Below are 71,082 nucleotides of genomic sequence, written 5' to 3'. Positions count from 1 at the left end.
TCATCAAAGCGTAGTTCCGGAATTTTGACCGTACCTGGCGTCATCAATTTGCACACCTCTATCCATCTGTACAGTGCACTGCGGTGGTTGTAGGTGACCTCACATTCCTTGGTGCTCGGTACTTCCTGAATGCAAACAGCATTGATTTGATCACAGGGAAATAAACCCTACTCACCCAGGTAAAAAAACTGTTATGTGCAACAACAACTATTAACGTAAATTGCGCCTTGGGGGCAGATATTTGGACTCTCAAATTTTTCCATTGCTTGTCTGGGCTACCACTTATAGGGTCTCATTTTAAAACTTTTGGAGTTAGTAAAGATTTCACTATTTCAGTTTCGTGAAAATTTAAAATAATTTTGTTTTGAAATTGTGGCATATGTATGTCTTTAATCAAAATAAAAAAGCAAATTGTTAGACCCGAACTTGAGGACTAAAAGACAATACTGCAATTGTTATACTTTTAGGGCACTTATTGTTTTACATATCTCAGAATTTGTTCTGTCAACACTGCCTGTAAATGTACTGCCTCTATAATCGTGGACAGTTTGTAAAATCTAGACTCCATGTCAGTAACAATGTAACCAGGAGGAGATTCTGCTGATTCGTAAAAAATAAATTTTAAACATTTGCTTGCTGCCTCTGCAGCTTTGCAAAAAAAATTTGAGGAACATTTACTTTTTTACTCTGGCTGTATTATGTACGGTGCATAAAAGGGGCTGCTGCACACTGGTCTGTTTCAAGACATTGTGACTAGAGGTATTTTTATGTGTATTTGCTACTCTAAGATCTTTTCAACAAAATTAAAAAAAATGAAAGTAGAAAGTAGAAGCTTTTTGCCAAAGATCAATCAATAGTAGTATTGCCCCCTCCCGACAGTATATGCCCTATCCCTGATACATTTTTTGCCATCAATCGATATGAGTATTGTCCCTCCCAACTCTTTGCGTATCCGTTATAAATGTTTTGCCATCAATCAATATAAGTATTGCCCCTCCTGACAGTATGCCCTATCCCAGGTACATGTTTTGCAACCAGTCAACATGAGTATTGTTCCTCTTGACTGTATGCCCATGTTTTGCCATCCACCCCCTTCAGAAACTCCTGCATATATTAGCAAGTCTTGCTCAGACCCCCTCTCGGCTTTTTCAAAGTTACCCACGTAGCAAACATTTGAAATATTCCTGTTCACTGATGGTGAACAATTATTTGCCACAGTATTTGTTTGTGTTGACTAAAGTCAGTCCAACTACAGGGTTGATATGCTGCCCAAGTATGAGACCAGAGCCCCATGTATGACAAGTCCTATAAATGGAGCAGGCAGGCGTCGGATTTTATACAATTTTATTTGATAAACACTATCAATGCTTCGATCCTACACAGAGGATCTTCATCAAGACAGATAACACTTTTCAAGTGGAATGGCATGGATTCCTGTTGAAGATCCTCCATGTAGGCTCAAAATGTTGATAGTGTTCATCGAATAAAACTGTATGAAATTTGAGGCCTCCTCCAATTATCAAACTCAAGTATTTGCCCTGTATGATGATATGCAGTAACCATGACATATTAGTCTGTTCAATGTCATTTCAGCTAATCACTACTGTGTGTGGAGTGAAAAATTTGACTTTAAAAAGTTTGGTTCTGTGTTGATGACTGGAACTGCTTTCTATATGGCAATCAGAGCGCTGATCTCAACCCCCACTGCAGATCTCATAAAGTCAATGTGCAAGCTGACGCACATACTTATTTCAGGTGGTACGCACCTCGAAAATGAAAGACATTACCTTTTGCTCAAACTTTCTTGGAGGAATTTTTCAACTACCCTCTTTCAAAATCAAGAATAAAAATCGGGGGTCACCTTGCAAATTTTGGTACAACAAAAATAAATTACCCGATAATTACCAATGTCTAAATTCAAAATGGCTGCTACCGTGTGTTAACTCTATGGAGAGAATAACATTTTCCATTTTCGAAAAACTAAGAGAGTGGAAAGTTTTCTCATACAAAGAGCTTTAAAAAGGAATCCCACAAGTGATAGATTAGAAAGAATCATAAAAGTTTGAGAGTCCAAACATCTGTCTCTGACGCACATTATCTACCAAGCTGTAGTACACCATACAGTGTTGACCAGTTTACAATATATGGATGAGTGATAGCAAGTGCATATATGGAGTGAACTGGTCAAAACTGAGTGGTATACCCATTGCTGGGTGTGGTTTATTTGCTATTGCTATTTGCTAAATTGCTATTTTGGCACGAAATGACAAAAAAAGGAATTCTGAGAGTTTGCAAGTGTTCTAACCATGATATATTTGTGATATAGCATGGTTGTTTTAACATCTAGACCAGTCAGATCTCTGCATTTCCACCATCCCCGTCTAAAAACTCTACAACCGTATTTATAATCATCCACATTGTTCCAGTCTGTTTCTAAAAGTCATTACAAAATCCATGAATACATGTACTTACAGAATCCACAAAGCTTAAGAGTTTGTGTTTTGGAATCTCTTCCATGACATGATTCTCTGAAAAATCTCTGATAAAGTGGAGAAAATTGTCACTCTCTAGTTCCACACTCCCTGCAAAACACAAAACGACGACAGAAATATTACTTTTGTTCCACAGAATCAATACAGATGCACTTCTTTTAATTCTTTACAGCTGTGATTGCCATAGGAAAGCATTGTATGTAGGCCTACGGGTATGAGGTTGCGATAGTTCTATCAAAGAAATTAGACGTGCAATGCAGTAACCATGGATCTTCAATCTTCGAAATTAAAATCTAGTTTCATTATTATACACTAAAATAAATAATTAAGTAAAAGTGCACATATATGCTTATTTTACAATGGGCTTTATCAAAATAATTTATAAGTTTGGTTAGCAGACAGTGGTGTACAAGTGGACTAACTTATTTTTGGAGCAGCTCTTAAAGTTTCATCAAACACCATGCCTGGACCGTACTTCCCTCATACAACCTCAAATATCACCAAAGATACACTTAATGCATCTGTCCCATAACTAAATGTAATTTTCCTATACGATCACATTTTGCTTCCCCATTACAAGGTGGGGAGAAGACTTGTGTAGCTCTCCCTGATAGGTGCCACATACCATAGGCTAGCAACAAGCCACTGGTTGGAAAATAGTCGCTTGATGGCGCTCCATTCCCCAAGAAGTGGCAGTGGCTGCATCTTCATGCTCCAAACTTCGTTTTACTCAAAGAGAACAAATATATGTTTACGTTTTACTCAACCAGAACAAATACATGTTTACGGGTGACTTACACTGGGTCCTAATCAAACGATGGACTTCATGCCTGATGTTGCACGATTCTGTCGCTGACTGCAAGTAGTTGACGGCATCCGTGTCAGTGACTTTTGGGAACGCTGCAGTCGGGCAAATTAACCACGATGAGATGATCTTATTGTGAGAGCGCACTGCTGAAATTCTGAGGGTATGCTCAGAAATCCTCAGTATTCGTCTTTCACGGTCTCCCCATACAGACTCGGGCCTGAAGATGAGTCTACCGTGAGATTCGACGCCTTCGCTGCATGTTGTGCAAGTTCCTTGCAAGTAGTATTTGCAGTGATTTACGTCCTCGGCGATCTGGGGAACCCGATGTGTGGTAGTTCCACTCTCTCTTGATCCCGCAGACATAAAACGAGATCTTTGACTTAGTCTTGCGGATGCAATGTTGCCACTACCGCTAGCAGACTCCTCTTCGTCACTGTCGCATGTTGCTGGCCCTCCATCCATAACAGAAACTGTTTTGAGAGCCAGTGTAACGGACTGGACGACGACTCAGCTCAGCTGGCATGTAAGCGTCGCCAACGGCCGTAAGCTTAAATCTTTCGTTTATAAATAGTCTAAGTTCTGTGATCTTGTCTACACATATAGAGAAGTGTGCGCCCCGTACTCCTACTTTTAAGACTTGTCAAAGAAGCAGGCGTATAACTTTTATATTTGTCATGACAGCAAACGTAGATATATCGTCCAAATCATATTTTTCAGACAAAAACTCCGGTTCTAAGTTGACTTAGTCCTGCGTACCCGGCGTAGTATACGCCCTCCCACAGTCCCTCTATCCACGTGGCCCTCCCTAGCCGGGAACACACAGCATCGTACGCAGGGCTAAAGTTGGGCAGATCGTCTATGAAGCCGACACGAACACGAAACGTCTGATAAAAGTTGACTAAAGAGATTCGGCCGTGTATGGGTCTCCGCCAACACAACCATACATGACTAAATATTCAGTCAAGGTTCTGAGGTGTTTCAGAACTAACTGAAATGTTGCATTATCTGCAAAATATAAGTGCATAATAATATGCCAACACTCCTTTGTTAATTTATTCAATACTACGCTTTTTTCTCACTACTCGAGGGTTAGTGTTAATTGTACCAATCTCGAGGGCGAAACACACTACATGTACAGTATTGGAGACCTACTCTACAGTATTCCTTTATATTCTGTATAATTTAGTGTTTCATAGTGCAAGTCCTCCGACGTTTACTTTTTTAATGTTTGGATTTGGTATGATTGCAGTGTCGATGCGCACGTGTACAGTCGGTTGAATTAGATTTTTGGACGGATTGCTGGGGTAGTGGGTTAGATTTCGGAGGAATATTGTCAGAACAAGAAAATGAAGGCTTTTCACTCCGGCTCAGCATTTTCGATCGCCTGAGTATAATGTATTTTATACCAGTCATGTGCCTTCTTACAATTAAACAACAAATTTTGCTTGAGGTACAATGGACGTTACCTCCATTGTTCTTTCCAAAGTCCTTCCACAAAAAAAACCTGAAGTGGGTCTGTGTTATGGCATTCTAGTACCCATCACAATCTATAAGTCTTCATGGGGGTACAGGCGTTTGTACCCCCATGACGTGTTTATGTGATATGGAAGTCCTCACTCCCCTGGGTTTCCCATGAGTGATTGTTGACATTGACCGAATTCCCTCCCTGTTAGGGCCGTGCATTATTTATGCGATGTCATACCTTTGTTCTCATTTGAAAGTTCTCGATTTCGTGGAAAAAGCGACCAATTCGGGCGGCAGAGATTGACACCTGTACACCATTCTGTGTGTGATGTACCCCTTTCCGTGGTTGAAGCACCTAGAATACTACGAATATGATGAAAAACTTCTGTAAGATATTTGGGGTTGGGACAAACTCGGAATAGTTCTTGATTTGGCGTCAAATGCAATCCCTAAACGTATGATGATGGATTGGATCAAAATGACGTCGCGCCTAATTCAAAAATGGCGGTAAAGTTTGTAGAAAATTAGCAAATTTTTTGTTTAGGCGGGATTTTGTAAAAGTTTTCACACGAAACATGTACTGCTACCATAAGTCAGCTCGGGCTTCTCGAGGAAACCGGTTTAGATGCTTCGTAAGTATAGTATTTTTGTTTTCTGTGCTAGTGAATAAAAAAACGTTACAAATTTTTACTACTTTTGTATTGAACGTTTGTCAAACAAATAAATGAATTTATACACATGTACAAATTACAGCCATGACATGTACGTTCAGTCGTTTGGATAAATGTGGTAACGCAGTTCCCTACTACTATTTACAATGGACGAAATGATAAGCATTTACTATGCAAAAGTTTGAATGAGGTCCAATAATTTGTTGTTGGCATATACAACATTTCGCTGTGCAAACCTATGAGGAGTTTCACCCCTTGCCTATATTTACCGATGATGGACAATTTATTAGATAGTATGGCGGTAGTTCTCTTTCTTGAGGATGTGGTGGCCCTGAAAAGGGCCGTTTAGTATGTGTATGCTAGGCACACGATTTACTTCTTGGCTTGGGACTTCTTTGGCAAGAGTACTGCTTGGATGTTTGGCAATACACCACCCTGGGCGATGGTGACACCGCCGAGAAGTTTGTTCAATTCCTCGTCATTACGGACGGCCAACTGCAAGTGACGGGGGATGATTCTGGCCTTCTTGTTGTCACGGGCTGCGTTGCCTGCCAACTCGAGGATTTCGGCGGCCAAGTACTCGAGGACTGCAGCCAAGTAGACTGGAGCACCAGCACCAACACGCTTGGCGTAGTTGCCCTTACGCAAGAAACGGTGCACACGACCAACGGGGAACTGCAGGCCAGCACGGCTGGATCGGCTCTTGCCCTTACTCTTAGCTTTGCCTCCTTTACCACGTCCAGACATTTTGTTTGTATCGCTTGATTATCAGATTCATACTATGGTAATTGGCGCCCTAGCGCCTCTTTTTATGTGGTCGGCCAGGATCATGGAGAGAGATAGTTTTAACCAATCGTATGACAGTGTGTAGATCTAGAGATAGTTTAAACCAGTAAGATCACAGAATGCATGATGATCGATCATGCATTGTTTTATAAGACAAAACAATGAAGCGATCAATATGGAAGCTATTGTCTTAATAAACGATCGCTTCAAAGTTGGTTCCTACCCCGTCCGTTGGATTTCCCTCCAAAACGAAACATGTCCTGGGTAAAAGTCAATACATATTCTCAGTGCATAAATGGTCCCGCCATGTGTGGTTGTGGTGAAGTGTGGATCTGTCGGTAATGACATTTACGCGGGAACTGTATACGAAAAACAGTCAATTAAAAAAAATGAAAATAGGGTCGAACAATTTTCTGTTAACAAACCTCTTGAAACCTGAAAAAGAACAACTTTGCATGAAGGGAATTTGTTAAGAAGATTTCCGAATCTGCGCTTTCTTTGACGCGATTTTACTAGTACCTAAGGAAGATCTTGTGTATATTCTTTGTTGTAATATTTTGGTAGAAATTGGTGAATTTTCTGAGAAGTACATCGTCGAATGATTATTTGATTTTCACTTTTCATATTTGGGTCACTGTTACAATTGGAAATTAGAGACATTCCACTTTCACTGTTTGGGTATCAACGCAGAGGGATCGTGCCTCAGACTACTTGTGTAATGTCTGAGCACAGTCCCTCCACCCCGGGGGAGGGACTATGGTGTGACGTATTACGCAAACTTCCTGTTTTTTGTAGCGATGTGACTAGCGGTGTGAAGTTTCGAGACACCCGCATTGTTGTACACTGAAGTATGCTCTTTCACTTCGAGTTTTTAAACAAGAGCTGTGAAACCTAAAAGACAAAACATGTGCATATACGGAGTACGACCAATTACGCATAATGTTGCTTGGGGTGTTCCAAGAAGTCATTCTGTATAACTTCGGTGTCTTGCACGCGTAAGTGTCTTGTAAACTGTAGGGACTAGGTGTGGCATTAGTCCGCACAAGACGCTCTAGTCAATCAATCAATATAATTTAACAAGTAATAGTTTTGGTTCTTTCCCTATGGTCTCACCACAGCCATCAATGATTTACTTTCTAACAAAATTTATAAAGTGTTCCTTTATCAACTCAACATTGATATATATGAGCATGTGTACATACGGTGTATGATGGCCCACAAATTTTTGTGGAGGGACCGTGGATGGCCCTAGATTTGCTTGGGTAGTACATGTAGGTATTTGGTAGTATGAGTTCTGTTGTACGTATATGACCTTTAATAGCGTTCTCTTTTCTTCATAAAATTGTTTGCGTCGATGTGAAATGTTGTTTGTTGTCTCGCTCCGGGGTCTATGGTTGACGCAATATCTGAATATCTGGGAATATCGACGAAAATTGCGCGAATTGGCATAATAATTCTGGTCAAAGATATACGTTCACAATTTTGTCTCTGCTTGAAGGTATTTTACTAGACTTGGTTCAAGTTTGTGATTCGTGAATATTTGAGTGGGGTTAACGCGATGATTTGTGTTCTGTTTTAATGTAAAACCACAGGGTCCGGCGAGCAATATTCGTCTAGAAATTATGAATATGATCAATAAATGTCTTGTATTAAACTTTTTTTCATTATACAAGCCTTACCTGTGTCTAGTGTGTGCCTATTACTTTACCCTAGCTATCTGTGTATAGTATTTCAAAGAAAACAGTCTATATCTGTTAATTGCCCTCCCTAATCTCCTTCATTAATTTGTTTTGCCGATCGCCAACGCGGGGGCTTATCGCCCTGACCAAATACCTCGTTAGCAGCTCATAAGGTAGTAGCTGCTGCTAACGAGGTATTTGGTCAGGGCGATAAGCCCCCGCATTGGCGATCGGCAGAACAAATTAATGAAGGGGATTAGGAAGGGCAATTAACAGATATAGACTGTTTTCTTTAAAATACTATACACAGATAGCTAGGGTAAAGTAATAGGCACACACTAGACACAGGTAAAGGCTTGTATAATGAAAAAAAGTTTAATACAAGACATTTATTGATCATATTCATAATGTCTAGACGAATATTGCTCGCCGGACCCTGTGGTAAAACACGAGAGTGGGGCGAACGCGATGAGTGAAGTGAACGCTATACAGGGGAGTTACCCCCGGAATCCTGCAGAAACTAACTCAAAACTGCGCAGACTCAAATGTAACGAGTTCAATCGCTAGTAACCTAGCCTGGGCTACCAAAAAATAGGAGAGACACAAGAGAAACTATTACGAATGATTTTATTTTTTTTTAAATTCACCGACTTGGACCAAGTCTAGTTTTTTACCTCCATGACATGGTCAAGTAACTATTTAGAGCCACGATAAAGCATTGGAAACGCGAGATTTCCAGACAACACGGTTCTGGCCATTCAGATGATGATTCTTCTCGTAAACCCATGACCTGACCGAGGATAACTCTTCGGATTTCAACGTTTGTGTTCTGACATTGACCTTTATATAAACGTACAACTGCGTCTCCCAGAACAATAGGCCAAGGCTGGGCCAAGCACATAGCCCTATTGTTCTGTAAAGGGCGGGAAACCAGTAAGTGCAACTTGTTTACATGTAAATGTTTACTGATGTTTGCTTGTACGTTCGTAATGCAATAATAAAGTGAAAGCGAATTAAGCATCAAGTCGTTCTTACTTAGCAGCCAATCAGTATGTCTGGTCGTGGTAAAGTAAAGGTCTGGGAAAAGGAGGCGTCATCGTAAAGTTCTACGTGATAACATCCAGGGTATCACCACCAGCTACAAACCCTTACAAAACGGCCCTTTTCAGGGCCACCACATCCTCCAAAAAGAGAACTGCCGATAAAAGTATGCCATTCCATCGTTCGAGTGAGACATACTTGGAAAGGAAGAGTCCTTGTTGCGATAAATGTATTTCTATAAAAATTAAGGCAAGTAGGGCAACACGGCAGCCTAAAGCTACACCCTGAGGTGACACTACTTCACAGAGTGTGTATCCCCACTGATCAAGTTAACCTCAGAGAGTTTATATTCTGGCCCCAAACTTTATCTTCAAAACATCAGTCCTTTATTTGTCCGTGCTCTCAGCTATAGGCAGTGCAGGGGGAATCTTCCCATGTACCAATACCGCCTGAGTAAAGACGTCGCCGTACTCTACATCTGATTTTAATCAGGTTGCCCATGTACTTTTTACAACGCGTGATTCAAAGAGGGCGCACCAGGGAGAGTTCTCACGATAAAAATATCAGGAATATAATAGTCATAACACTCAGCCCACATAACTTAATATGACATCTCAATATACCATAAACTCAGTACGGCTAAGGCCCTCAGGATACAGATGGCAGTGTACGAAGCAATCATTGGGCAGATTCTGCTTGCCCACAAACCTGCACAACAACGTTTCAACTCGCCCGAAAGAAGTGCAGAGAGGTAGATCACAATTAGGGACTTGTCAGTTTCTTCGCCCCGGGGGGGGGGTCGTGGATAATATTTTGCGCACATCAAAAAGTGGCTGACCCCTATACCAACTTTTGAAAACAGGTTGACACCCCCTATTCCAACTTTCTTTCGAAATCAGAGTGACCCCCCCCGAGACAAATGTAGAAAAAAGGTGAATTGAGAGAGAGAGAGAGAGAGAGAGAGAGAGAGAGAGAGAGAGAGAGAGAGAGAGAGAGAGAGAGAGAGAGAGAGAGAGAGAGAGAGAGAGAGAGAGAGAGAGAGAGGAATTTTAAATATTCAGTCATTCTGTTTTGGTGAAATTGTTGACATGTCAGTTTTAGTATTGGAATTTCAGATTTTCAATTTTGAAGTGTGAATACAGTGAGCTGTGAATGCATTTCACACTTTCTATGCATAACGAGATGTCAAGAACTGTTGTACATAAATCGATGACAATCACTAATATAAAAGAGAGAACCGTTGTAAATTAAAACTTCATACTCGGCTCACTGTAAATGTCTGTTTTTCCTCATTTGTGGTAAAGAAGCTGTATCAAATTTTTCAGATGTTTATATTATCAGCCACAGGAATGCCAAGACTTCAGTTTGTCAACATAGCATACATATGTGTAAAATAGACATGCAGGTCCAATAATCAGTACAGTATCATTCAAATAAATTGCCAATCCATGAATTTTTTTTGTCAAGACTGAAAATTCCCTTCTTGCCTTCACACATACAGGCTATTTGAACAAGTTTAACACTGGGCATTGCAATGTTGTACCTTTAACCCTTTCGCCATCATGGTGGACCTCTACAGAGGAAAACAGGAGTCAAATGTTGCGGAGAGTGCATGAGACTGTTGTTGATATTCCAGAACAAAAAAGCGGAAAAGTACTGTCATAAATTAAAGCTACTCTTCCTTCAAGGAGAATTGAATTTAACTTTGTGTTTTCATGATAATTTTAATAGGTATGAAAGTTTATTTCATTGAAAATGCATTATTTTAGTTCTCTGAAACCAACCGATCCACTGCCCCCCGGGCTGAAGAAACTGACCAGTCCCTTATCGATCTTATCATTAGACTTATCATTTGACTTCAATACGAGTATAGATTGTTGATCTTATCAGTAGACGACAATTACCGCTCCTATCTGTAGATCTCGATTATTGTGCCAATGCCTTCGAACGAACTTTATTCGAAAGATACCAAGCAAATAATGTACACATTCTGTTTTTTGATCGAGATACTTCGTAGAAAGCAACGGATACTTATACCACAGTCCCTCCAAGTGTGTTGAGTTACTGTGTTTATCACGAAAGTTAGCTGATATGCACAGACTGATTGTCAAGTCACCTGCAGGTCAAAGTTCAAAAGTTGGTCCAAAACAACTGTGTTCGCCGAACTTAGGTCTTCCGTTCTTCGCGGAAGTGTCCATCCGCAAATCCCGGCTTCGTATTGTTTAAGTACTCGGAACTACCTATCATCGGGATATATAAACAAACTTCCTGCGCCAGTCAACCATTTCAACTCTAAGTGAACTGTAAGAGAGCGTTCGGTGAGTTCTGCGATTCAACACTCAGTATTGTAACTTCGATCGTCCGAGCACGTCAGGATCCCGGCAGAAGTCGCTGTCCTTCGACCTCTTTCTTCATTGTTGGTACAAGAACAAACAAGACGGCCATGGTTTGCCGCTTGCAAGGAGCTGCCCGATGGGCTGCTGTCCTGATAACTTTTTCATATATCGTCTACGAAGTCAGCGCAAGCACGCTCGAACTTAACCGAGACGTCGCCATAAAGCAGCTCGACGTCAGCCTGAACGGGCCAGTAAGTGATATACGCCCGTTCGATGTTGATTTGACGGTCTTCCAGCGCTCAGAACCCGCCTCCTATATCCCGGCCATCGCACGGGAAGAAAGAATTCCTAATCGGTATATCGTAGTGATGGAGGTTAGTCACTTATATTGCCCTTTTTAGCTACTATAGACTACAGTCTATAGAAGCTATTGGGATGGGTATCCGTCCGGCGTCCGTCGTCAGTCTGTATGTATGTATGTATGTATGTATGTATGTATGTATGTATGTATGTATGTATGTATGTATGTATGTATGTATGTCCGTTTGTGAGGCGTCCGTCCACTCAAATATCTTGAGAACCGCAGTACTTACTGATTTGATATTTGTTGTGTAGATGAAAAATAGGATTTTGAGAAACTGTTTTTTTTAATTTTTTGATATTGTTGAAAATAGGCAAATTAATGCCAAAAAAGGCGTTTTTGGTAAAAAATCTTCTTCATAACCGCTGGTCAGACAGCTTTGTTATTTGGTATACAGGTCCCTAGGGATAACCCAACTTAGATTTGTTCAAATTGTGATGAAATATGCAAAGGTGTATTTTTAAGGAATTTTTTTGTCATTTTTGGTCAAAATTTGACTTACATTGTATGTAATTCTTGTACTGTATAAACCCTGTCAATTCACCCAGAAAAAATAATTAATATGATTTTAAATAATTGAATTAATTGGGAAATCATCAAAGCAAAAATAATTTTAGTGTAGAATTATCAGAAAGTTCAACTTTTTTCGACAGTTCATAGTGAAATGCTTACCATCTTGGAGGATTAAAACATGTAAAGGCAACTTTCCGGAATCCCAACTTTGACATATTCTGAACTGTCATTTATTGTGCCCTGTATGCTATCTAAAAGAAGTTGCTCATAAGAGTTTGTCATGATAGGGTGGTCAAATAAATAGAGATAGAGAAAGTTCTAATTTCCATTTATGGTTGACTTGGTAAGGATACAATAAAATTACTCTTTGAGGAAAAAAATAGAGTGGTCAATTAAAAGAGTGGTAGTGATAGGGTTTTTATGGTAAAGCTGGGCTGTAAGATTCCTCATGTGCTATTTATAGCAATTATGCAATCTGTGTAAACAGTGCAATGAAAGTGTTACATGATTCCTTATAATGCGTTTGATGACCTCGAACTTCTTAAGTTTCAAACATTTGTCTCTTCAGTGTGCTTTCTCTGAGTACGTACAGTCTCAACTTATTCAACAGAACTTACTTACAATGTTAATTTGAAAGTTAAAATGTGCTTTGTTAATAGGATGGAAATACTGATAAAGATAACCAGCTTAAGATTCTTTATAACCTGACAGATACATATATGCTGTTTTTATGACGTAAATCTTGATTTAAGCAAGTCTTGTTTACTTTAATTAGAATGCAATTAACTCTCGTTTATTAGCCACTATAGACTAATATAGTCTATAAAAGCTATTGCGATGGGTATCCGTCCGGCGTGCACCGTCAGTCTGTATGTATGTTCGTATATATATATGTATGTATGTATGTATGTATGTATGTATGTATGTATGTATGTATGTCCGTTTGTTAGGCGTCCGTCCACTCAAATATCTTGACAACTGCAGTACTTACTGATTTGATATTTGTTGTGTGGATAAAATATATGATTTTGAGAAACTCTTTTTATTAATTTTTTGATATTGTTGAAAATATGCAAATTAGCACCAAAAAAAGGTGTTTTTGGTAAAAAATCTCCTTTTTCATAACCACTGGTCAGACAGCTTTGTTATTTGGTATACAGGTCCCTAGGGATAACCCAACTTAGATTTGTTAAAATTGTGATGAAATATGCAAATCTGTATTTTTACGGAATTTTTTTTTCCATTCTTGGTGAGGCCATCCTTAAATGAGCTATCAAAGATATCCACCTTCTTCATCAATACATGTGTCACAAAAGGTTATTCTCTACATAACGCAGCAGAGCTCTGTCAACTGTTGAGTCGCTTGTTTTTTCAAAACTGCTGGTCAGACAGCATTAATATTTGGTTTACAAGTCCCTAGGATGACCTTAGTGAGATAATTTCATACAGTCATGTATCCATGTCTATAGTAGCTTCAGGGACTTTGGCCCTATGTTTGTTTTGTTTTGTCTTCCTTGTTTTTATTTTAATGTTTTGTGAGAACAGGACAGGAAGAGTCGAATGGCAGAGAGATAACAGGGTAATTGAATAATATATACAATAAGTAACATTCTGAGCTCAGACGATTTTGATTAGATTGTGCTGAATTGATCATGAATAAATGGAAGTCTTTGAAAAAAATAACCGCTGAAACTGCTGTAGGTTCAACGAACTCAGTCGTGCAAGTGTGTTTGCTTTTCAGCAGTGTCAATACTCGTGTTACTACATGAATGTCGACGATACGGTTTACCAAACTTTCTGTACGACGGTGCAATCATGGTGTTCTTTTTTTCGCATCGTAGGACGCAACTCATCTGACAGAGCTGGCCACCGTGATTCGTGCTCTGCGCTTCGGGGCGGCCCGCGGAGGACCTGCTTTGTCAATCGACAGACTGTATACTGACGTTGCCGTCGGGTTTGCGGCCGAACTCTCAAACGATGCTGTTAATTTGGTAAGTTTTGCGTTAATAAAATTATCATTTTCGATACAGTTTCGATACAAAATTCAATAGAATAATCAACATTGCCCTCTCCAAACACATCTAAATATCGTGTTACAACCAACTTTGGTGATGATCGTAACGAATATCACTAGGCGACAAGTATACGATCTATGCATGGTGTGTGTCTTTGTTATGATCAGTACGACGACGTCGATGGAAGTAGGAAATTGATGAAGATGACGTTCATTATGATGAATACGATGATGTCCACAATGACCATCATCATCATCATCATCATCATCATCATCATCATCATCGTCGTCGTCGTCGTCGTCGACACCATGGCGGCAACGCGACGATGTTCCCGATGTCGTATATAAGGTTGACATTGAAAACGGAAAAAAGTGAAAAATAACAATTTACATTTTTAGCCACTGGTCTTTTAAGAGGGGCAACAGGGCGACTTCTGTCACAATGTCTGGCTCAATTTGATATTGACATGAAATGACAGAGATCTATCAATCGCATTGGATTCAGATGTAAAGTACGTGAACCAGAAAAGTTTGAGTTTTGTGCCTTCGTTTGTACAAGTTGTCGTGTTGGAAAGACTACGGAATGTAAGCGCTCCATGGATTCCAGTGTTTTTCATATGTAATCATTTAAAGTATATTTCGTACGATCATCGCTAATATGCAGTAAAGTCGTCCATTTATCGAAATAAAAGGGCCGCAGTCCAATAATCGTAGTCGATTACGCCGTACCCTCGATCATGGGTCGGTGTTTACCAGGAATGCTACTGCAACGCCAAACGGAAATTTCTGGGTTTTTTCTATTCAATTTACTTTAGATATCCGGTTATGAAAAGAACTTGCGCATATAAAATTACAAGATCAAAGTATTTGATATCTGAAATGAGAAATGTCCCAATTAACAAAAAAACTTCCATATTGGCCGCTGGCGGCGTGCTGTGAGGGTACATGGCCCTCGGTAAAGGTCGATGACCCGGTCCGACAGAGGGACAGTTCCTCGAAGACAGGATGTTGATTTTCGACCAAGTCGACCTTCGACGGAACTAGATGGCACGTCGCAAGTAAAGAAAGGAAAATGAATTAACTACAAAGTCCTTATTTTGTGGCGACTAACTGCAAAACGCTCTCCGAAGACAAATATACGGACCCCTAGCTGTGTCTACTCGGCTTTTAATGTGGTTCGTAAACCAATATTGTTTCCCCATTGAAAGAGTGAAAGGTCTACGGTAAATTCGTTTGGTTCATTTTAATAACCAAAGAGAATAGGGGGAAAGAAAAGCATTCACAGTACTGGCTCTACCTCATTGCAGGTGCGTAACGCAAAGGGCGTGGCGTACATCGAGGAGGACATTCTATTCACAAAGCAACAAGATCCGTTGCCATGGGGACTGGACAGGGTAGACCAGCCGAGTCTCCCGTTGGATCACCACTTCACAGCACCAGGTAAAGTAGGCAGAAATTTCAATCGCTCTTTCTGACTGACTATTAAAATCTCCGATTGACTGCTTTGACAGACGACCTTCCGAGTCGACAGACTTACAGATCCACCTCATCAACTACTAAGTGTCTCAAGACTGGCTGTAGAGGCCTTTTGTGCATGGGCTGACTGACTGATTTACGTAGGCCTACCTGTGTGCATGCTAGTCGAATAAGGTCACAAAATAGAACTTTTTCTCGTCTGCCAGTCAGGGCTTCTTTCTAAAGGTGGGTATACAACGCGCCTATTTTTAAAAGTTCCGGCCAGTCAGTCAGTGTCTGCTTTTCAAACTTAACAGTGAACACTTAATTTATGTTTTGTGCTGAATTCTGGTTATTCGAGATGGAATTCTTGAGTAAGAGGTATTTTATATGAAATACACCATCTTGAGACTTTATGTCTTATTGGCAAACCTACTGTTAGCGTCAGTAATGGCAGGAGTTGTCAGAAGTGACGGTCGTACTTTGTTCAATGATAACAGCTGATTACAATTTCTATTTTAAATGCATTAGGGCAGGGATCCGGAGTGGATGTATATGTCGTTGACACCGGCATTCGATATTCCCATAAGGAGTTCACCGGCACCGCGGCAACCCCGCGCGCCAGTTGGTCTGGTTACGATGCTTTCAACGATAATGGAAACAACGTAAGTGTGGTCCGTGACTTTACAAAACAAATATTTAGAAGATAATACAGGAATAAGCTTTGTTCAATACGTCATTCCCAATTCCCTATGTCCAACACACAGGAATTGTAAGACACCTATTGCGAATGATGTGTCCGTGAATATTATATGAATTTAAAAATCTTAGGTATCTTGGCACCTTTGGATAGAATTTTTATAGCATAAACAGACACATCGAGTGTACATTTTTGATACCTTTTTACTACATGGGAAACCCCATATGATAGATTTCTACACCGTGCTGCGTGCTATTATTGTACGTGAGTCGATGCTATGGCTTGAACAGTATGCAATACCGCACCGTTTAGGCCTACCGCTGTAGTTGACTCTTCAGATTCTCAGACTCAGATCTCAGACTTAAAATTTAGATCTGAGATCTAAGATCTAACATCAATAATCAGTCATATTCAATCTATACCAGTTATGAACTGCAATGAAATGTGAAATATGTAATAAAGACCCTTTCAAATTCGACAGATTGTTACAATGCTGGCGGTCTCTATCAATCGCCGAAGGTCAAGATGGCCTGAACATGTACGGCCTATAGAGGGCATATAGTGCTACAGTCTGGGTCACTCATCTTGAACTACATCAGTCAGATCGCACGGCCCTCATTTAACTACTTTTCGTTCGACATGATTTTAGGGTGAACTGTGAAGTCTCTCCACAAAATGTACTGCGGTCGAAGTTTTTAAGTTCCGGATTCACGGATTGAAATGGTCATTTGTTTGATTTCGAGCGTACGCAATGCCTTTTTGTATCAAAAACATGTTTCATTTTTTATTGTATTGCGCATGATAGTTCACTGTTTTATTTTTAATGTGAGGTATGTCAAGTTTCTTAGATCCTGAATCTGATATCGGAGTCTGAGAATCTGAAAAGTCAACTCTCCCCCGTTTACAGTGCAATGTGAGCGTCGTAGAATGACAGCATTACACGTTTGAAAAACATCGAACACGAATACCTCTTCCCATCCTCTACAGGGCGCAGACTGCGATGGTCACGGAACGCACGTAGCAGGCATCATTGGAGGAAAGAAATCGGGGGTAGCCAAAGGGGCAAATCTTGTGAGTGTGCGAGTCTTAGATTGTGTAGGCCAAGGAAAAGCATCGGATGTTGTTGCAGGTGAGACCCGCTAGTTTTTATTTCAACGACTTCTGCTTTAAAATTGGAGTTTGTCCTACAAAGCTGCTGAATTCTGTAGCATTGACTACAGCTGTAAGCCATTCGGAATTGAAACACTCAACACCCCGATATCTGATATAGAAAAGTCTAGTGGGATTTCGACTCTATCAGAAAAAGGGGGAATTATAGAAGACTATCCACGTGGTTGCTGACAGTTCAGAAACTACAGGCTATCTTCGCATACGTGCACTCGAGTATAACCACCTATGACAGCGCACAGGAATTCTCAGGAAGCCTACAAAACGTAATAATTTTTTTTTTTTGCGCAAGCGATTTCTGAGCGAGCAGATGGGCAAATTTTCTTTCCTAAACGTGCGAACACGTTAGTTGACAGGCAGTTTTTCTTCAATTCATGCATGGAAGAGATCGCATATGTTACCTGCAGTTTTTAAACTGAAATACCTTCATTACCGAACACAGCGAAGTTAGCATTCCAAGAACGAAACCAAAATGTTGTTTACTATATAAAGTACATCACTTTCCAAGCACATCGACAGAAATGGACGTTAACATATATTTCTTTGAAACTCACGAATAGGACTGAATTGGATTTCGGACAAGCTTAAGAATACCAACAAGAAGGCTGTTGTCGGTATGTCGTTGGCCGGAAAGTTCAGCAAAACTGTCAACGCCGCTGCTAAGCAGTTGGTGAGTGAGGGCGCTGTCGTCGTTGCTGCGGCTGGCAACTACAAGAAAGACGCTTGTAACTTCACGCCAGCGTCTGAACCGGAGGTAAGATAAGAGTATGAAATCTGCGTGATCTTTTTTTTTTGATTTCCTTGATACAAAAACAAGCTGACGTTGATATGCGTGTCGTAAAAATATAGGGCAATGCGTCATTTTTCACGAAAATCTGAGCTGACTCACATAGGAAATTACCGAAAACAACTTGTCAATGAAATCAAATAACGCTTGCCTTCAAGAAGTTTTGCGGTATTGACTCACTCACCTATTAAAATAGGGAAGGTCAATCAATACATTTATGTCTAGCGTCTTGCTTCATTAGATCACAATAGCAATACTAGACTGGCCCCCAGTCTTGGCTTGTCTCATCAGAGCATTTACTGTCCGACCAAGTGGGGCAAGGCATTCACCCCACGATCTAAGCACCTAGCCCGACAGTCTGCTGAAGTTCTTTCCTTCAATTTGTTGTGTTTTGATATTTATATGCCCACAGACTTGGAGCAAGTCTAAGCACTGCATCAATGTGTTGTTTGTTTACCGTTGTAAAAACAGTGTACACCAAGAATCAGTACAGGACAACGGAAGGAAACAACAATACCCAATGACGTCATAACCTATCCCCCAACCCCAACTCACTCACTCACCACCACAATTGTTGTATAGGACAAGTAAATTTATTTATGCTCCGAAATATTAGCATTGACAGCAAAATCCACCATCAACAATATGCAATGATATCGATGAAATATGCACTCCACTAACGGGACTTATCAGTAGTAGCCGGCATTTTTCACGGACAAGCTGTATGTACAGGTTGAATCATAGCATTTCGACGTTATTTTGCGAGTGTAAAGGAGGAACTGTGTTTCATACAGAGTATATATATATATATATATATATATATATATATATATATATATATATATATATATATACGGGAAATACAAGTTGGGAGCTTGTAAACTGGAGTTGGCATAATTGTTGGCCCCGGAGTAATTTTGCAGACTATTTCAGCATCGTCGGCTTACATAATACATGTTAATGTATAATGCATTTTACAGGTCATCACGGTCGGCGGAACGAAAAACGACGACACAATATACGATTTCCAGGGCTATGGCTCAAATTTTGGCGGTTGTGTCGACATCTTCGCTCCAGGGCAACAGATCCGTAGCTCGTCCAACCAGTGTGACGATTGTTATAGCGAGTTGAGTGGCACGTCACAGGCAGCGCCCCATGTTGTTGGTACGTCACACATTTTGAGCTACTTTCTTATCCATCGTCCAATCAGAAGTTTGTGTCGAAATACCCTTTCACTTTCTATCTCGTTCACTTTCACTTGCAAATTCCAAACAATAGATCCCTAAAACGCACCATGCTTTCTTTGCCAAGAGGAATAATACGAAGTGTTTTTCTGTATATTTTGATACGCTGGAGGATGCAGGTAAACTGTCACAGGTTCTGGTGGCAGCGTCACTAAGCCACCTTTAATCTAAATATGTCCATATATGGTCAAAAGGGCGTTCCTTGGTATTCAAAATGCCCATGTGAGAGCGCTGTTTTTAAAAGTGGCCACCCGCTTAAAATCTGTGATTGGTTAGATTTTCTCTTTCCCTGGTAACTGTGGCAAAATTGGAGCTGGCGACAGCATACCTTTAATATTTGCTATTAAACAATATTTGAGACTTGACACTTTAAATGTACACATTATTTTCGCTTCCTTCAAGGTGCCGCGGCGATAATGTTACAGAAACACCCGACTTACACCCCAGCAGAGGTGAGGAGCACTCTCATACAACTTGCATCGCAGGACAAGCTAGACTTTGGACGCATTCCCGACGTTGCCAAACCGCTGACGCCGAATAAATTGCTGTACATGCCGTCGGTGTCAAACCTTGCAGGTGTGTTCCAGTATCTTCCTATTGTAAGCTTTAGTTACCAAATAAATTAAGTTGTATTGCTTCAATCAATACTTTCGATGGAGTAGTGAGAAAAGCCGCATATTGTTCAGTGTTTTTTCCCCTTTATTTTCTCATAGGTAGATGCATCTTGTGAGCTAAAAATCAAACAATAAAAAAATAAAAAAAACATGTCACCTCATCAATTTCATTTGAGACGTAGCAGGAGATACTGAATCAACAGTTTTTGTTTCGATATATTTCTTCCCTCGCAAACCTTCTCACAAGTTTACAAGTGCGCGTGTGACGTGACTGCTACGGACTTAATCGTGTTTACGGAAATATAGTCACGTTAGCAGAGAAAGTTGTCAAATTCTGGGCTTTGTTGATGTAGGACAGTTTGATGTTATGCTCACACTCTTCCGGTGTAGCTTTCATTTTTTTTATCCAATAAAACAGAGCATAGGGGACCGAGCTCCGAAGCATGGCACTAGTTAGACAACGACTAACGGATACTGTTTTACTTTGTGCTCTAGTTTCCACAGACCCTTTCTGCCGCACCGTCTGGTCGCCGCTATCCGACTGGCTCGCTGGTGCCACCACCCAGGTGTCCTGCTCCGAGGGAGAGACGATGACGAGCTGCTCCAGTCTCGCAAATGACAACAACAGGGCCGGTGAATACATAGAGGTGAATCTTTCAACAGTTTCTCTCACCTTAACCCCTTTTTCTGGCAGATCACGTCTGGTGTTGTATGGCAGCGAAATAAACAAGCTTGACATCGGACACGTCGTCTACATTTCGTAAATGATGTCAAATTTTCCTGCCAGTTTGATCTGTCGCTATCAGATAAATTTGTTTAACCAGTAAAGCACAATTTGCCCCACACAAGTATCTTAACATTCGTTAACGGACACGGGCGAGAAAAGGATTTCCTTGACGCTGTTTATTCTTTTTTGCAACCTCGAAGAAGCCCGTTTTTTCGCAAACTTTTGGAAATATAATTCATCTGTTTGTGTAGTGGTAAAAAGTGCCTCTGACACTGCATCAAGAAGTAATTCAATGAAACATTATATTTCCTTGGGCATTTCTGACACTATCCATGTTGCTGATAGCTCTGTTGTCCCATAGTCTTTTATATTTTTGCATGCCATTTGTAGATTTTGCAGAACTTCGTAGTTCGAAGTCAGTAAGAATCAATCATACACAAGTTCAAGTTCGAGTATCTAACGCGGACTGAATCGATCTCATCCCATTGTGTACTTATTTCAGAACGAAAATGGCGTCAGCGCTTGCAAGGCGGTGAATGGTGACGGTAGTGGCCTTGGCGTCTACGCGGTTGCTAGGTGTTGCCTGTGGCCCGGAATGACGTGCTACTCAGAAACGTCACAGGTATCTTCAACTAGGAACAATGCAAGAATTCACACAAGATGCAGAAGCAGACAAGGCTATATTTTAGCAGGTAAAGGTCTAGATATTGAGGTCCACGATTCATATTTAACTTGTTATTTTAGAATTATATTTTGTGGCTCTATGAAGTATCTAACCTATATAAGTGACTTTTAATATCTTGACTTATAGGTTGCAGTGCCTACACTACAGGCCACATCATTGGCGGGGCCAGGCCAGCAACCAATCGGATATCTCTTTTCGTCTCTCTTCCATTCCACACGTGTATCGGTCAGAATTCACCGGGTGGCGTTGGAGTTCGAGCCCAGGCTACATGCTGCAAAGCGACGAATTTAGATTGCAAAGCGGTTTGGTCTCCCGTATCAGCAATAAGTAGAGGAAGTATGGTAAGTATAGGCAGTCCGTATTTTACTCTCTTTGAGGGGCAGCATCGCTTTTGTAACTCAGGGAAAACAACGTAAAATAACTATTCCAGTAACAATAACTTTCCCTGAAATCGAAAGCACTTTGAATTGTTAGAATATTATTGTATGTCGACCATTTGGGCGACATGAAATGGTACCACCTATACCAACAGTAGACACCAATACGTATACATACATGCCTTTCAACTTGTCACATTTGGTGCAATAACGTGTTTTATTTATCGCGTTTCTATATGCAAATTAGTGACCACATTGAGCAAAAGACAAACCACTCGCTCCATAACTTCAACTTTAAAAAGTAACTGACAAACTATAACAAAGAAACGAAAAAATATCTCCGCAATTGACGCAAACGTTAACGACGAGAAGCGATGTGATTTAAAGGTACAATACGCCTCGAGGACAAATATTCGGACCCTCAATTTTTCTCAATACTTGTTTTGGTTCATTTGAAAGCTCATTTGGTAAGAAAAAAATTAACCGCTAGCTTTGCAAATCTTAATTTTCCCAAATTTCTCAGATTATTGGTAATGTTAGGTAACTTATTTCTCTATTATCAAACTTTGCACGATGAGCTCTGACTTTTTATTTTTTATTTGGTAAGAGAATTGTTGATTGTTTCATCGTTGAAAGTTTGAGTAAAAGTTTAAATCTTTCACTTTAGAAGCGCATACTACCTTAACGGCACTTTTTCTGTGTTTTTTTCTTCTTCCAGACCCATGCAGTCTGTGAAAGTGGCTGGCATTTGACAGGCTGCAACTCCTACACGTGGGGTGGCAACGCATCGGGTGCCCAGTCCTTTGGCAACAAGTGCTTTGCCAGGAATGGTATGGACCATGAAGGCACTTACGCAGTTGCTATTTGTTGTAAATCATGATTTTGCGCAATTTCTTTCTCGAGTTCACACACCAGTATTAAGAAAACAATTTTTCTGCACTTACTATTGATAAGATTATTTACATTTTTACGCATTGTATGTGACCTTTTCGCGTCAAAGGACATACTTTGAGTAAGTCAGCAGTTTATCGTTTGGGGAGAGGACAGATGCAATCATTTGTATGTGATTATGTTTTCAAGCTAGACTTGCTCCAAGTCTGTGGGCATAAAGGTATCAAAACATATAAACTGAAGGACTAACATCAGCATACCGTCGCGCTAATGGTAGGCTGTTGCGTAGATCGTGGGGTGAACGCCTTGGCCAGCCAGTAACTCAACTGCCGAGAAAAGCCAGGCGACTGGGGGCCAGTCTACTTTTAAGCTCATTTACGTGACTTTTACATTTTCGATTGGGTAGCAAGTGATATTTACCCATTTTAGCAAGATACAATGATGTGCGCAGCACGGAAGTACCGGCAACGCTAATAAGACGTGCCACGGATATGATTCGTTTTGTGGGTAAATTGCAAATAAAATGTATTTTACATGTAACAACAATTTTGCGTGCGTATCTGTCTGTCATAGTAGAGTAACCACACACAGGTTGTATGTGAATACAAATAATTTCTTACATATGTTTAATGTAAACTGATATACAATGTCGTTTTGTTGTTACTGGTGAGTATGCAATCTCCTCAAGAATAAAATAAGTACCTGCACAGTGCCTCATCCAATGGCTTTGTAATTTCAATTCTTACATGTAGTGATTACACAATAAGCATTTGAAATGGCCATTTCTAAGACCTTATAGTAAAAATTGAGATATATATAGCTGAAGATAACTTTCCTGATGCCCTTGTCCCATCTTTTCAAAAGATCTATGAACGATTTATCAAAAGCAAAATTACTTCAAACATTTAAGTTAGACCACTGAGATTTTTATACTATCATGTGTGGTGGCGTATTGATGAAACCCAGCGTAGGTTTATCCCAGCAAATCCTCGACTACAATCATGTAGGTCAAGCTCTTGGAAATTGTTTTATCGTGCATTCTCAGATGGTCACATGACGTTACTTTCGACGAATCAGCATCGATCTCATGCCGCCACCGAGGCTTGTCGCTCTTTCTCATAGCTGTAGCTCTTTGTGGGTGGTTTTTACCCGACCACCCACCTATCCTCTGTTTTACTTAGAGCTGACTTAATGCTCACTTTCTATGCTAGATATTTTACCAGGGAGCAGTGGATGAGTTTAGTAGGAAGACTAGATATTACTAAAGCCTCCTTTGCTCAACTTGAAACTCGACCATAGTCAACTTGGCAATGACTGAGTGATTTAATCTCACATCAACTTTATTACTGACCTCCCAAGGCGAACAATACGATACGATCGTACCTAGATAGCATGCAGATTTTTCTATGGCCTTCCATTATTCGGTCAACCTCAAATCACTTACCCATGTTACTTGTGGAACCATTCTTATATCTGTCATTGCTACAATCACAGCCATGAATGGAAGCCTGGGACTATGGCGCAACAATCGATCCTATACCTCGGAGACAGAAAGCAAAGGTAGATGAGGTAGAGTAAAGATGGTGACAGTTTTCTTTGCTTTACTCGTTAGCTCAAGTGACTTTCAGCTAACTAGAATGGCAAACAGTATTAAGGTAGAACGCGCCTCGGTGACAGATGTTCGGACTCTCAAATTTCTACAATTCTTTTCTAATATACCACTTGTGGGGGGCTCATTTTAAAGCTCTTGGAGAAAGAAAAACTTTACAGTCTTAGTTTTTCGAAAATCCAAAATTTAATTTTCCCCATAGAGTTCACACAGAGATGGCGGCCATTTTGAATTTCAAATATTGCAAAATGTTGGGCAATTTGTTTCGCTAGTTCCTAACTTTACACGGTGACCCCAGATTTTTTATTGTTGATTTGGTAAGAGAATGGTTGAAAGTCTCATTTCGGAAAAATTGAGCAAAACTTAAAATCTTTCACTTTCGATGCGCATTTTACCTTAAAGCTTACTGAAAGGTTGAAAAGTAACCATCTCTACATCTGATTTCAATCAGATTGGATTTACGGACGATATGTTTGTCTCTAGCGTTAACGTTGTATCCTGGCGTCCTTCGCTTGGTGCCTCAGCCTTTGCCATATCGCCTTTCCTGCACACAGAGTACTACTATCAACGATTTACCTATTACAGATAACGTCTCAAAACTCGTATTTGCAGGTTTGATTAAAAGTGAACAGCCCTACTCCGTTTAACACTATGACTTCGAGGTGTCTGTACATATCTTACGCGTGGCATCCTTATAGAAAAGCTGGGTGATCTGCTACACGTATCAGGAGACAGAAAAGGCTGCAAGGAAAAGGTTTATATGTGCTTTTTGGAATAGAAGAACAGCTAAAATGAGAGCGTCAGCGTTTACAAATAAAAAATCTAAAAATACATTATCCGAAAAATACATTATCGTAGTCTAACTACACAGAACAACTTTCGCTACAGCTGCTCGTCGTAAAACGGACTGGCCGTTTTAGACTTCCACATATGCGCATGACAAGACGCAAGGACATCAATTCACCTTCAGCTTCACAGACAGAAAAACAATTTCCATAAAATACCTCTATGTTAAGTTCACCACAATTTTAACAAACGTAACGAAGTTTACCCCCTGTAATATGCATACCAAGTCGGACCAGCGATTTCAGAGAAGATGATCACTTTTTGATCAAAAATGGGAAAGATTGTCCCAAAAATGCAAATTTGAAAATTTTGCCAAAATTTGAGACACTCATTTAAGTTTGCCCCTTGCAACATGCATACCAAATTTCAAAGTAATGAGACAAGCGGTGCGAAAGAAGATGATTTTTCGACCAAAATGAAAAAAAAATCCCAAGTATGAAAATTTCATCATAATTTGAAGACATTCATTTGTGGAGCGTTCAGTTATTACGGCCGGGGGAGGGCTAGTAAAATCCAGGGGGGGGGGGGTCACCTTAAATTTGAAAAATGCAAAAGGGTTACGTATTTTTCAAACACCACAGGGAGTCCCTTAATGAATAAACACAAATGCTGGAATACAAATAAAAAGTTTCGACGACTGCGTTTTTTATGTTAATTTGCAATAGGAAATAAATTTACCTTTTTGTATTATAACTCTTACAATAAATGTAAAATATGTGCATATACTATATACCGTTGTAAAGCATCCTCAACCTTCAGGTAGCATTATGGTGTTGTGGCAAGTGTATTCCACTAGGGAGCATGTCCTTGATCACTTTTAGCTCACTTTGCTTCTCCTTATTCAAGGAGCGGTGGTATACCTAAGCCTGCAAATAGGCTATTTGACCCCTTCATGACCTCATATCCAGGCATTTTTGGTGATACGAGGGAATTCCAAATGCGGCATTTCCTCTGAAAAAAATGCATCTTTGTGAAAATGCAAATTTTCCCTCGGAAGTGAGACCCGTTGGAATGTGCATGGTTGAATGTTACAGAGTTTTCAATCAACCTGGTAAACGTATATCAACAGAAATACCAGGTTGTGTGGGCCAAGGAGGATCACTGAACTGGTCATATAGCTTTTGGTTCGATGCCTATTGAAAAGTACACAATTATGTGTAAAGAACTGAACAAATACTAGACTTGCTCCAAATCTGTGGGCATATAAAATTAATATTAAAACAGAACAGCAGACTGTCACACCAGAAGTTGGCTGTCGTATGGATCGTGGGATGAACGCGATGGCCCACACCGGCCGGTAACTGCTGCCGAGAAAAGCCAAGCGACTTGGCGGGGGGGGGGGGGGGGGGGGTTCTAAAAAATACTTGAATAATACTTTAATTCATGACAATTTGTCACCGAAAAGAAACAAAGGAGAAAAAAATCAAAGCATTTTATATTTACCTGTAATGAACTCAGGGGAGAAGAGAAACAGATAGAAACTCAGAGAAAGATCATAAATTATTCGGAAAATGTTCAAAATACAGACAGTGACAGTGGCATATCAAATTGAGAGCTTTTTTGCAGAGGAAGAGGATGATGATGTTGTAATCCATGAAATTGGCATGACCATAAGTGATGAAGAACTTTTTAAACCTTCCGAGACAAATTATATACAGTATATACGAGATCTGGAAGCAGAATCTTGGAAAAAATCTCTTTTCCACTTATGTCATACTTTAAATATGCACCGTTAATACCCAGTGTTATCATTCAAAACTGGATCAATACTGAAACAATGGGGATTGGGGTGTTTTATAAAAATTTTGTCATCTTGAAAGGGGCATTCATCAATTTTTTGGTGCAATGGGTAGGGGGGTTCACTTATTTTGACAGATGCACAGGAAGAATTTGCTGGCCAACACAGATCATAATAAATGAACCCTCCCTTAAGGTTGCCCCTAGCAACATGCATACCAAGTTTCAAAGCAATCAAACCAGCAATTTTGGAGAAAATTAGTTTTGGCGAAAAAATTGGAAAGGCCCAAAAAATATAATGCGAAAATTTCACCACAACTTGAAGGGACTTGACTAAAGTTGACCCCAAATATATGCTTAAAATGTAAAAAAATTGCCTCAGAAATACAAAGATCAAAATTTCACCACAATTTGATCAGTTGAGTTCATGCATACTGGTATCATGCATACCAAGTTTAAAAAAATAGAACAAGCAGTTTCAGAGAAAAACATTTTTGACCTCCAAAATTACGAGACAAAATGTCCGAAATAGCAAAGTCGAAAATTTCACCACAATTTGAAGGAACTCAATTAAAGTTGACCCCCAAAGTATGCATATCAATTTTCAAAGCAATCATACAACCGGTTTCTGATGCAATTTGTGGCTGGTTTGTGGCAAGTATAATTCCGTGTCGTGATTCAAAAAACCCGCGACCTAACTTCGTTGAGCATTTCAAAAACATGGTAATCCCCCTCATCATCAAAGTAAAAAAATAGGGTGACCCCATGGATTCACCGGCCTTCCCCAGGCTGAAGAAACTGAGAAGTCCCTAAGATAAGTCGGGGGAGGGGTCGTCGTAGCTGCTCCCGTGCGACTTTGTTGTTTTTTCAAACAATGCATTTCGTAAAAACTATCAAAATGCATCACGTCAATATTTAAATTTTACGATGTACATGTCATCATTTCAAACATGTTTTTAAACTTGAGACAATTGCCGACTTATCATGAATACAGTGTTTACAATGGTTATACGAGTCCAATACGACATTTTATCGCAGTTTCGACGACCCCCTCCCTTAATAGTGCTTTTGGTGAGCTCGTTCGATTATCCGTCGGATTCCTATGTTGAGATGAGTCGGTCTTTTGCGCTATCGTAACGCGGACTTTATTTAGAGCGGCCTGTGCAGTATTAAGATAGCGTAAAGACCGACCCATCTCCACAATGGATTTTAATCAGATTGGGCGGTTACGCCCCTTATTTGTAAAGCAGTATTGACTAAACTAAGGGACTGGTCAGTTTCTTCAGCCTGGGGGGGCGGTGGATTCATGGGGGGGGGGTCACCCTGTTTTTGACTTTGGTGATAGGGGGGTCACCATGTTTTTGAAATGCCCAATAGGGGGGGGGGTCAGTGTGTTTTTGAATTTTGACACAGGCTCATCATTGCCTAAAATGCTAGTGTCAGCCACAAAATTCATCATTCAGTTGTATTTTTCGGCGCGCCCTTCGGGCGCGTAACTTTAATAATCAGTCATATTTTTCAGCACGCCCAACTTTAACATATCAAGCATACATACATCAGAGATATCTGTATGTTCAATATATTTCAGCGTGCTCTTCAAGCTCATTACTTTAATATATCATACATCTTTCAGCATGCCCTTCAGGTGCATGACTTTAATATACAAGGCATATATATCAGAGATATCAGGATGTTTCATATTTTTTGGCGCGCCCTTCGGGCGCCATACTTTAATAAATCAGAGATATCTTGATGTTTGCTAAGTGAAAGTGTACCATTATGAAATCTGCATTTCATATGAAAAGGATGACAAATTCCTGATACTTTTCTGTTCTCTCTGTGAGAATTCAGTATGAGAAAGCAACATGCACAAATATTTCACAATATATATTTGATACAGTGACTTATTTTAGAGATAGAAAAATGACAAGATATCTTTCCTTCTCATTGATGCAATTATTTTCCTTTGTTTCATAGTTTTCTGTAGAAAGATGCTTTTTTATGAACAAAATAACAGTTAAAAAAAGGCAGTTTTTGTCATTATTAGCTGTGCTTTATGGTTTCAATGTTACACAAGAAAAGGTCCTCTCAGACACTGTACACATCGGATTTGGCTAAAAAAGCTCTCTATGGCTCCTCAGTAGATTTAATTTGATGGTTTGCAAGTCTTAACACCCATCAAAGTTTTGATTCACTGCTTTTTCCTCTTTGATATTAATGATTGACATCCATTTCTGTACAACAGTTCAGGACATCTGGTTAAGCAGAGAAAGTGTGAAATACATTCACAGCTCATTCAAAATACAGCTCATTCAAAATGTACTGTATTTAAACTTTAAGATTGACACTTTGAAATTCCTGTCTTACAACTGACATGTCAACAATTTCACTAAAACATAGAATGACTATTTAAAATATAAATATATGTAAAATGTAATATAATATAATATATATATATATATATATATATATATATATATATATATATATATATATATTATATATATAATTTATGTCCATCTTTTGTTTTACCTTTGTCGCCCCGGGGGGGGGGGGTCACCCTGTTTTCAAAATTTGGAATAGGGGGGTCACCCTGTTTTCAAAATTTGGAATAGGGGGGATCAGCCACTTTTTGACGTCGGCAAAAAATAATCCACCGCCCCCCCCCCAGGCCGAAGAAACTGACCAGTCCCTAATTCATTATCCGTCACCCGCGGTATATAGTGGTGACAGCGTATCTGTTGTGCAAATAGAATCCCATATTTATAGATATAGGGCCTATACGTAAGCAACGATAGCAAGGGCCTCTGTTTGTGTAAACTGTTATGTCAGCCACAGACCCCCCACTCAAGTGGTTGGTTGGAGCATGGAGCTAGAAACGGTTTGTAGCCCCCGGTTGTAGGGACTTTGATCAGCTATTAAATGGCATCAACCATGGAGTCTTCTGGTAGCTCCATGGTCCGATCGCTTGGATCATCTTCGAAACATTGAAGGATAGAAGCTTTGGGAAACCATACTCCCTCTACCTTGCCTGATATTATCACTTTATACGTCATACACGTCAGTACCAACAAGGTCAACAGTATATCCAAGCTATCAATTATGATAACACTACTGATTATGGGTCCGATGTTTTCGCGCATGGGAGGGACCGCCATTAACATCACAATAGACGAGCTAATCACCAAGTGCATTATGACCTCATAACTTATTTAAATTGGCCGATCGTAGCAGTTATTGCATGGGCCATAGTCCCTCCACCCTCCACCGTGCATGGGCATTCATCATGATCATGTCGCGTTGTGCTTCTCATCTTCTCAGAGTCAATCGCGTATGGACGTGTCGCGTCGCTCACCAAATCCAAGTGTCAAGGCAAAGTGTAGCATTTGGCTGCAGTGCGCAGGACCACGATCTCTCAAGGGACCATGACAGGACATATTCTACGAACAGCGTGAACGATACCGGAAGTAAGCGGGTAAGCAAGCTCTGTCAGTGCTATTCATTCAGAGAAAAATTTTGCTTATATAATACATGTGTAGTACATCTACGCAATGCGAGAGGAACGCGGCGGTATGCCGTGGAGATATTAAAACCAATACGAATGAAACCACACACCGAATATGTCCAGCAAGCTGCGACGGTTGAGGGGCGTTTTATGTTTAATAAAGTATCGAGCTTAGTGCAGTGTAAACCGCCAATATCACACGATTCTTGTCGTGGAGACAACATATGTGGTCTAGTGATTGTTACGTAATATCTCCGTTACACAAGTATAGAACGCGGAAGACCTGCAGACATAGACCCTCCAAAATTGGAGGGTCTATGCTGCAGAGTATCCCTGAGCCGCGCTGAGCCGCGCCCGGCCCGACTTCATACATCCACAGTCGCATAGCTATGTACACGGCGAAGTTTCGCGTGACCTTTTTCTAGGTTAAAGAGGCCGCGCCGTGTATCAAGCCACAAGCACAGATACTTGCAGCGCAGCGTTGCTTGGAGCATGGAGGTAAAGGAGCATTCGTTTTTACGGGGGGGGGGGGGGGGTCGATGAAAATCGGGGGAGTTGACTTTTACAAAACCGTTTTTTAGTGGGGGGGGGCAATTTTACAATCAACGATTCGAGGGGTCAAATTTTACGAAGATTTGTCTGGAGTTATGGCAAAAGACAACAGAATTGACAAAAAAGTATATAAAAAAACAGAATACGAACATGGCTTTATCTTGTCTGAACAAATGATAACAAGCAGAAAAGATCACTTTTGTTCACAAAAATAAATTTGCATATTAACCAAGTGAAATAAGTGTAGGCTTAATGCCATGTTTACGAAATAACTTTTACATATATAAGCTTAACACTTTGAAATACTGGGAAAAATAGCTCAACTGTTTGAAAATATGATGTTGTGTGAAGTGTTTGTAAATAATTTTTTGACTTTTACATACATTTAAACAAGAAATTTGATTTTGGAATTTCACCGAAATGTTGATTCACTATACATTGTAGTTTATGAAGAAACTATGAACACTACTTTTCCAATACAAAACTATCTAAATCAGTGCTTTTATGAATGTTTGACAATTGATATAAATGTTCGTGATGAGAATAGGGTGTTTAAAAGAGCAGCAGTGAACAACAAATATAATATTGAAATTTCACCAAGTGATTATTTGTAAAGTTCAAAAGGATTCTTGAAAGTTCAAAGGTCAAATGAGACATTATATATGTCAATTAAGATATTATTGATACGCATTGTGACATCTTAGGTAGGGTCACTGTTTTTCTTCCAAACACTTTTGAATGGTCACTTTTTCACCTTTTCACCGGGGTCTTAGGGTGTAAAGGCTATTGAATCAAATCAGATGAAAATTTTTTTCGGGGTCACATTTTACAAGTGATGAATTGGGGGGGGGGGTCAAATTTTAGAAATTGATTTTGGAGGGGGTAGCTTTTTGCATTTCATTGTTGATCAAGTTCCACCGACCCTCCTCCCCGTAAAAACGAATGATAACCTGTGTCGTAGTAAAAGAATGCTACCACCCAGGTTCGGCCTTCATCTCACGCTACGGCCTTCGATCCTTGGCTTTCGAACGACTATCCAAGCAACGCTGCAAGCACCTGTGGTCACCGGCGACTGTCTAGGACTCTAGGCATTAGGAGATGTAAGACTCCCGAGTCGTATATTCTCGAGTTTCCATGTTTTGCACACGACCCATGGTTCAATGCGAGGCGACTGGGTTACAGAATTCGCCTTCTCCTGGTTGCAGCGCGGGGTTGCTGGTGCCGCCAACTAAGCTGTTTCGTGCAAACGGTGTTCGTGCACAGTTTTTCAGCGGGCGAGCAACTTTAAAGCGGGCGGGGAGAAAAAAAAATTATAGTCGACGGGGAAGAAATTTAAGTTTTTACAATGGGCGGGGAGAAATTTTCTGGCAGTGGGTCCCCGGCAAATAGGCAGAGGGGGATACCAGAACTTAAAGGGAAGATTAAGCGCCAAACTGAGAGGGGAGTAATGTGCAAAGGTTGTCCAATGTCCAAAGATGTACATCTAGTCAAGGTCAAAATATGTAAAATCAGTATAGTAGTCTTCAAAACATTTTTGGTGATGATTTTGTAACATTGAAAAAATTAAAGGGACAAAGTTTGCCATTTTTCATGAATTTTGTTTGATGTGAGATACTACTTATATTGTTTGACATGTTGAGAGATACTGAATGAAATGAAACCAGCGCAAAAATCAATTAATGGTCATGACCATTTATTCATTTACGCAGTGGTTTCATACATGGTGTCTAAAACCGGGGTCGAATATATGCATAGTCACCCATTCATTCAGTATCTGACAACATGTCAAACAATATAAGTAGTATCTTGTATCAAACAAAATTCGTGAAAAAATTTGGCGACTTTGTCCCTTTAACAGTTAGCGGCACCTGGCCAATTTACTGCGCCGTTCTTGGCGCTTTTCGATAAATTAGGGGTACGCTATTCGATGTCGGAGGAAGGGCGTGGTACATTTTCAGAAAATAACGTTGCTTGACATATCCTATGTGATAAGTTGTTCTATTTTAAGACATGACCATGGCAATCGAGCTTGAAAAAGGGGTGTTTTCGGGAGAGATAAAACTTGCTTTGATGAACTCAATTCTCTCTATCTGGTCGAGTATGGCTGCAGTGGGCTCTAAGGGTGCCTGCTACTACGGCAGCACCCGTAAGCGCATCGTCTTTCATCCATCCATCATAGCCTTGTAAAGGTAGGAGACTCGATCCCACGGATCAAGTTTATTCCGGTCTGTAAGAGGATTATGGAGGTGTCAGAGCCTTTTGTTGGCTCTAGTCACCTTGTTGACCCCTCAAACCTTTCCTTCAGTAGTAGGGAGACAAACTTGTCTCGCTATCTCGAAAGCACGCCGTCAGTTTCGTTCGATGTTCATAGCACTCTGAAGGGCTTTAGTGGAAGCTTAGTAACTACACCAGAAGCGCACCATGTGCCCTAAACCTCCATGGCCAAAACGGGTAAGTTACTGTTCAGAAACAAGCATATTTTATCATAGAAACACCATCAATTCTCCCAGGCAAGCCGCATAATATATTTAAAATGTTGTAAAATAATAGGAAAAGTGTGATGTGAGCGAAGAGAGTAGTGTACCGTGGTCGAGGTGACCACGACCAGCGACAAGAGGATGTGAAATTCCTGGGATCGGAACGGATAGGAGTAGACGTGACCTGCTCCCCATTCCATTGAAATTGTAATCTAGTAAGTAAAGATCAAACGGTCCACAATTTAGGACTCTCTAACACAAACTTTTTCTATTCTTACTTGTGGGGGTTCATTTTGAAGCTCTTTGAGTTTACTAAGAAAACCTTTCACCGTTTTAGTTTTCTGAAAATCGAATATTTTATTTTTCTACAGGATGGCGGCCATTTGAATGTCAAATATCGGTAAATCTTGAGTAATTTGTGTCCCTAGTATCAATTTTGCACGGTGACCCCCGATGTTTATTCCTGATTTTGAAATTGAATAGTTGAAAGATACCTTTATTTAGGAACATTTGAGCGAAATTGTAAGGCTTTTACTTTCGAGGCGCATACTACCTTAATATAATCAGTCAGCATCTGTCAGCATCAAAAAGTTGGCCTAGCTATTCAGGTCAGGACTCGGCGCCCATCATAGAGGTAGAAAATGACCTCCATACGCCCATCGGGTGGAGCTACGACCCTTCAGGCAACTACGTTGTAAACTGAACAATTGTTTAGTCAGGCACGGGACCGTGATTTAGGACTTAGTCTGAAAGGAGAACTGGCCATTATTAATCTGTCACATCTGCGCTTGCCCAGATGTCGATGGGCCGGTGAACCAACTAATAGCCATCACCCATCGCACGGCCCCAGAGCTATTGCAGCTGCTAGTACATGCGTATACATGTGCATATCAGCATACCGATACACAAAACGTGAATAGCTTTTGAATACTTGTCTGAAGTCACAATGCAATTGTTGATTTAGGAAATTTTATTTGTAGGGCGTTCAAACCGTTTTGCTCGGTTCTACATAGACCACGGATTTTTTCAGACCCTGTAGACTATAGAGACTCATGGGTATATAAACGGATAATGCCTGAACAATTAGTGTTTACCGATAACATTTAATGAATTTGATTCGGTGAAAGCTTACTTTTGATGATGATGATGATGATGTGATGATGATGATGATGATGATGATGATGATAATGGTGATGATGATGATGATGATGATGATAACGATTATGATGATTTTCGTAAAGTTTACATGTTATTGTTGAAGTAAGGATGACCTTCATATTTAGAGCATTATGTAGTAATTTTCATTCCACGGTTAATTTCGATTCTTTGCTACATCATCATGTGGTTGATGATTGCTGTTAAAAGACCAATGGCGCATGGGTTGTGCAACATCTCGAGTAGTTACTTTTGACTGCAATTACCATATACTGCAGGTATACACATAATCACAGCACAGAAAAGGACCGTCTAGAACACTCAACATTTAAATAAATCAAAGCGTGTGTGGCAAATACATTTGTTGTCGGTTGTAATTCAAATTACTGTGTATTGTTCTCTGTGCACTATGCAACCTCCAGGCTTTCCATTTATAGGAACGAACTATAATGAACAACTCTACTTTTCATGAACGACAAACAAAAGATGTTTGTTTATATTTACAATACCTGTACTCGAATTGGACACTCTGTCAAAACAATAGACTTTGACATTAGTTCTGGTGTTTCGACGTAACCGACACTAACTTGACCCTGAATTCGTGTTAGAAAAGCCGCGCATGCGCCCATGCTCTGACCGCAACATCAACGATAGCTTCAATACATCTTGGTATCATGTCTACGCAGGGTGACAAGATTGGACTGTTGGAAAGACTGGCGTCGGGCGGCGTAGTAGTCGGTGATGGAAGCTACGTCGTTTCATTGGAGAAACGTGGTTACGTCAGAGCTGGACCATGGACTCCAGAGGCCGTTGTAGAACATCCTGAAGCTAGTAAGTTGAACTTTAAAGCCGAAGTCCCCAGATGAAAGCTAGGAAGGCGTGTCCCCTCACAGTGACCTTGCCTTTCGATTAAGGTCAATTGGGCAGTTGGCATTGTGACGATTGCGTGTAAACGTATTTGTCAAGGTGTTTTACTCAAACATAAATATTAGTGCCCTGAGAAATGGTTTCCAAAAACATAATTTCGAAGAGTGGAAGATACTGGACTCACTGCTCCAGGCAATGTAACGTGTACCTGGAACAGCCGTTGTTTCATAAACTGCAAAAATGCCTGTAGTAAGCGTGTTTGAATACATCCAAGACATGTTTTGCATGCCGTTGTAAACCGCCATCATGCACTCTATACCTCCTACAGTCACGCAGCTGAGTCGCGAATTCGTCCGAGCAGGAGCCGATGTAGTTCAGGCCTTCACATTCTACTCGACTGATGACAAACTGCAGCACAGCGGTGGTTCTGAGGCCGGCAACACCACGGCCTATGTCACCGTAAGTATTTCTTTCGCGGCGCGCACACAAACACAATGGCACCGAACACACGTGAAAATTTTGCGGAAAATACTTTGCAAAGCGTCTTTATTTGTGAGCCTAAGAATGAACCATTCAAAATTATGTAAAAAATCCTTGAATATTTGCATACTACCCTCAAGCAAGGAGCTCAGTGAAGTGGATGTATTTGCTGTCCTATTGACTCAGACTTATCAAACGTTCCTCCAAAAGTAACTTTCGAAAATAAGGTTATTAAGACACAACTAAGGAGTTACCAACCAAGTAGGAATGATACTAATTATGCTAATTATTATTTTATCAAAATATCATACAAAGACTACTGTAGTGGCGTTACCTTGCATGGACAAGCGACGAATTGTCAATTTCCTATTGAAGTCAAGGACAGCGACATCAATTTTAATGTAGCTATCAATGCTGCTTGTCTTCACTGGTTCCTGTGAAAGTTTCAAGAAAATAAAAGTATTACATATACGCATTTTCTTGCATTACCACCGGTCAGTTAATACAGTGAGCATAGACTACACTACAAATGGGGTTGTCCACCACCTTACTCTCGCTCATACTCCAAATCGTTCCTTTTGACTTTTTGATAACGCGCGCGATAATATCCTATTTGCTTCCTCCATGTCACAGCAAGCACACATATTTAAACCCACCATGTTCTTTGGGGCATGTGACAAAGTTTCATTTTTTACTTTTAACCAATTCTTATCATCGTGCATTGTTATGACAGTGTGATGTGTTGTATTTTGACGTCCGATACCCTTGTCTTTGTCTGTGTCCATGACGTATCACGTCAGTCGTCCTCAACTCGCAATCACATGTACTCACACGCATTTGTTCACAGAGTGAGCAAGTGAATCGGTCAGCCTGCAACATAGCCAGAAAGGTTGCTGACGAGGGCAACGCGTTAGTGTGTGGGGGAATATCGCCAACTCCCTCCTACCAAGAAGGCAGGGGAAAGGAGGTGGTACAAGAGGAATTCAGAAAACAGTGCAAGATTTTTGTCGAAGAGAAAGTGGATTTCCTTTTAGCTGAGGTAGTGCTTCATGTTCAAACATTTACATTTGCCTGTTGAACGATCAGTATGCTACAGTATACATGTAGCCAGTTTTACACGAGTCGCATGTTGTCCGATAAAATTCAGGCAGGACCCAACAATTGGCGCACTGTACATGCACTGTGGCAGCAAGCTAAAACAGATACTTTGCTTCAAATATTCATCATTCTAAATTATAGACATTTTTTAGCAGTTTGATTTAGAAAGAGTAACCTGCCATACGATCACAACTTTAAAAATAATTTCTAATCGGTAAATAAAACCATGGAGGTAGAAGCGACATGTGCAGAATCGCTAGCTTCTGGACCAGTTCCGGGTGACGTTCATCTTACTAATGCTGGAAAGAATAATTCGGCACTGCCGTTATAGTCTCGAAGGATTGACTTCATCAATATGCCAGTTCGATTTATACCGGTAATGAATCAGTGATTCGTTAAAGGGAAGTGGTCGTCAGAACTGCGCATGTGCAACTTTCTTGTTTACAAACAATGTATTTCACGCTCTGTATATAGATCATCATGTCAAAATAGCTGCAACATTTAAATTTTACGATGTACGTTACGCAGACAAACATGTTTTAACTTTCATCAATCGCCAACGTAGCTTGGATACAGTGTTTATATTGGTCATAGGGGTCCCTAGCGACCTTGAGCACTGTTCCGACGACCATCACCCTTTAACTTCACTTAGCACATTCCTTCCCATTTTCCTTTTTATATAAGAATTTAAATTCTTCAGAGTAATACGTCTTGATAAAATGCCATTTGATTAGTTCTTTGGCTCAATAGAGGAGTTGGAATGGGGAGTGGAAGTGATGAAAGCCACTGGTATGCCTCTCGCCGCTACAATGAGACTTGGTCCGTCGGGAGACCAGAGTGACGTCAGTATCGAAGAGTGCGCAGTCAGAATGGCTAACGCAGGTATGACCGCGTCTTTTTGTTTAACATAGTACGTTCCTCGAAACACAGAAAGTTTTAAACTTTTGCTCAATCTTTACTCAATCCCCTGTCATAAAATCAGGAGTCAGAATGCAAATTTTGGTACTACTAGAGAAACAAGTTACCTAACAATAATAACCGATGTACGAATTTTAAAATGACCGCCATTCCATATGTTAACTACGAGGAACTCTAATGAGGAAAATATAATTTTTCGATTATCATACAAGCAATACAGTGAAAACTTCACTTACTTTGGAGGCTCCAAAATTCATCCACAGGACTGTCTGGTTACAAAGGTATGGCAATAAATAGTTGAAGTTGAAGTGTTTTTTAACGGTATCGCTTCCGACTCTCGACCCAGAGGCTACTGTTCACTGGGCCCAACGCAAACTTATGCTCATCTAAACTTAACGGTTTTGAATAAAACAAAGAGATGCACGATGATTTATCGGAATTCATGATTGCAAAATTAATACTAGAGAACTGATTAGAGCCTGGACCTCGGAGTCAGCTGTCACAATTTTACGAACGCAAACACGTTCAACCCCATCCTCCCTATTGCTCCACAAAGGCTAGAATTTGTTCTGTACAACTCTTCGGTTCAAATAATTGCGTTTTTAATTTTCCCTCTATAAACGACACTCTGCAATATTCGATAAAATTCTTCCCCCAGGATGTGACCTGCTCGGTGTCAACTGCCTCTATGACCCGGATACTTGCATTCTTACCATGAAGAAGATGAAGGAAGCATTGGAAGCTGAGGGACTAAAAGCTCATCTAATGGCACAGCCACTAGGCTTCCATACACAGGAAGTTAATGACAACAAGCAAGGATACATGGCATTACCGGACTGGCCTCTGGGTAAGGTTATCTCCAATCCTTTCAGACGTAAATGTAAATGTAGGAACAAAGCTCTCTGGTTGATATCCCCACTTCTATATCGATCCCCCCGATACCAAAGTTTTGCCATTGTTTTCCTACAATTCCAAACTCTTCAAGCAGGTGGTAGTGTGAATTTTCGAGATTTGATGATCGTGTCTGTTGTATTAATTTTAAAACTTCAAGGCAGAATCTTTCCGAGGCGGCCCAAAGGTATGTTCCTTACTCAGGAAAGCGTATTTAATTCCTCCTAGACATAATCATTACCGCTTCAAAGACACACTAAGTTTAAAAAAAAAACGTTAAAAAATCAATAAAAATGAGAATCGATATTATGTTGATACAGTTATGAAATGTTCAAAACTTACAGTGTCTCTCATCTTACTATATTGTGTTTCAGCCATGGAATCACGTGCAATAAGTCGTGCTGATGCCCACAGGTTCGCTCGCGAGGCCTACGACTTGGGCGTGCGCTACATCGGTGGCTGCTGCGGTTTTGAACCTTACCACATCAGGGCCATTGCAGAGGAGGTAAAAGATATTGAACGCAGTGCCGTGATGAATTAGAGCGTATACGCTATACTGGTTGCGCCATTCTGAGGGCGCACTGTACCTCTGCCCCGTATGACATCGACAACACTGCGTGGTAGACATTCTGCCGACAAGACTGAGTTGAGCTGTTCAAACGCTCGCTCTAAGATTCAGTTGACTACTCCGGCCTCGTCAATAGTAAAGATACTTATTATTTCAACCAATAATTCCCCACTGATATGTTTTACGCATCACGCGTACTAGACACACGTATCTTTGATAAGCTACCCAGGTGACTCTTTATGCAAACTGCATCGACCTAATAACAGTAACTGAATTGTATTAAATTCAATGTTACATATATGTCGAGGGAAAACGTTATGAAAATAGCGTTGAAAAGTCCTCCAAGCATGACCTACTTTAAACCATACAGTCAACGCTTTTCGTTTATCAATTGTTGCTGGTATCATGAAATATTTCGGATCACTGATGCCAAGGTCAGATCTAGAAAAAGTTCGATTGATGCATTTCTTTTCGACCACAATATGAAAATGTTCCTCTCAAAGTGGTATGAAAAGAAACGAGACGGAGATAGAAAGGACTTGGCTTAGAAAGAGACTTATGCCCCGTCAGTGTATCTATCGTTACGATGAACACGAGAAGGTCCTCTGACAAGGTCATGATTCAAAGCATTCTGTTCTCTGTTTCAGCTTTCTAAAGAGAGGGGATTTAGACCACCCGGCCACGACAAAAACTGCCTTTGGGGTGACTCCTTGCAAGAAAGTACAGCCGCATTTGACAATGTAATAAAGTAAGTTGATGATGATGATGATGATGATGATGATGATGATGATGATGATGCTGATGATGATGATGAATATTGCCGAGATGTTACACATGTATAAGATACATGTGTGTATGTAAATTGTATACGCACGCATCACGGGGAAAGTTCGAAATTCAGATATTCTTGTGATGACGCGAATCCAACAGATTTAATCCCCTGTTAAGGTCAAAACGGTATCTCATCAGACAGTGATTATCAACTTAGAGCAGAGTGTGATCAAGTGATCGGAGGTTGCAATTAAGGTGCCAGGTAAAGGGAGAGGGCTCTCCCTTTTCCGTGCTCCGTTCGAAGATCATTGATGCCTACCCACGGCTAGTGTCATCGCTTGATCATCTGATCTGTATCAAGGGAAATGAAAGATTAAATTCGTGTCCAACCTGATTCTTGTAGTAAACATCAATTAACGCAAATTAATCGAATATATCACTGACGCACTCGTGCACTTCCGGACGTCCTCAAGACGACCTATAGCGACATTTTGACGTATATTGTACTCAGAACACCCCCCGACCTTTGCATCTTGTGGCGAACTAATCGACTTATTACTGTAACTTTTCAACTACTTTCCATTTTCCGGTCAGGTTTGCAAAATGATCGGTTTCAATCTTCTATTTACTCCGCAGAGCCAACAGAGAGTACTGGGAAAAACTGAAGCCAGCCGCGGGTCGCGCTGATGCTCCCGCGCTGTCAACTATACCGAAAGATGTGCTGCAGTAAACCTTTACATCGTTGGCGCTCGACATCAGGAGAAATAACTTCTCGAAAGTGATCAACCCAATGTTGTATTTTCTCTGTTGCGGAGAATGGCTGGTGAATCATCCTGATTACAAAGATTGAATGTTACTTTGATTGTGTAAGATATTTGCTTTAGGTTTGAGATGACCTGTGATAAAGTTTTTCCTTTCGTACTCAGTGCAATATCTTACAGTTTAATAAGGTTTACACTGACAAGGCAATGTGTAATTCAGATTAGGGTATGGTTGTAATCAATCATTGGAAACTCGAACTGGCAGCGTTCTCTCTGCAGTTTATTTTTTACCAATAAATATTTGCAAGGAAACTATATAGGCTTTGTTCTGCTGTCATTCTTATGGGCGTGTTTGTGCCTGTCTTTTTCGTTCTGTGTGTTTGTCTGTCTGTTTCGGTTTGTCTGTCTTTGACTATATATACTCCGGGCCAGTCAATCGATGTTCATTGACAACGGTCGACACTCATTTGCTATATTTATGAAACATGAAACATTTTCGAAAGTTTCACTTCATAAAAGTAAGTGTTTTATAAAAGCTAGTCTTATACGTGTCTCCCCTTTCTGTGCAACTTTATTTGGATTATTCCTGTATCTTTAGGATTCCGCCCCGTTGCGGTATCCCCTTTTGTGAAAGGTTGTAACAAAGTTATAAGCGACCAGTTTTCACTCGTGCTTCTCTGACACATCCTATACCATATCCTCACAAGGAAGGATAAAAGCTGGGAGTAGTGAAGTAATAGCATACCACTGCACATAATCATTTGCTCATCGACAATTGAAGAATTTGTTTCGTAAACGTTAGGTTCGTGTATGCGATGATCGGAAAAGTCGGACATCTTCAAAATTCGGTAATCCTATAAGACGAAATGCCGAATTTTAGACCTTATCATCATTTACACAATTTTGTGCTAAAGGACAAGTGGGTCTTTTTACGCACAGAAAATGTAAAACATGAACCATACACGCTGATTGTCATCTGCTCTGTTTATTTCCAACTTGACCTGTACTTGCACTGTTGTCATCGTGCCATCTTCTCTACCTCAGTTAGCTCACAGTTTCATCGAATGGAATGATCTATATATATTCATAATGCTTTGCACCTACGCCATCTAATTCAACGAATATGCACCGTATTTCGCCGGGGTATTCTGAAATCTTGTGATTTTAGTGACCACATTAATTTTGTAACAAATATTCAATGCAACGCTAGGCAAAAAATATGTAAGTCAGCTGTTTCTTTATCACGTAGTAACAAATACATTCTTTTTTTTCTTTACTGAAAGTTCTATTAGAAGCACTCTGGCCCCAGCCTGTTTTGTCTCATTTCTGGGTTATTTCAGGACATGATGTGAAAACACAAACTGGTTTCGTGTTTCAGTTTGAATGTTGAGTTCTGTTTCCGTATTGTCTGAAACCGTACGGTGGTGTGTTCGTTGTTGAATAAACTGCCATGTGTAATCCGATACACCAAGTCATCTTTTGAACAATGTATAACTAAAATTGGCAGCTTATTGACACTGTAAGTGACGCCTTCAGAAAACGAGTTCAACATCCACCTCTTTTAGAGAAGTCAAAATTTGAGCGATCTTTCAAAAAACCCTCAAATAGCGCACTTCAACGTGTCTTCCCATGGGGAGTCCTACGTGGCCTCAAAACCCTTTCTCTTCACTCTGTACGCAAGTTCCCGCACCAATTCACGGCGATTGTGTATTTTCGAGGGAACGGTACCCTGGCAATTCATCCTTGCATGTTAACTCTAAATATAGCGATGCAACATGATAGATATACATATATATGTTCCGATGCAAGGGTATAAACTCACCCGCAGGCTCGTATAACGTCTTCGTTGTCGTATATGAAACCGAGGAGAAACAGTATGAAGAGATCCGTCTGTCATCTGATCCTGGTATTGGCAATTGTCCATCGTATCGCGTTGAAGGTACGTTAATATTTTTACTCACGGTTCAATGTATGATTATTGGAGTGAAAGTTCAAAGCATGCAATAATAATTTTTCGATTTCGCAGAATTATTGACAGCAGTTTACTTATACTAGAATAGCGTGACCTGCGGCTGCACATACAAAGACTCGGTCTCAAGTGAACATTTCTGTTCAATAATGTGCGAGGTCTTACAGGGCAAGTTTCCACATACAGCCTTTTTGTGATTTATTTATCTATTTATTGTCGATTGTAGTTCTGTTACATTTAATATTTTTCAAGTTGTTATTTACTGCCACACAAGGTCGACGAGTCGAGGTGCCTTTCAGCGGGCACCCTCCCAGGCATCCAATACTAATCCCGAATATTGGGAGGCGACATGCGCAACAGTTTGTGGAGAAAAGTGTGAGAATTGATAGTTCAGTAACTCGAAAATCGCCATGCCAGGGATAGAAGATACGCTATTTTGTGATGCCCCCGACCAGCACTTTGGCCGCTGGATCAGGTGCCTACTGGAAATATTCAGCCGACATTATAAGAGTTGGAACATATTGAACCCATGTCGTTGCGAAGTAGTAAATTTACTTCAAAATGAAGTTTTAACACTTTTACATTTGCGCAAATGATGGAGTAACCTGGGCTACAAAGGGTCACCGGATCCATTTTTCATACCGAGAACACATTTTTTTTCTGTAGTATATAAAAGTCATTTGTCTTTCATTATGTATTGCGACTACCTGATCAACAGATCTAAGTTTGACTGTCAATTCTAACCAATAACCATGACAGGAATTTCTCTAGCTCAATGTTATTTAGGCACCAGTGAATTAGGTAAGTAGACGCAAACTCCTGGATGTGAACTAAAACTAAAGGATTTTCCTTGCCTGGGGATCCGTTTGCATTTTAAAAATCCGACTCAACTAATTCTCTAGCTATGTTACTTAGAGATTTATGCGAAACCCAGTCTATACCCACCGATACACCAATGTCGATGTTTGTTGACAAATGTCACCGCGTATACAAATGATGATTAAAGCCAAAATTACGATAACGGTGAACAGAAGGCTTTAGTGTTTGCTGTCCATTCTCCGTGGTTTCGCAAAACATCACAAAATAAGAAAAATAACAGAATCGCCCAATAGAATCTTCATAAAATTTCTCAAAGGTGTGAGGTGACCTTTAGTTGAATGTTGCAATATTTAATACAAATTACTCATTAAAACAAGTGCTTAATTTAAAAAGAAAAGCAGATAAGCTTATACTTGCAGATTAAATCGACATTACTTCACCATCCAATTATCCCAAATTAGTTCCAATCGTGTTAATTTCTATCATTATGGAGGTGAAACGGGTGATGTCACCTTTCCTACGAGACTCCGTATACTTTATGCAAAATAGGATCTTTTCTACATCTTCAAATATCGAAGTATGGCAATCGTGCTGTGTATATCCAAAATAATGAGAAAACTGCATTCAAATCGTTCGTAACTTCTATGATGTCTCTTTCCTGAAATCTGTTATATACCTTCGAATACATTTAACACACGCCTCTGTCATACTTGTACGATTCATGTATTGCATGAGTCGCATTTTTTTTCACATCTTTTAACTTTTAAAACAAGCTGTTCCCTTCTCTCATTTGTAGGTTAAATCTGCTCCTTCAACAAGTTGTGGTGAGTTGGTTCTTTGATCACATTTTCCCAAAATCTGCATAACATTAGTTTGATTATCTTTGCACGTGATGTTCAAAAGTATTGACTAGAAATACAGTTCATTCGATAAATTCCTGACGATTTCACACAGTTGAATTGTAAGGGCCGCCAAGATCAGAATCGACTAGCCTAATATTTACATTGCCAAATGAAAGAATACTGTGTGTTTCTATTCTTGTTTACTCATGCAAATGCCCAGACTGAAAGATCCCTCGCCCGAGGGCGGGGGATCTTTCAGTCTCTCTCTCTCTCTCTCTCTCTCTCTCTCTCTCTCTCTCTCTCTCTCTCTCTCTCTCTCTCTCTCTCTCTCTCTCTCCATTCCGCCCTCGAGCGACGGATCTTTGAAACCAGCAAATGCCTCACTCACAGGAAAATTATTTCCTTGGGCATGCGTGTTGTGGATCAACAGTTTAACATTTTAAGAGCATAATCGTGTATTTCATGGCTACGAGTCTGTGAGCCCAGATGGCATGCGCTTCTAGGGCAAAATGTATGCAAACTCTTCAAACTTTCTTTTTCCCCCTGCTTGTCAAGGCGGATAAACACAGCATTTGATGCATGCAGCGACTATAGCTGTCTCAGAGCCTGAACATATTTTTAAATCGCCTTCCAAGTTTCTTACTTATATCTACATTTTGTTTCCTTTTCCGGAATAGAAAGCTATATTATCTTTTCAACCTCCACATCGTAGCGTGTTGCTGTAGCACTACAGTCTTGTTAGAAATTTCGAAGCACGCCTTCTTGCTCATGCGTTGCTCTGGGCTCAATACTCGTACCTGCCGCTTGAAAATATTCAAACTTATATATTTGTAATCATCAGTACTGTTATGATTTCGTACACAACTTCAAACAAAAGCTGACTGAAGCAATGCCTCTTTGTTGATGGAAGCTCTGGCCAGAGCACAGGTCGATTAGGCATTATTTATGATGATTTTTCTATCAGTATCATAAAAAATGATTATGAGTAATAAATTATAAATATGAATGTTACAGAATATTGAAACTTTTTTACAAACAATGTCGTCTACTTTGTGTAAATACCGTCTGGAAACCCCATTGTAGTGATAATTATGATTACTAATAAATTATGATTATGATTAATAAAGTCATATTTTATACATTGTAATCTGCTTATGTGAAAAACCCTCTGGAAACCCTTATATAAGCTTAGTTTCACAATCTATGCCAAAATATACAAGTGACCAGGTTCAGTCTACGGCGAGAGTTAAAAGTGACACCGTTGCCCAGGTTCAGTCTACGGCGAGAGTTACTACGCAGTGTAGTAAAAGTTGTAATATTCTGTAACATTCATATTTATAATTTATTAATATTCATAATCATTTTTGATGATAATAATAGACAAATCATCACAAGTAATGCCTGATCGACCTGAGGCCAGAGCGGTACCTGAGAATTCACTCAATTTTCTCTGTATTGTCTCTCATATGAAGATCCATGTGAGAACAACCCCTGCAAGAATGGAGGCACTTGCTTTCAAATATCTAAATCCTGTACAGAGTACGTATGTCTCTGCACTGGATGTTACCAGGGTCTAACCTGCGAAGATGGTAAGTTTATTTATCTCTCGGATTATTTTTGAATCCTCCAATTGTGGTAAAATATCAATCGCCTTCCAAAGCAGAGTGATCCCTGCAATTGCAGAGAGAGAGAGAGAGAGAGAGAGAGAGAGAGAGAGAGAGAGAGAGAGAGAGAGAGAGAGAATATACTGCTCTAAAAAGTTTTCGCAAATGTTTGGATGTTGAACATTATTTCTGTAGATATGACTGGTGTGTAAAAATAAGAATGCTATGAATTCGTTACATGAGAGAAATACGGCCATACCTATCGTCTTCAACTATAGGCCATCTTTGTTTGGGACTATGCTTCAACGTGCAGGAAATGGTTCTTACGGGGTGTCGTTTTCGTTCAAAAGTGTATAAGCTGCAGCATTGCGCTTAATTATTTATAATTACGTATGTAAAAAAACACACAAACATAGACGATGGAATGTTGGCATGGGTACTGCATTGTTCTTGGAGCAACCTATTGAAGTATATGTCTAATATCGGCATCGATTCCTTTGCGTACCTCACTTAAAAGTACAGCCCCACTTCGGCAAAAATGTTGGAATCAAGGAGTCAAATTCATATTTTTATAATTCGATTGCAATTTACAAATTTTATCCTCTATATTCTTTTAAAGACCCCTGATTTTGTATTCCCTGTTTTGAATTGGACACAGTCTATCCACCACGACTATAGAATGTGGTTAAAATACTGATTTAAAGTTTGGAAAAAAGTTGAACTCTTCCGTTTTCGATGGGCATACTGCTAAAAACTTACTTGAAAGCTCAGTATTCGACATGAAATTGGAAGACATCATACATATCCTATTAAATAAACGGCGATAATATTGTCGTAGAGAACAGCAAATATGAATAAGTCAGTCAGTGTAGGACTATGCACGAGCCACGTCAATCGATAATCGTTAGGAAAAATACAGACAAATTTGTTGTTTTATGATACAGCCTAGACTTGCTCCAAGTCTGTGGGCACCTAAATATCAAAAGTGAGTAAACTACGGTAGGCTGTTGCGTATAGATCAGCAGCCTGCTGCCGGGAAAAGCCAGGCGACTGGGGGCCAGTCTAGATACCTCCCTCATCAATCGATCTAGAGACAATAGCTGGAACTTGTCATAATGCTTTCATCACTTTTGTGTAAAATAAAGTATTGAGCTTGTGAACACAACGCCCTGTAAACGATATCAGATGACCTTGTTGGCAATTGAACTAACCCGGCCTAGAATTATTCGGCTGTCACTTACCACCGTCGCCTGTCTTGGCAACCCGAAAACTAGACATTTCGAGGTGACTTTGGCAGTGGTACTCTTACTGATCAAAAGTGATGGAAAACACATAACAATTTTCAGTTGATAATGTTTTTATGCATACGATTTTCAACCAGCTTGGGTGCTTAACAATCTTTTTTATTAACCCGCCTTTCTTCATTCACTTCAGACTTTGGAGTGTGCCAAGACAACAATCCGTGTCAAAATGGCGGTCAATGTGTAGCAGACGACTTGTGTGAGAATGCGTCTTGCGTTTGCTTCGGCTGTTTCTGGGGCAGCAACTGTGAAAACGGTTTGTCAGTCAGAATTTTGAATACTTAAAAGTATACTGTCACCTGTTCCAATTTTACCACAGTTACCATGGAAAGATATGATCTAACCAATCACAGATTTTCAGCGGGTGGCCGCTTTTTAAAAATAGCGCTCTCACATGGACATTTTGAATACCAAGGAACGCCCTAATGACCATATATGGGCATATTTAGATTACAGGTGACTGTATACCTCTAAACTAATAGATAAACCGCAAACGTGTTACAGTGACATCATACGAATTTCCCTGTCGCAACCACTGTACACTATGGTACGTAAGTTATGTATATAGAGACCTATAGTTCTGAACTCAGTGAAACCTTCAACCTGTCAATTCGTACCGATTTACCGATTAAATTTCATTTAACGTCTATAAGAAGACAACATTTTTTCCGAGAACTAGTGTACTTCAAGTTATCAACAGAACCCTTTGTATTAATGGTGGCTAAGGCAAATTTTTCCAATATATCGAGACAAAGTGGTATGAAACAAAATCGAAATTCATCTACCAATTAAACGTCGGTAATTTTTCAAAAAAAAAGAAGTGGAAATTCTAATTTTAACCATTTTCCGGTTTGACAAGCCGAAGTAGTCTCGGAGATGTATGTTAATATAAAATTCAGAGTTTGTAATGGTTACAGTGTCTGATTGTTGCAATGGGCTTTTTCATGTAGTATTGGAGACACATTTACCACATCGAGTCAAAATCTTTTGTTTCAGATACTAACACACCGTTGAATAATTTCTCTTTGCAGCACTTCCAGCAGAGATCTGTTCAAGATAATCGTCAGAATTGAGACCTTATACTGTTACAGTATCATTTGAGGTAAAATGTAATCATTTTCCCCTCAAACTTATCATTCTGGTGGCGTAGGTGGTGGTGGTGGTGATGATGATGATGATGATGATGATGATGATGATGATGATGATGATGACGACGATGACGATGATGATGATGACAATGGTGATGGTGCAATGGTTATCACTGTCATCAGCATGGTCTCTGTTTACATCGATGTCTTCAGCAGTTGGAATCTCATCTCGGTTTGTATAGGACCGAGGATAATCAAAACGCGCTCCTGACAAACAAAATTCACCTCGCTCAAGGGCGCCTGTTTCGAATGTCAACAACAAACTCACACAAACGAAATTCTAAAAGTACGCATGAAACCCCATTTACGAAGAAAAGAACAACTTGTGGTGACACGGCGTACAAAAGAGAATGCACTAGTATTATAGAATGGTCACGGTATATAAGCTTATCGGCATCGATGTATGCCTGAAAACGAAATCACCGAAGTTAGCGATTCATTGACTGAATACAATAATTTCTCAGATTTATCAATAGAACAGTAATGGTGTTTTGTGCCAACTTGTATGATATAGGCAACGCAATGATTCGCAAATGGTGCACATATAAGATCATAACGAAGGTACCAATGACATCAGTGACCTTACTGTAACACTTGACGGGGCAGTCATTGTACCCTGAGTGGGCGCAGCCAACAACACAGACAGAAATGATGCCAGAATTTCCCATGATAATTCCCATTCTCCGTTTACAGGTCTCCTCCGCTGCTGAGAAATTAATCGCGAGGACAATTATGTCATAGTGGGGAAAACTTCATTCTGAATCAAATTTTGTAATAATAATTATGAAAAACATGGGTCGTCTTACGAAAGCTACCGGGTATAGCATAACAAACTTTTGCTCCATTTCCTTTCAGACTTCTCCGACGAGCAGTGCCGACAGAGCAATGGGCTGGTATTATCTCCAAATCAGAGGCACAACAATTTTATTCGTCAGATAAATAAAGAGGATGATTACTATTGTCGGAGAATGCTCCATATTTCAAAAATAACTGAGGAGAAAAAGTGGTGGCGGTCATTTGTTCCTATTTGTTTTCGCGATCCAGGGATAATGCACGCTATTCTATGAGATTATACAACTTCACAATCGTTCGGTTAGCGGTTTATCTTTCTTGTATAATAACAATATTGCTTTCAAATGGACTATTCCCTCAAACAACGTAGTATTTTGTCGTATCAAAACTTTGAAACGGGTAAGCTATTGTTGGTTTCGTTATAAATTATACTACCAACGGTTACGTTCATTTTCATCGGTTAGATTCAATATAAAACAAATGCCCAAACTAATACAAGGAATAAATATAACTTACAGGACTTTACAATATTTCTTAAAGGCAACTCAAATATGCAGCGTATGCAAATATCTTCCTAAAAGACACTATCTCTTCTCTGTCATTCAAAATGTACACTGTTAAAATATATGATTTTCGTTAATTTAGAGGTTGAATGAGTATAAATAAAATAATATAAATAGTTAAAATCTACAAATACTGATAGCTGCGTGATATTCAATAGAACTCGTGCAGTATAAATATACAAAGTCTACGAAACAATATCATAGCGATTCTGCTTCGGATATCTTGATGTGCGGTTTCCAGAAGAGCACAGACATGTCCGACGTGCGAATCTTTTAAAAAGGATGTGAATATTAAAAATTGTTTGCACTATCACTGCAAGACAAATATACACTTAAAGTTGTCTTACACGTTAATATGTACAAATTCTGTTTTAAGTGCAGCATATGTGGTAGCTAAATGTTTAGCAACTTTTGTGGTATTAAAAGGAGTGTTCTTCTATTTATTATCGTCTTTGTTCACGTAAAAGCGGTAAATTTGTATCGGGCACTACGAATTTTCACTCCCATTTCATTTGACGCTATCGTCGCATGATGGTGCATTCCCTTGCAATGAAAAGCAATACCATAAATGAGCCAGTTATCGAAATTACAGCATTTTGCCATTTCGGCTTCGTCTTTGCATAGATCACTTTACTGACCAGTCTTCTACGTTTATCAGTCAACGTAAAAATTTGTAAGGTATTTTCAATACCCCACACCTGACATGCTTGTTTTTCGAATTCATAAGAGGTCTTGGAGTCGGTTGGATTGTCTTCCACTGGCGGCTAACCATGTCGAACACGTAACAATCGCGTCTTCCGTGTTCGTAGCTTGGATCTGCAGACCCGCCAAACACGTAGACGTTCCTGTCAACGACACAGGAAGCAACACAGTCGGCTTTTGACGGGACCCTCGGCAACATCGCAATTTCCTCCTGCCAGTTGTTGTCAAAGGGGTTTAATTTCGCGCAAACTCTTTTGAAGTCCGTGACGTACGCCTCGTCTCCGTCGACTGGAACCAACGCAAGGGTCCACCACTGCTCCACTGGTGATGGAAAAGGTACCAGGGTTGACCAGCACTTATTTACCGTATCATACCTCTTGGTTTGGCCTCCGTCGGCCCCTACAATGTAGATGACCTGGCCATCCACGGTGTGGGCGAGTGTCGGTCGCACATGCAATCGCATCGGAGCGACGTAATGCCATTCGTCATTTTCCGGATTATAAGCTTGCAACATAGAACCGTCGTGTGCGATTCGCATACCGAACACGTAAAGCAGACCGTTGCAGGCGACTGCACAGTGACCCCAGGCCGGCGACAGCATCTCCCTTCGGCGTGTCCACGCATTCCTCAATGGGTCGTAACAGTGAATTTGACTGGTTACGTCCCTACTCTCTCCGCCAACAACATACAGGCGACCGTTTAACACCGTCGACGAATGGTTGGCGACAACAGCCGGTAGGGTTGCAAGCTCGACCCAGCGATCTTCTCCGATGACGTAGCCAAGCATTGTCGGCGGGCGCTCCGAAGTGACGACAATCACATCGAAAAGAGTGCCTGGCCTCGGATGAAACTGAGGGTCATGTAAGGTTTCAGAAATTCTTCTCTCCCGCTTTACGGTGTACAAATACGGCAGACACTTGGCAATTATCTCTCTGCAGTAGGGGCTTTGTGAAATAATTGATTCACTCTCTATCGATTCCTTGATGTATTTCAGATCTAGTTGGAACAGCCTGACAGTTGACATTAAACGGGGCAAATAGTTCCTTCTCCACAGCAGATTGAATTTGACCCACTTAATGACCAACTCAAAAATACACGACTCATTCGGCAAAATGATTTCGGGGTCAGCGACGAGACCGAGCAGCCCTTCCACCGTCAGATTCAGAACCTCTTCCGACTTCACGACCTCTTCGAAGTCGCGTCTTATCATGACATTAGCGGCGTCTCTCAGCTTTGACAAGCAGTACCTATTTGCGATTTCCCGGAAACCCAAGCAATTACTCTGGTCTAGGTTGTCCAGGAGGTAGTCGGCACACCTCTCCCTCAAGTCTGACATGAGGAGGTGATCGGCACCAATGATGACATCTTCGACGTTGTCCGGATTTATGTTCACTGTACCCGTGTACATGTAATCGAGGATTTCGCCCATTGCCGTCGATGACGTGCACTCGACCGTTACAACCTTCTGGTAGCTTTCGCGTAGCCCACTGCAAAACATCGCCTCGAAAAACGGACTGCTCGCGGCTATGACATTGCGATGGACGTGGAAATCGCGGTTCTCAACGCGTACAACAACGTCACAGAAGATGAAGTTTGATCTCTGCTCTTGAAGTTTTTCGAGTACGCGTCTTCCGTGCTGAAAATTGGAATATACCGATGTGTTTACAGTCGCCCCTGTTTCCAGCAACGCCATTTTGGATTACATCATATTTGTTTTGATCTGAAAAAGAGGCCTGACCCACAGGGACCCCTAGCTTTCTTAACTTTGTGTAGGACCCTAGAAAGGCCTCTCAAGCCTGTAATTAAATCCACCCGTATTGGAGGAGAAACTATACAGCTAAGTGATGTTCTATCACACTGTGACACAAGAACAATTCAAACACCATTGATGGCATTTTAGGTATTAATCACTCAAATCTCAAAGGAAGTGAAATGCTTCTGAGATGGTTGCAATAATTGTGACCCTTCAGACCATAGTATGTTCCAGCGAAGATACCAGGTATTTGTCAGTGTGCGGCTCTAGTGGCTACAAGATGTGGCAGCTACATTTGACTGACAGTGCAGGCCATCTGGTCCTTCCAAATATCAGTTGTGCTCACCTGATAAATTTGGTCCAGTTATACATACTCAATATGATCTATTTGATATTTCCCTTCTTCTGTTGAAATATTCATGAAGAACATTTATTTTTGTTTTTACAATGACAGCAGAAGAAATAGTTGAAAATGTCCACCCTTTGTTACTACCAGTATTTAGTTTTGGGAAATAACAAAATACGGATTTGTTTTCATTTTTAAGTGACAAAATTATCCTGCCTATCTGATTTTGAACGCTTGGAAGAAACTCTGCCCAGGTGATTTTTTGTGCCACTACTATGCTATATTCATAAAAAGAACCTTTAAAATGAAAGACTTAAACTTTCACTCACACTGTCCTCGATGAAACTTTCAACCATGACTTTAACAAGTCAAGAATACAAGTCAGAGGTCACTGTTCAAATTTTGGCGATAGAGGAAAAGATAACCTAACATTTACCGATATTTTTAATTCAAAATGGCTGCCATCCCTGTGTTAACCTTATAGGGAAATATAAAAATTTCGATTTTGGAAAAACTAAGACAGTGAAAATGTTTCTCGCTCCCAAAGCTATAAAATGAACCCCAACAAGTGGTAGATCAGAAAAGAACTGAAAAAATTTGAGAGTCTGAATATCTCCCTGAGGCACACTCTACCTTAAAACAATTCTGACATGTCTTTATTTTCAAGACAAGTACTTGGGCAATTCAAAATTGGTGATGATGTAAGTATAACATTTCGGTGGCGTGAGCTGCACAAGTGATTTTGATATCAAAAAAGAGAGTACATATTTTACTTTTTGTGAAAAATGTTTATTAATGCTGTACAACAGATTCTAGATACTATTATACTTATGGAAAGAATGAGAGAAAATACTTCCGTCACAGACTCAAGAAAAAGACATGGGTCTATGCTTCGCACCCAGAGAACACTTTTTCTCGAGGGAAGATTGAAATCAAATAATTCTACTGATGCAGTACAATAATTTACTTTTTATAGTGATATTCTGGCAGGTTTTCATGAACTGAAATGAATTGTTGAAGAGCTGGAAACTGCCGGTAACTTTTAATGAGAACTTTCACTGAAACAGCTCAGATGTTTGACCACGGTCCTTGTGGAGGGACCGTGGTTTGACACACAATGGAAGCTAAATGTCTGAATCATTTTGCTATTGTGCCTATATCTGTAGCTAAATTCACAAAAATTATTGAATTTCATAAAAGCCAATAAAAGCAACACTAAAGGCCTGCAAACTACGAATAGATTATGTCATGCTAATCCACTAGGAATAACTAACGGTATTTTCTGATTTCATGTCTGAAGAGATCGTAAATCTAAATTTTATGAATGAGCCGAGATTCCACGTCAACTTTGCATTAAGCATAGCTTGCACCTGTTAATTTGAAAACAACGACCTCTCTAAGGATCATCGTATCAGTGAGTATGTCATACAGGCTTGCCATGGATAACATTTAAGCACTACTATTCTTATACATGAAATAGGACTTTACAAGCAATGCTGACTCAAACATACACAGATGGTCTGAAGATTGTTCGTTGTCATCTATTTATCTTATCTCCAGTGGTTGTTTGTCTCCTTTAAGTATTTTTATTGTTTTTTCCAGGAAATCTTTCTATCATTTGAAGCGCTTCTTGGCTGTGGAGGACTGTCCTTTCCTGCATCCTATTACTTCCTCTTCCTCTCTCGCGAAGTAGGTTTCCCAACTTTCTTTCCACTACGTCGTCCCTTTTTCCTTGTTTGAGCCTTTGGCCTGTCATCTCCATCCTGGCTTTGAGAAACGTCTTTCCTTTTCTTTGTTCTTCTTCCTGGAGATGCCTGCATCTTTGCCTTTTTGTGATGAACTTGAACCTGTCTTTCACTCTCACCGTCTGTATCCTTCCTCTTTCTCAGTCTCCTTACAGGGCTTTTCTTTCTGGGACTATGCTTGGTTGGCTTCCTCTCATCTATGACCAGAATTGGCATGCTCCCGCTCTTCTTCTCCTCTTGTTCTTCTGCAGTACTGATTTCTGTGGCAAAAAAAGAGATAAATTGCAACAAATATCTACAGTCATTCACTGCGCAAGATGCCTTTAAATACATCCCATTATCATAAACTGGTAGAATATTCACATTTTCCAGTGTTAGTCATTAAATGATGTTTTTAAGACAACACTTTCAGTAGTGCAGTCACTTTTTATTAACACAAATCAATGTAAGCGACATAGTCCCCGCCTGTTATTTAGGTGATTTGATTACATGACAGACAGATGCAAGCATGCACGCAACTCAATCCATAAGTCACCGTCCCTGTCTTTGTTCAGCAGGGACTAGAAATGTACACTGCAAGTCACCTTAAATTGACAGCAAATGCCATGCATTTTTGACAGATTTTGCAAACAAATATATATATATGTGATGAACTTGAAATTCATAAAAGTCACACACACACACATATACATATATATATATATATATATATATATATATATATATATATATATATATATATATATATATATATATATTATATATATATATATATATATATATATATTCTGGTATGCAGGAAGAGAGAGATTGCATGAAAGACTGTTTACGGTAACTATGAAGTTGATGAGATTATTTTACTGTTTTTACATCTAACTGATCTGCGGAGATCTTTCTTGTTCTATCGTTTTTCAACCTCTACATGTGACTCTCTGCCAGTACAAACCTTGTGAGTCGGCTTCATTTTGTGAAAGGTCTTCTTTGTACGTAGACTTGGATGTCTTCTGCCGTCTCTGTCGTTTCTTTCCCTTTCCTGGTGACTTCTTTCCCTTAACTGGCGACGTCTTTGGGGCTGCGTCTTCCTGCTGCCTGTGTCTCCGGGATCTTGCAACCTATACCCAATAATCAAAAAGAAATAAGCAGTTATGATTTAAAGTGAAGTTGACAATCTGCAAAAGCTCATGCATCAACATATAGGGTTTCATTCATCATTCTGTGACTATACCAAAATATTTGGTAGAACTTTTCGCATTCTGTGTGAGAGTTGAACCTCAGATGGAAAAAACGGGAGAATGGGTTAAATGAATGCCAAATTCTTCATCCTTGTACTCAAACAGAACAATATACAGATTAATTTTTTCACATATAAAATGTTTCCAAATTTCATTTAACCTGTTCACACCCATTTCCCTGTATTCAGGTCCACAATCACCATTCATAACAATGGGGTTGGATGAATCCATGATGGTGAAAGGGTTAAACTTCCTGCCATGTAGAAGTAAATAAGAGTCCTGAACTTTAAGGTCACACAATGATGATCTTTTTTACTCAAGTTGAACATGACAGAAACTGAGAGCTTCCATATTTGTAATCATCAATCTCAAACAACTATCAAACTGAGACACTCTCTGATTGAATTCAAATCTTGATTTACTGTTACTTTGATCATAAACCCTCGAGAAAAAAAAAATTCTCGAGGATCTATGCTTTGATGTGTTGTCCAGTACATTTTTTCATGTTTCTACAATACAGTTTCTTGGTCTACTCCCAAAGTTCTGCTGAGATACCTCCTGTTAAACTTGTTGCCAATAAAGCTTGTATGTACATGATCTTGACAACTAGATAGAAGTCCAGACAACAATTAGCAACAATAACACTGCGCACTGTACAAACTGTGTTATGATGGCCGGGCTGATACTTTGCTGAAGAAAATATATTTTTGGTGCAGTACATAAGTACAAGAAGAAAATATCAGAATTTATACGTATTGTCCCTTCAATGTATGATAAACAGCTATTCAATCAGGCTAAATTGATTTGATCTCTTTAACAGCTCAATACCTACCTTGGCTACATTTGAGTATGCATTTTTCTTGATTTCAGCAATTTTCCGTCTGCGAGAGGAACTATCCTCTTCTGGTTGCCACTCGGGATCAGAGTCGCTATCGTCACTTCCCTTGGCAACTGGTTTTGTTTTGGGATACCTTGCTTCCCGTTTTTTCTTCCGCCACTCTTCGTGTTTGGCTATGATACTGTATTTTTTATTTGAGGGGGAAGGGGAGGAGAGAGGGGAAGGAGTTTGAGCATGTGAGAAATTTTGTAACAGTATTGATGCTGTTTTTCATGTACTAACTAGTAACCAAGTTGTGGGAGTAAAAGTGTGAGCATCAAAACAAATCATATACTTTGGTGATGTGGAAAACTCTGATATTTGTCTGTCTGATGCTTATTAATTGATATGTTTATTTCGGTATATGACATTGAACTTGTGATGTCCCATTTTAACATTAAGCCATTTAGCTGCATTTCCCTATTTGAGGTCAACTTTGCCACAATGAGCAATTCAGGTCAGGACAAACCACAGTGGTGGAATGTTTAAGGATCTCTTAAATCTCATTGATAGTCAAAATCAAATGTGATAGGAATTGGCCCACTAAGCCTTGTGGACTACTGATTATTTTTGACTAAAATTCCATGCTGCACTGGGAACACTAGAGCAAGTGTGTAACCACTGTAGCATAATCTTTGTCCAGAGAAAGGCAGTCGAATTGCAAATCTAAGTGAACACACTAGGCTGCATGGTACCATATGACCTAGTTTGATACCTCATGTTGGGCTGCAGGGTACCCTATGACCCAATTTGATGCATCACTGATAGAGAAAGTTTTCATTTTTGACTTTATAAAATGTTCACATATCAATCAAGCATAAATAAGTATTGACCTGATCTCAGAGAAATTCCATAATTGACTGAGTTCATAAATGTTATATCAGAGGGAACACTGGTTGCTGAAGTAAGTTTGTGACTTACCAGTAATTCCGCTGGTCTTTATCATTTTTAGCTGGTTTTTCATAGTGTGCTCATTTTTACCCAGACACCAGAGAAAATGGTCAGTCGGCTATTGTGCCACCCAAAATTCTCTCGTCTATCGAAGAACATGCTTTCTCTGCAAGATCCCCTGTCCCTGAGCATCTATCAGTGCACCAGGCATCTTAGCTTTTTATCTTGATTGAAGGATCCTTTGTTTGAGGTTGCTCTCTTCACTAAAAAATAGCGTCAATGATATGACACTGTGCTCCTCAGTGCATTTAGCGGTAGGGATGCAAGGAGAGGGGTTTGGGGAATGTTGCTTAGAAAGATGCAAAGAAAGGGTTGAAATGTGAAACTGTAATAAAACCTATTGTTTTTTTAGCAGTGAGCATCCAGCTTGGTAAACATGCCATCTTGTACATGAAGGCAAAAAACAATTTTCACATGTCCACCAAACTTGGAATTTGCATAGATCAACATAGATCATCCAAATTGATTTATCTGCAAGATTTTGTATGTTCCTTGCTACAAAATTCTGACCCAATTGAATTATAACAGGAAAATAAGCATGCATGATTGGACAGTGTGGACTGTGTATTGCATGCACTACATGTGCCGTGATGGTGGATTGCCAGACGACCACACTGCATCAAAGAACTGTAGTTTAAAACAAAAATATAATTCTAAACAAACTTTCTTCGTGTCATTGATAGCCTTGATTTTCTTTGGATATTGAATGGACACATTTATTAAAGACGTCACTTTAGCTTGTCATTGATGGTGAAATGATTTTTTGCAGAAATTTGATCGGTCTCCAGCCAAGTACACATGCTTACTCATAACAGCTAGCTGGACTGCGATGATCACAACATTGTTTTGTGATATTCCGATACAAAATTAAAATAATTTTATTAATAGGCATTGACTATAAAGTTACAAATGTTTCCTTGGGTGTTGAAACATGTTAGCATAGTGTGTTACAAAACAACACACCAAACAGCAATGTTCATGTAAGAACAACCTGCTTGATTTCCATGGACTTTCTGGTCCGCCCATCACACTGGTATGTCTGTTTCCCCTCTAGCTACCGAAAATTCTTAGTAAAATTTCAAATTCAGTCTCAAAAGTTTTGAGTAAATTTCAAAATTGACTGTATTAATTAAATTGTCAGTTATCAACAAATTCCTTTTGTATGCCAATACAGCTCATCTCAGAACCGGACATACTTATACAAACACTAGATTTGGCAACACCCTGACAATTAAAAATAACGGAGTGTCTATTGACAGGCGCCTCGCCTGTCAATAGACAGAATCCGGCTATTGACAGGCGCCTGTCAATAGACAAAAATTGGCTATTGACACGCGGGACTTTTTTTCGCCATATTTCACCACATTTTAGCGAAATAAACTGTTCTTCTTCTATGTAAATGAAGAAGACATTGTTCTGCCATGTAGTAATTACAAAATAAGTTCTAATACGTCGGAAACAGCACTGATTTACATTTACAAATTATTCTACGTGAAGTAATTCTTCAATTGCAGATACTATGATAGAAGAGTTCAGCACTGCCAAGATATGAGTATAGCACACTGAATTTTGAACCAGAGTTGTGAAAATGACTGAACTGTGTCACAATAAGTTTCTTTTATTAAATCAATTGTTTCATTTTTTCTAAGATTGTAGAGACTAAAGGTTAAGGATATTAGTAACTTTAAACCAGGAAAAAATACCAATAAGTGGAAAGGATCAAAAGAAATCAACTTATTTATTTCTTTACATGTTACAAAACCAGAAAGTAACACATACTTCTTTAATTAAGGCTAGTTTTACAAGCTTACTTGTCAATGTTTGATGATGAAAGAAACAAAAAACCACGAATAAACCTCAAAAGCAACAAATTCCAAGCATAGATTACACGATGGTTCAGAATGTTCATTTACAAAGTTCACTCAAAATGTACTTTGAAAACGATAGTATTTTGAGTGTCAAAATTTGACAGCTCAGGGATAGAAATACTTTTTTATTTCTTGTGGCAAAAGTTTGCCACCGGATATAAAATTAGGTGGCAATTATGAAAAATCTGGTTGCAGTTTAACACATCATGTGATCGGTATAATAAAACATTTTGTCATTGCCACATACTCATTCTAATTTATAAATTCTTGAAAATATGGTGAGTACACGTCACAAAAAGTCAACCCATACTGCAGGCCTCCAAATTTTTTTTCAAACTTACTAACCGTGGGACACGTGAATTTCATTTTACTTGCCCGAGAGGAAAAATTACTTGCCCTAAATGTCTAATAGCTGTCCCAGTAATTTGTAACAGAGAGCAAGAGTTTGGCCATATGAAGTGAATTCAAAGAGGGAAAAAACAGATTCAAACATGAACTACATCTTGTTAAAATGAAGGACCATTACTAAATCTGAAATGTCGCAGAAGAAATGTGAGAATACTTAAGTCTTATCTGTAGATTTGGTCATCCAGAAAACATCTTTGAATTTGGAATTTTTCCACAACCTAATCCAAATTAAAATCTTTGCATAAGAGTAATAAGATTGTGTGATTTACAATGTGCATGGCTGGCTGCTGCTCTTTATTATCAAGCTGAGATCACAGACAACTGCTCTGCTAGTGTTTATCTGCCAATGCATACGCACATGTACATCTTCAACCCTTTTAGTAACTTTTACCTGTTTACATGTTTGCTCACTGAGCACAGCTGTTTTATTTTGATAAATGTATTCGTCAAGAGAGCAGATTGAAGTTTCATTTTCGTCACTCTTCAGTGCAGATTTGCTTTCTTAAGTGAGAGCCGATCCCTAACAACCAAGGTCACGTAATTTGAAACTGTCTGCATCTCACACACTACGTAGCTGCAATATGTGGCCTCTTTGGTCGACTGAGCCCGTTTCGACTACGATGTAAGGCTGCGTTCACAAAAAACGATTAGGGGGGGGCTGGAGGAATTCAGGGGGGGGATTCGAAAATTTTTGGGGTAGTAGAGGGGGGGGGACTTGAAAATTTTGCTCTACCTGTAGGGGGGGGACTTGAAAATTTTTGGTTCCCTTTTGTGTTTTACATTTTCCTATTCCAAGTTTTTGTAGATAATTCAATGAAAAATGAATACCATTTTTAATGTCATCATAGTAATAATTTAACAAAATTTAGAACCATTTTGTCACATTTCATGACTTGTATCTCGAAAAAATCTAAATGTGTGGTTTGTCGTAAAAAACAAACTTGAGCCTCCTAACCTGGGCAGAAGCTGCAACTGTTAATGATTTCTGCAATATTTCTATGCAATGGAACAACTATAGTTTCCTGCTATCTCCCTACAGCATGCGCAAACACACAATATTAGTTTGTCAACAAAGCCTGTATATATAAATATAAATACGTATTTGGTGATAATTTAATTGGAGTCCAGGCTGACAGTCAGTTGTCAGTGTTTTAATGCATGGTACACATATATAGGCTGTGATAGCATTAGCTGAATACTAGACAATTCAACATGCTGTAGGGAGTAGAACAAGAATGCAGTTGTAAAACTGAACAAAAATATTGCCAAAATTATCAAAGTTAATACAGCTACTGCCTACGGGTAATGTCACTATCATTAATGCTCTCCTCCTGCAGTGTCACTGTCACTGCATACCTGATCAGTGCAAGAGATAGCTCTGACTCTGATGTACATGCAGAAGAGTTTGGGTCAAATGATGCTCATGACAGTGAAACATACTTGTACACAAGATCAGGCCAGAGAGCAACACATGGAAGAACACATAGAAATATTTGAATTCTGGCATATGAGAATAATCAAATACGGGTATTAAAGAAAAAAGATGGGGTCATCATGCTTGATTTTCTAAATTTTCACATTCTTGTTATAAAATGTTACAGAATCTGATGTAAAACTTTGAACAGTAAAGACTAAAAGAAAAAATATGTGACCAAATGGAATTATTTATTTTTTAAACAAATTTAAAATTATTACACCCAAAATTTCAGAGATTAAAACATTTATTTGATGAAACATTTTACCTTCCAGTGTTGTCAATTTGAGTAGCATCTAATCCATATATGTCTTGTAGTTTTGAAACAAATTTTTGGTAGGTCACTGTGCAATATGGCAATTAGCCAAAATTCACAATTTTCCTACTCTCTCATGATTGTCATTTTGTGTGCTCTTCAGCAGGAGCAATTGACCTGGCCAGAGTTGGATTAACTCATGTTGGCTTTTAGACCAATAAATTTAAAAAATTCACTGATGCATTTAAAGAACTTGCCTTGGGAATATGACTATAGAAAGTGCTAAAACAGGTTGTGTTGAACACCTGTGAGCGGAACGGCGCTATACATGTTTATTTTTTCTGCGCTCACATCCTTTACAAATATGCGGGCCTGTGATAGTTAGGGGGGGGGGGGACTTGAAAAATTTTGACCATATAGAGGGGGGGCATTTGAAAATTTTTTAGGGTACTTAGGGGGGGGGATCTGAAAAAAAATAAGATTTCAATCGAAATTCCTCCAGCCCCCCCTAATCGTTATTTGTGAACGCAGCCTAAACTTGTACTTTTCAAGTGGGTGTTGATTTAATTATGTTGAACAGTAAGCATTGCCGAGATCCATGGCTTCGAATAAGTTTACATCCATTTTAACCAAGCACATGGTGCAACGACACTATCCCGTGAAGCTGATCGATTGTCATACGAGTCAAACACTTGCACAAAGAGAATGGCAACCAATGTCAAGAGCATACCACTTTACGGCACACATACAAAACAGTGAGTTCACTCCGTGTCGTCGGAGAGAACATGTCGCAAAACTCTATTTTTAAGACTTTTTGTGTTTTGCAACAGCAAGAACGATTATTTTGCGATGTCGCGCGGGTTTTCAAGGGTTTTCAGAAAAAAACTTCTGAGAGTTGAAGGACTTACAATGATTGTAGGCGTGTACAGACCTAATGAAATACGTTTTCAAGCTTGAATTGTCCAGGGCCAGAGCTTAGTTGATTCAACCGCTGGTGCACTTGCCCGTCGGACGGGAAGCATATTGATTTTACTTGCCCGAACGCAAAGTTCACTAGCCACGATCGTCGGGCGATAGGAATTTTTGAGCCCTGTACTGGCTAATAGATTGCAATTATTTTTAATGATGGCTGCAGTTTGGCTTTGTTTTCAAAATGTCACAACATGCTTTTATCTTGTGCCGTATGACTGCATATGCGGCTATCACATAGGGCAACAACATGTCAAGTGTACAAAAGCTGCTGTCATCGATATGGAGATTAGCCAATCACAAGTTTGGATTCACGCTATGTTTTCATTCATGCCAAAATGTCGCAATTAGTTTGGTTTTTTTTTTGCTAATGAGTTTTTCCGCCGTCAGACAACGCGTGTTCCTTCATTCAAGCCGTTGGATTGATACATGATGATCCAAAATTTAGTGGCAGAAAAATACCACCAGAAAAAAATTTGGTGGCAGATTGACAGTTTTTGGTGGCAAATGCCACCATTGCCACCGATTATTTCGAACACTGCAGCTGTACCGCGGCTACTTACTAAAAGTCTGTTGAAAAAGAGTACTAAATATCGTTGTTTTTCAGGTCAACAAGTGATTGAATCAGAAACATGTGTCATGAAACAGTAAAACAACAACTGATAAATAAGTAACTTTTCTCAAGAGTAACTTGAAACGCCTCGCCTGAAAGAAAATTTCATCCCGTTTCACGGAAACTGACTGCGTATTCGAGCGCCACAGCGATGAACGGTCGGGGAATCCCCGCGAAAAATCACTCACACGTATGTACTCGTCCAAAACATTGATTGTTCACTTTTTAGCTATATGATTCAGCCTGCCAAAATATTTTTATTTTGTAGATAAATAATTGAATTTCTTACTTTTCTATTTCGTTTGTTAATGAAAAGTCATTCTAATATTTTTAGATGCTTTAAAAATTTCAAAACCCGCTAAAAAGCGACTATTTGGCCAAAATTCAAACGAAAACCAGGAAAACCAAGCTCGAATCATGGGCTATTTTTCTATGAATACTCTCAGTCTCTTTAAGCTTACGCATATTACTCTCGTCGATGCACGATTTTTGCATCGAAATTTTTCACTCATTTTCGTTGGTATGACTTTGAAACTCCAGGAAGCGATTGAGAAGAAAGGGTTACCTTGAATTATTGAGGTTTTGCTGATAATTTGCCAAATTAAATGAGAAAAAACCCTACGCAAATTTCCACACGCCTTTCATGTTCGTGTGGTACAACATGTGATCATGGAGGTAGTAGGACACTGAGGTTTCTTGCACGGTTGCGCCGATGAAATGGGAAGCTGAAATTTTCGCTCGTAATTTTACAAACGAAATCGCAAATCCACTCAAAACTTCGTATTTTTTGACATATATGAAACCCATGAGGAACGTTATTCATTCTCCCCTGCACAGTAAAAAGGAGATCGAAACGACATGCATGTCAGGACCAAACGCACGCATGATGTCCGTCAACATCCATCAATCTCGTAATTTACACTGACAGAACAAAAACAATATGATCGAGCATGGACGTTCTAACGTAAATGCATCATTGTCTATCGCATTTTCATGTAAGCTAATACACTCACACGTACGCTCTAAGTTCAATAATGTCAATTCAACACGATCTGGTATTTTCGCTGACGGTAAGTGTGCAACGTGAATGGTATGCCATGGAGGTATGCTATAGTCGTTAAATAACACTGATCACGTGGTGTGACAAAATAGTTTTACGGAAGTTGTTGACGGAAATGACGTCAATTTCGCCTCTCCCAACTCTATAAGCTTCCTCAGTTACGTAACTTCGTCGCTAAAAAGAGGGGGAGTGTAAAGAGCGCCCTCAAACAACGGATCTTTAAGTCAACTTTTTAACCTTCCTATGTTTTGTTTAACTCAATTGCTTTGAACGGTGTGTCTTAACCCTTTCCTAAACACATTAGGGAATATAAGAGGTGATATGAGCTACATGTTTTCAATGGCGATACCGGTGTCTCTTGTTTAAATAATCCAACGGTGTTACCAGACAGGGAAATCCAGCTCACATTAAGTATACATACCTTGACATTATGTGAGCCAAAGATTCTGGAACCATATCGAGTGATCGATTGGGAACATCGCTGCCGGATATCTGGCACTTCATTCCATGGTACAAGTTATGCAAATTATCCACTTGCTGAAATCAACAACAGACAGTCACTTATATAATTAATAATTAGCTCACAGTACTGTGATCAGGTCAAATTGCTGTCATTCCGTTGTTAAGCCGGTGAAAAGAACTTTGCATACTTTTGCAAGTAACTAAGCCATGTGCAAACGGAAATGAAACTTACTCTGTTTGGGGGAAGGGGTTTAGTTCTATTCCAATTAACATGCCCATTTTTGCATTTGTTTAATCTGTAATTTCGACAAGTTCAAAGCCAACAGACGGTGTGGTACAGACTGCTATTGGCTCAAGCCAATAGTAATACTTCTTTAACAAAGATTGTTTGGTAAAAATTTACACTGTACAGGGAAGCAAAGTTTAAATTTTGTTTTCTTTCATTTCTTCAGCCCTCTGTTGTCCCCGGTGACATTGATGAATATGTGTCGTTGTTTGGGAGTGCAGGGGTACTAAGTCATGATTCCACTTTTGGATTTCTATACTTCCAAACCGATGAAAATTGCTACGTCACAAACAGAAAGCTGTCAGAGAGTCTGAATGGCGATCTCTCTCCTGTATTATTGGATATGATTGTCAAGTTAGCCTTCCATCATTCATTTTGAATTAATATTGTTAAAAACCAAAATAAACTAACCAAAACCACTTACTTCTAGCGGTTCTCCTTCAAACACTTCAGACAGAATGCTTGGCTGATCAAGAGTGGAGTCTTTTTCATCTTCGCCTGTCTTGTCACCTTTGTGAGGAATCATCTGAAAAAATAGGTCAAAGAGCAAAGGTCAGTGTGATAGAATCCTTGCCTATACATCAAATATGCCCTACTGACACTATTTCAATTTTTATCAAAGATTAAAATATTTTGTACTATCATTATTGAAATAATCCCATAAACTTGATGAGCATAGAGGTGGAGATAGACATCTAAAACTACTGAATTATTTGGCACCCGGTGGATGAAGTGCACAAGAAAATCTGACAACAGTGGATGTTCTTCAGCACAAAAAGTCTGAGTACTAACACAGCACTGACAGGCATCGTTCAATGAATTGTTTCATTTGCTACATCACGTCTGATGTAAAACATTCTTCAAAGAAGAAATGAACCACATGAGCAAAGCAATTACATGTTCTGAACCGCGACTTGCCTTTGTTGGCAGGGCAACGAATAAAAAAGCCTTGTCCATCCTGAGCTTTCTGAAGACGTACTCCACATCATAGTGCTGCTGTTTGCGGACCTCTTCGAGAAACGCCAGTGTGCTCTGCCATTGTTGGAGGGTGATCCGAATCTGAGCAGAAGTTGACGTTCAAACGGGGATGAGCAAATTCTTTTCAGATTCACTAGCCCACTGACTAGTAGTAAAAAAGGATAACTAGCCTAGCCTCAGTTTCAACTAGACAACTAGTCAACAGTTTTGTCACCAGTTGAATAATTCACTAATAGCGCTGATCACAAATTATGTCACATTTTCTCTGCATTTTCGTCATAAATGATGAAAAGATAACCTGCTAGTGTTACAATTGCTACAAAAAGTCAAACTGATTTGTATGAATTTATGGTTTTGACGACAAGCTCCAACAACAGCCATGCATACAACAACAAAATTTATCCGAATTTCAGGCAGCATTGTCCGAAGTCGCGTGGGTGCAGCTATATATAGTAACAAACCTGAAATCACAATCAACGCTATTCATTTGGCTCACAGAAACAATAATTTTAAAAGCATGGTCAAAACAATCGGAACAGATAGCACTAAATGTGCCACTAAAATTTTTTAGTAGAGGCCTAATGATGAAGATTGTTGAAGTATTTGGCAAATGGTGTGCTGTTTAAGTTAAGAAGTAAAATGAGGAGTCAGTCGGAAAGAATTGCTAAAATATATTCGATTAAAATCAACAAATGAAAATACTCCCAAAGGTAACAATTCTTGGTTGTGTCAACAGATAAATATTCAGGTTAAAGCGGGCAAATCATTTTCATTTATAAACCAACTCATCACTTGCTACAATTCTATTGTAAGATTGACTGCATGAAAGTGAGCAGAACTGAAAATATGAAAAGCTGCCCATGCCAGTTTTTTAGTTCAGAATCTAGCCCGTCTTTTTTCTGCCCTGGCAGCCCCCATAAAAACCTTGCACTGAGTGCTAGAAAATAAAAGTTTGACCAGAAATGGTAAATACATGTAAGCAGAACACCAATCTCTATATCAGGGTGCTGCCTGATTCCGAAGTATCACAAGAAATAATAGATAGAACTAACAACAGCTCCAAGCACCTGTCACAGACCTACCTTTACCCTTGGTAAGTGTGGCTGGGTGAAGTAGAATGCATAAAGTAAATACAGGGCACCAACTCTGACTTGGAAACCATATGGAGGCAGGAAATAAGTGACAGCAACTTGAAAAGTGTCTTCCAAGAACTACCAAGGAGAAAAGATGAAAACTACACGTAAGTAATTTACACACTTTAGCTTGTATAGGATGAAGTCATGTTGTGTGTTATCCTACACATGATCAAATAGCTGTGCATGATAAAACAGATTAGGTAAACGACCAACAGCAGAAAACATGATTTTAGAAAACAATAAAACTGGATATGTGTGGATGAACTAAGCTTGGGCCTACTGTTATATATCAGAATGAGATAGGTGAAACTTTAGAGGGAAATTCCGGATTCACTGAAAATTGTTTGTGTAACATAATATCAATGTGATTAAAATGGGCATTCAGTTCAGTGCATCAAATTACAGTAGGGCTAACTCAAAATTATGTCACATTTCTACATAGTTCATATGCAAATCTAATAATTGGAACAAATGTATGACAAGATTGTTACAAATGTGGGCATGAGAACAAAAAATTGTTGTTCCTTGTTGTTTTTTGGCAAAGCTACAAGCGAAATGTTTTGAATTTTTTTAACAATACAGCAGAATCTCCTACTAGTTAAATTGTTACTGATGACTTGGTGTCTAGATTGTACAAACTGTCCACAAATATATAGGCATTAAATATACAGGCTGTATTGACAGAACAAATTCTAAGCATTTCCACATGCTCCTAGAAGAGAAAAAAAAAATTTACAAATATGGACAAAAATACTGCCTTGAAAGTAAAACAAAATAAAAATAATTGCAATATGGAAGTATATATTTGCTGCAATTTAAAAAAAACTTTTGAAATTGGGTAAAGTGGAAGCAGCGATTCTGAGAAACAATTAAATTTTTCTTCCTGGTTTTCCTGTGCCGAACTAATAAAAGTGGTCTTCTTAAAACTACACAATATGATATTCAACAACTCCAAACATGATGGCCAGCAATAACCCTGGGCAAGGAACAGACCAACTCTGTGTAAGATTCTGCAGGCAGTAGCCAATGTAAATAGGTGTTTCAATGACACGATTGGCCATACTCTGAACTGCAGAAGAGATTGCATTGCTCTGAGAGTAAATTAAAGGTTCGGCACTTACCAGTTGCTGATCCACTTTATCTCGGAGTCCACTGAAATGAGAATGGAAAGTCATCAGAAAACAAGCTGGCCAAGGAGACTGATGATGGATAATGTTTGGAAGTTCAAGACTGAAACTTGTTCTGCTTACAACGCAATGGTCAATTCTGTGTACAGTATTTGTTTCAGGAAACAATTAACTGACAGCACAGTGACCTGTGTATCGATACAAGACAGCCGTTGTATGGTTTGCATTTACTAATGCATTCCACACAGCGGCCGTCATGTATCGATTCACAACAGACTGCGACTAAGAGCTACACCGGACTACAGACCAAAAGAATGCACTTCATGTTTATAACTGCTGGGTGTAAGCGTGTGTTGCAAATACAAATTGATTATTCAAAAACTTATTGCAGTGATCTATACAAAATATGGAGATAACACAAAAGTACAGTCAAAATTTTTAGCTGTCCATATTTGCAATTCACTGATGTGAGCTAACCTGATTCCTATCAATGGGAATGATCTAATATTAGATTACCATAAAAACCCTATTAATTCGACCACACTATTAATTCAACCACCCTATTTTTTTCTCAAAACATAAATTTTACCATTATCAGTTCAACGGCTGGAAATTGGGACTTTCTCAGTCTCTAATAATTTGACCAACCAATCGTGACAAGCTGGTTTGAACATTTTATTTCGAATAAAATACACTGAAAAATACAGTGTACAGCACAGAGCCTGGACTTCAGGAAAGTCACCTTTAAATGCTTCAATCATCCAAGGTGGTAATATCACCTATGAACTGTCAAAAAAAGTTGAAATCTCTAATAATGTGATCACTAAAATTATTTTGGCTTTGTTAATTTTCTAATAGTTTACTACTAACTATTTATAATCGTAATAATTTGTTTCTGGTCTCATTGATAGGGTTTTTACGGTATTACAGAAAGCTGCTTTCAATCAGTCTGTGGAAAATATCAGATGTAAAGAGTCTTGAACGGCTAGAGCAAAACAATCCCTCAGTATTTATGCCAAATTAATGCAGTTGTAGAACAGACCCTTTTATTAATAAACGTATGATTGTGAATATTGTTGATAAAAATTTAAAATTTCTGTCATTATTGTATACTTGCAAAAGCACCAATCTGCACTGGAATCCTGAAAGATGATCAGAATTTATGCCAAATTCACGCTGTAGTAATAGGCCCCAAGTGATCACAATGTAGTTATATAGCTGTAGCAATTTACACGGTAATTTAGCACAAGTACTGATCATCATTTAGGATTGAAGTGCAGCAGAGTACTTTTGTAAGCATACAATAATGACAGAAAATTGAGAAATATGACATTTTTATTAACAGTATTCATAATCATAAATTTATTATTTTTTTACATTCTTGCTATGACTAATAACGCCTTATGATCCTGCGCTACCTCTGTGACTATTAAGAGGCCGAACAGTGCATAGCTGCAGAACTGTAGCTCGAGGTTTTGCCTGTATTTCACTATTTGGGTCGGACGGCAAACCAGACCCTACAGTACTGCACTGCAGCTGAACAGTGCAGTGACTGGAACTACAGTATGTACGTACCACTGCAAAAGGCCAAAATTCATCCGTTTCCAGGCATGTAGAAACTGGTCATATCGGACACTCTCTGTCTCAACAAAGCAGTGAAGGAGCCTTTGGCAGTCGTGATTGATACTTTTACTGAAAGTCGGTCGAGGTCTTTCCATTGCCGGCGAGTCTACGTTTGTGATTGCCAACCGACTGAGCACGATTTACAATACATGTATCTTAGATTGGAGGGTGCGCGCGAGAGAGCCCACAAACACTAAGGTGTTGACCGACTTCTGTTCCAAAAGAAAGCTACAGATAGCACGTGGATTGATGCGTTATTGAGAGCATAAAAATAGCCATAGCACTCAGGAGAGTGTCAACATTGTCCGAGTGACCGTACCGTGCCAGTGTCCATGGGCGCTGACATTTTGTTTTGCTGAACGCACTTTGTCTCAGGCGGCGCTATTTATTTACAAGATGTCTTGCATAAAGGCATGGACAAAACAAAGGCATTACATATTTTGATTGTTGAGGGCGCACTATATCAAACTTGGATCATATAACCGACTTCAAGCCTTGTAAGACTTGAAGGAGAAGAATGCATCCTGAATGCATTCATATGATGATCTTTGTAATTAAACAGTTAATTTTTTTTTCAGACAATACGCATTGTAATTTTAATGCATTCACAGTTATGTAGATTTGTTTTATTTGTGACTATGTTGAAATAAATTTATCTTTTTCAAAAAAATAACCAACTTCTTCAAGTGGATAAAAAATCTTTACAACAATACTATGTGCAAAATTAAGTGCGATGGCTTTCTTTCTCGCAGTATTCAACTTCATAACGGCATGAGACAAGGGTGCCCCTTATCACCATTACTGTATATTATGGCAGCAGAAGTGCTAGCCGAAAATATTTGTAAAGATGACAGCATAGCGGGATTCATACTGCCAGACAAACAAGAGGAAAAAATTAAGAGTTATGCAGATGATACTACTCTATACGTGAGAAATGTAGAAAGCATTACACAGTTGTTGAAAATGTTTAACAAATATGAAAAAGCAACAGGTGCAAAGCTGAACAAGAAGAAATCCAAAGGTTTATGGGCAGGGAGTTTTAAAAACCGCACTGATTCAGAGGAAGGGATCGTTTTTTTCAAATAAGATTTTACAGATCTTGGGAGTTGGGTTTGGAAACAGTAGTACATC

At 39.5% G+C, this 71,082-nt stretch overlaps 7 protein-coding genes across 9 annotated transcripts in view; 3 read left to right on the top strand and 4 right to left on the bottom strand.

Annotated features, from left to right (window-relative positions):
* LOC139140878 (uncharacterized) overlaps positions 1–3,828 on the bottom strand; it is a 6,633-nt gene extending 2,805 nt beyond the window's left edge. Inside the window, exons 1-3 of the mRNA XM_070710350.1 lie at positions 3,291–3,828; positions 2,473–2,582; positions 1–125 (exon numbers count right to left, since the gene is read on the bottom strand). The exon at positions 1–125 is cut by the window's left edge and continues 60 nt beyond it. Coding sequence (XP_070566451.1) covers positions 1–125; positions 2,473–2,582; positions 3,291–3,762 — 707 coding nt within the window. The 5' untranslated portion in view covers positions 3,763–3,828. The remainder of the gene's footprint in view (positions 126–2,472; positions 2,583–3,290) is intronic.
* Positions 3,829–5,638: 1,810 nt separating this feature from the next.
* LOC139140879 (late histone H2A.2.2-like) lies at positions 5,639–6,201 on the bottom strand. Its single transcript, XM_070710351.1, has one exon. The coding sequence runs from the start codon at positions 6,180–6,182 to the stop codon at positions 5,808–5,810; it is 375 nt and encodes a 124-aa protein (XP_070566452.1). The 5' UTR covers positions 6,183–6,201; the 3' UTR covers positions 5,639–5,807.
* Positions 6,202–10,832: 4,631 nt separating this feature from the next.
* LOC139140877 (extracellular serine proteinase-like) lies at positions 10,833–23,358 on the top strand. The gene is made up of 12 exons (XM_070710349.1): positions 10,833–11,651; positions 13,993–14,142; positions 15,473–15,605; positions 16,152–16,285; positions 17,308–17,449; positions 18,048–18,241; positions 19,255–19,438; positions 19,921–20,094; positions 20,628–20,779; positions 21,362–21,551; positions 21,671–21,885; positions 22,640–23,358. Exons 1-12 carry the CDS (start codon positions 11,385–11,387, stop codon positions 22,799–22,801), a joined length of 2,097 nt encoding a protein of 698 aa, XP_070566450.1. The 5' UTR covers positions 10,833–11,384; the 3' UTR covers positions 22,802–23,358.
* Positions 23,359–30,228: 6,870 nt separating this feature from the next.
* On the top strand, positions 30,229–41,364 carry LOC139140876 (betaine--homocysteine S-methyltransferase 1-like). Of its 2 annotated transcripts, none has more exons than XM_070710346.1 (9): positions 30,229–30,479; positions 35,380–35,524; positions 35,889–36,019; positions 36,888–37,079; positions 37,873–38,020; positions 38,715–38,903; positions 39,322–39,452; positions 40,163–40,263; positions 40,923–41,364. In XM_070710346.1, exons 1-9 carry the CDS (start codon positions 30,246–30,248, stop codon positions 41,014–41,016), a joined length of 1,365 nt encoding a protein of 454 aa, XP_070566447.1. In that variant the 5' UTR covers positions 30,229–30,245; the 3' UTR covers positions 41,017–41,364. The 2 variants fall into 2 exon arrangements, with proteins under 2 accessions (XP_070566447.1, XP_070566449.1); XM_070710348.1 differs by lacking the exon at positions 30,229–30,479 and adding an exon at positions 33,468–33,512.
* A 1,486-nt stretch (positions 41,365–42,850) lies between these two features.
* Positions 42,851–49,723, top strand: LOC139140875 (EGF-like repeat and discoidin I-like domain-containing protein 3). The gene is made up of 6 exons (XM_070710345.1): positions 42,851–42,986; positions 44,632–44,659; positions 46,150–46,266; positions 47,716–47,838; positions 48,614–48,684; positions 49,586–49,723. The coding sequence occupies exons 1-5, from the start codon at positions 42,903–42,905 to the stop codon at positions 48,640–48,642; spliced, it is 381 nt and encodes a 126-aa protein (XP_070566446.1). The 5' UTR covers positions 42,851–42,902; the 3' UTR covers positions 48,643–48,684; positions 49,586–49,723.
* Positions 48,696–52,480, bottom strand: LOC139141307 (kelch-like protein 3). The gene is made up of 2 exons (XM_070710932.1): positions 50,782–52,480; positions 48,696–48,970 (listed from the first exon to the last, which is right to left on the bottom strand). The coding sequence occupies exons 1-2, from the start codon at positions 52,478–52,480 to the stop codon at positions 48,696–48,698; spliced, it is 1,974 nt and encodes a 657-aa protein (XP_070567033.1).
* Positions 52,481–53,653: 1,173 nt separating this feature from the next.
* Positions 53,654–70,370, bottom strand: LOC139140873 (snRNA-activating protein complex subunit 1-like). 2 transcript variants are annotated; one of them, XM_070710343.1, is made up of 9 exons: positions 69,904–70,370; positions 68,323–68,353; positions 67,148–67,276; positions 66,006–66,146; positions 65,512–65,613; positions 64,761–64,876; positions 56,696–56,882; positions 55,578–55,743; positions 53,654–54,891 (listed from the first exon to the last, which is right to left on the bottom strand). In XM_070710343.1, the coding sequence occupies exons 1-9, from the start codon at positions 70,044–70,046 to the stop codon at positions 54,551–54,553; spliced, it is 1,356 nt and encodes a 451-aa protein (XP_070566444.1). In that variant the 5' UTR covers positions 70,047–70,370; the 3' UTR covers positions 53,654–54,550. The 2 variants fall into 2 exon arrangements, with proteins under 2 accessions (XP_070566444.1, XP_070566445.1); XM_070710344.1 differs by having other exon boundaries at positions 67,154–67,276; positions 69,904–70,227.
* Positions 70,371–71,082: the final 712 nt, after the last annotated feature.

Source organism: Ptychodera flava, chromosome 9, assembly GCF_041260155.1.
Source record: "Ptychodera flava strain L36383 chromosome 9, AS_Pfla_20210202, whole genome shotgun sequence".
Lineage (NCBI taxonomy): Eukaryota > Metazoa > Hemichordata > Enteropneusta > Ptychoderidae > Ptychodera > Ptychodera flava.
This window is presented reverse-complemented; position numbering and strand designations above follow the sequence as displayed.

Bases quoted from the DNA above. Each gene is read 5' to 3' on its own strand.
- LOC139140879 (XM_070710351.1), bottom strand. From the start codon at position 6,182: ATGTCTGGACGTGGTAAAGGAGGCAAAGCTAAGAGTAAGGGCAAGAGC.
- LOC139140877 (XM_070710349.1), top strand. From the start codon at position 11,385: ATGGTTTGCCGCTTGCAAGGAGCTGCCCGATGGGCTGCTGTCCTGATA. The intron at 20,780-21,361 runs GTGAATCTTTCA...TACTTATTTCAG, and splicing joins GGGCCGGTGAATACATAGAG to AACGAAAATGGCGTCAGCGC. The intron at 21,552-21,670 runs GTAAAGGTCTAG...CTTGACTTATAG, and splicing joins ACAAGGCTATATTTTAGCAG to GTTGCAGTGCCTACACTACA.
- LOC139140876 (XM_070710346.1), top strand. From the start codon at position 30,246: ATGGGCCATAGTCCCTCCACCCTCCACCGTGCATGGGCATTCATCATG. The intron at 30,480-35,379 runs GTAAGCAAGCTC...ATGTCTACGCAG, and splicing joins ACGATACCGGAAGTAAGCGG to GGTGACAAGATTGGACTGTT. The intron at 36,020-36,887 runs GTAAGTATTTCT...ATTTGTTCACAG, and splicing joins ACACCACGGCCTATGTCACC to AGTGAGCAAGTGAATCGGTC.
- LOC139140875 (XM_070710345.1), top strand. From the start codon at position 42,903: ATGAAACCGAGGAGAAACAGTATGAAGAGATCCGTCTGTCATCTGATC. The intron at 44,660-46,149 runs GTGAGTTGGTTC...TCTCATATGAAG, and splicing joins TGCTCCTTCAACAAGTTGTG to ATCCATGTGAGAACAACCCC. The intron at 47,839-48,613 runs GTTTGTCAGTCA...TTCTCTTTGCAG, and splicing joins GGGCAGCAACTGTGAAAACG to CACTTCCAGCAGAGATCTGT.
- LOC139141307 (XM_070710932.1), bottom strand. From the start codon at position 52,480: ATGGCGTTGCTGGAAACAGGGGCGACTGTAAACACATCGGTATATTCC. The intron at 48,971-50,781 runs GTGGGGTATTGA...CATTCGAAACAG, and splicing joins GAAAAACAAGCATGTCAGGT to GCGCCCTTGAGCGAGGTGAA.
- LOC139140873 (XM_070710343.1), bottom strand. From the start codon at position 70,046: ATGGAAAGACCTCGACCGACTTTCAGTAAAAGTATCAATCACGACTGC. The intron at 65,614-66,005 runs GCAAGTCGCGGT...CTATTTTTTCAG, and splicing joins TCGTTGCCCTGCCAACAAAG to ATGATTCCTCACAAAGGTGA. The intron at 64,877-65,511 runs GTAAGTGGTTTT...TGTTGATTTCAG, and splicing joins TTGAAGGAGAACCGCTAGAA to CAAGTGGATAATTTGCATAA.